Source organism: Tripterygium wilfordii, chromosome 4, assembly GCF_013401445.1.
Source record: "Tripterygium wilfordii isolate XIE 37 chromosome 4, ASM1340144v1, whole genome shotgun sequence".
Classification (NCBI taxonomy): domain Eukaryota; kingdom Viridiplantae; phylum Streptophyta; class Magnoliopsida; order Celastrales; family Celastraceae; genus Tripterygium; species Tripterygium wilfordii.
In genome coordinates this window covers 13,932,731-13,993,678 of record NC_052235.1, presented here as the reverse complement: position 1 = coordinate 13,993,678, position 60,948 = coordinate 13,932,731, and the positions used below count along the sequence as shown (strand labels likewise).

The window sequence follows — 60,948 nt, the reverse complement described above, 5'->3', positions numbered from 1 at the left end:
ATTGGAGGACGATGCCCTTGAGATTGTGACTGCTTTGAACTAGACGGATTGGTCCCTCAAACCCCATACTTTTATTCTTGAGGACATCCGATCTCAGCTCTGTTTTACCACCCATCAGATTCTGCATACCCCTCAGTTGTTAATAGAGCTGCTGAAGTCATAGCCTCTCTGGGGGCGCTAAGCCGAATCAATTTCAATCTTGTTGGAGTCGGTTCCTGCTTCCATTTAGGCTTTACTTGCTTCTGATTGTAGAAATTTCATGAGTAATTGTAAACTCAGCCGTGACATTCATGACGAACCATTCCATGAGTAATTTTCTAAGCCTAGAGTGTGTGTTTAATTAATTTCACAAACAATAAATTAATTATTGTATCTAGATTAATTGTTGTAATCTAGCTAGCAATGCAACTTTTAATACTTTTATTTAACTTTTTCTACTCGATTGTATTTGTTCTCAACAAATACAAGCCGGCCGAGGTCGGTTAGCAACAAAAAAAATGTCACAATCCATGCTCATTATATTCATGTTTAATTTGAGACATCAAACTCCATTGTCCAAGCTCAAAATCATGAATTTGGAGCCATCCCACTAGTGCAAGAAAAACTATGGGATCATCAATGAGCTTCTGTTGTTCAGAAAACCCAGATGAAAGGTTAGTGAATTAAATCTAAACCTTAATTAATTATGTGATTAACATAGTTCTTTTCGATTCAATTACATATATTTGACACTAATTGATTTGGGTGGTGTTGGTATTTTTAATTGGAAGGATGAACTCAATTTCTGCAATGGGTGGCAACACCAACTCATGGAGAATCTTTACATACAAAGAACTACATACAGCTACCAATGGTTTCACTGAGGATAACAAGCTTGGTGAAGGTGGGTTTGGGAGTGTCTATTGGGGAAAAACCAGTGATGGTCTTCAGGTAATTATAATAACCAACCCTTTTGTGTGTTAATTTTTTTTCTGGGTTTGAATTCTTTTTCAGTGAATTTATATGGGTTTGTGAAATTAATCCAGATAGCAGTGAAGAAATTGAAAGCAATGAATTCAAAGGCGGAGATGGAATTTGCCCTGGAGGTTGAAGTTCTTGGTAGGGTGAGGCACAAGAATCTTTTAGGGCTTCGGGGGTATTGTGTTGGGAGTGATCAGAGGTTGATTGTGTATGATTACATGCCTAATCTTAGCTTGCTTTCCCATCTTCATGGTCAATTAGCCGACGATGTTCGATTAGATTGGAAAAAGAGAATGAAAGTTGCAATTGGCTCTGCAGAAGGGATTTTGTAAGTTCCCTCTGCTTCTTGCTCAACCCATGCCATTTCTTGCATAGTTTCCACTACTACTTGCAATACACTTGTGTTAATTTGAATTCCACATCGATTAAGTATAAAGATACTAATAGGTTAAAGTATGTTGAAAACCTAGAGGCTTAAGCTTTTTGGTTTTGATGGGATCCGTAGATGTAACAAAGAAGTTTTGGTCGGGATGGTGAAGTTAATAGGATTCAAAACAATTTCGTTTTCGGGAAAACATACTACTTGGTCTACATATGTAGTTTGATGCCCAATTTTGTACTCTTGTTTTCTAACAGAATCTTGTTTCCGCACGATCTAGAGTTTCCAACTTATTTGATCTGAGTTTTAGCCTTATAGAGAGTGTAATATAGATCTCATATGTTTTTAACAATGATTAGGTACTTGCATCACGACGTGACACCCCACATCATTCATAGGGACATAAAGGCAAGCAATGTGCTTCTGGATTCGGATTTTGAGCCACTGGTTGCAGATTTTGGATTCGCTAAATTAATCCCTGAAGGCGTAAGCCACATGACTACTCGTATCAAGGGCACGTTGGGTTACTTAGCGCCGGAATATGCTATGTGGGGGAAGGTTTCCTGGAGTTGCGATGTTTACAGTTTTGGGATTTTACTGTTAGAGATCCTAACTGGAAGAAAGCCTATAGAAAAGTTACCTGGTGGTCTTAAGAGGACTATAACTGAATGGGCAGAGCCCTTGATTTTACAAGGCAGATTCAAGGAACTTGTTGATCCAAAACTTCGAGGGGATTTCGATGAAGACCAGTTGAAACAAGGCATCAATGTTGCAGCCTTGTGTGTGCAAAGCGAGTCTGAGAAGCGACCAAACATGAAAGAAGTGGTTAATATGCTTAAAGGGTACGATCCAAGAGGTAAAGAAATGGATTTGAGGATTAGAAGTGTTAAATATAAGGAAGAACTGCTGGCACTTGACCAACCCAGCGACGACGACGACGATGATGATGTTGACGATTATACTGGTGTTCCTGATGAGAGTGAATATGGTATTTTCAGTGCTCTTGAGGTGCAAAAAATGCAGGATACTTACAAGCACTACGGAGACAAGAAAGTCGAGAAACATGTGTGAGAACTTTGATTTACACTCTTTGATTGTCGATATGGAATGATGAGATTGATTTCCTAAAACTTCTTGTTTCCATACTTATACTTGTTTTTGATTTATAGTCAATTAGTAATGCTTCAAGATCAAGAACTAATCACTTATGAACAACCTTCATCCATCATGCGCCATTGGCTATATAGCGCGCCAAATGGTGGATACTGCTTGTGCGCGCCTTGAGTTCTTTCCATTTGATCAGCGGTCATAAGAAAGACTACTTTCTTTGTTTTGCTGTGTTTGGTACCAAAACAATATTGAATGCTCATCATATATGTTGATCATTGAAATGGCCAAGCAGTATTGTTGAAGAATCTTCTGTATTTCTCTCTCTGGTAGTTTCTCTCATTCATGATAAAGTAGAGGCTCTCCTTTTGAGTGCCAAATAGCCTCTTCTAGCTACCAAACCCAGCAAAATGTTACTTTTCTTTTTTCCCAAATAAGTCTGAAACTTTGGCTGGCTTACATAGCAAGACAAATCAACTACAATGCCCCAACACCTTTGCTTATACCCCAAAGCACTCCCCCTCCCCCAACCACAACACTTTTCAAGTCCAAAGTACCACATAGATACACTAATAAATAATAACTTCTTCACTTGCCAATTGCCACTCTCTAAGAACTTATGCTTGTTAAACAAGACTAAGAACTAAAGTGCTCATAATAATCATGCCTTTGCTCCCCCCTACTACATATATTATCAAGCATAGTCTTCACAAGAATCATAAAATCAAACAGTCTGCAACTGAACACTACAACCATTCAGCTCGTCGACGCAACGATGTTACCTTCATCTCCAGCTAAAATACTTGTAGGAATCTCTTTAGACCCAGAAGAAAACAATGAGATCCTCTCATGGGCAATAAGAGTGCTAGCTCATCCAAATGACAACATTGTTGCCTTACATGTTCTTGGTCAGTCTTTTTTTATCTTTGTCAAATAAGCTTGTTAGTGAGTCAAATCAATGACTGATGAGTCATTTTTTCCTGGACCAGTTAGCGAGGAGTCGAAGAAGAAGAAGAGAGAATCGACGAGAAAGAAACAATCAAAGATTCGCCAAGCGAAAGCGCATGTTATATCTGTGCTTGCAGAATTTGCTGGGACATGTTGCTCTAAACAGGTACACTAAATTAGGTGCTAATGATACACTTCAGTTTTCTTGCATTCTTAATCCGTTCGCCATTGCCAGATAAATTTGGAGGCTAAAGTAGGTTTTAGCAATAGCGTCGGCAGAGGACTAATTGAGGAAGCAAAATCCATTTCAGCTGATCATCTTCTTCTTCTTCGTGGACAAAGAGACAGATCAAATAGGTGAGGGAACCAAAATGGTCTTATGAATTTTATATAATCAATATATTTCCAACATTGGTTTCTTTTTATGTTATTAGAACTTCATTTGAAGTCATAAGGTATTGTCTTGAGCACACCCCGCTACATTGCTCTGTCATATCAGTTGGGAAATCTGAACAACCGAAACAAAATTCAAATCCCGCTGACGCCAAAGGTTAGGCAGTTCAACTAAATTACTCCATTAGAACACACGTCTTCTATATTGATTCATTTAGTCTGTCATTACTTGCAGAGACTCATCGGTCGAATTCAAGGATTCATAGTAGCAGGTCAGCCTCCCCTGTTGAAAAACATGTATTCTCTGAAACAAAGAGAAAGAACACTTCACCAAGAACTGTATTAGATGAAATTGAAGGAGAATCACAAAGTACAGAAGAAGAGACTTGTAGTTTTGGTGACTCCACCATCACATACACAGAATCACCTCCTCTGGCTCCCAAGATAAATAAGCAGATTTCGCCATACAAACTTGTCTACTCTTTCCTTAAATCCCCATTAAGGAAAATAAACAGAAGTTTATCAAAAAAAGACAAGCATCAGCCTTTCTTGAAGTGCTTCAGCTACGACGAAATCTCGAATGCTACGAATAACTTTGAACCAGGTAAATAAAGCTGTTATAGTAATCAGTATTACTACTAAATGTGGTTTTAAATGGATTTCAAAGATTTTGAATGAAATCGATTGCTTGAATGTCAGAAAATATGGTGGGCAAAGGAGGTTATTCAGAAGTGTTTAGAGGTGATATCTCTGGTGGAAGAACAATTGCAGTGAAGAGATTGTCCAAGGATAACGATAACGCTAACAAGGATAAAGAGTTCCTACTAGAGTTGGGAATTATTGGGCATGTCTGTCATCCGAATACAGCAAAATTAGTCGGCTACTGCATCGAAAACGGACTCTATTTGGTCTTCAATTTCTCTCAGAATGGAAATTTAGCATCTGCATTGCATGGTAAGGACCTTAATTTGCACAATTAGACCCTTTTCATGTTTTCAATATTGCTCATCGTTCAATATTGTTCAGGTAAATCAAGCAAGTTACTTGAGTGGCCTGTTCGATACAAGATTGCGCTAGGAATTGCAAGAGGTCTGCATTACCTTCATAAACGCTGTAAACGCAGAATCATTCATCGCGACATCAAGGCCTCGAATGTCCTTCTTGGTCCTGATTATGAGCCACAGGTGAATGAATACACAGAATTATGTCAATTTCGTAGAAAAGTGATTAATTTCTCTAGAAAATGTTCTGAAAGCAAGCATGATTTTTGTAGATAACCGATTTCGGACTAGCAAAATGGCTTCCTAACAAGTGGACTCACCATGCTGTGATCCCAATTGAGGGCACATTTGGGTACTTGGCACCTGAATACTTCATGCACGGTATTGTGGATGAGAAAATTGATGTTTTTTCGTTTGGAATTCTTCTTCTGGAGATCATAACCGGTCGCAGACCAGTCGATTCATCGCAGCAGAACCTTCTCTTATGGGTACACACAACATACATATATTTGTTCAACTAGTGACCTATTGAAGATGTTTCTGGCACTTGAAAAATTATTGACAAATATATTTGCAGGCAAAGCCTCATATGGAGTCTGGAAACGTAACTGAATTAGCTGATCCAAAACTGGAAGGCGAATACGACGCAGATGAATTGCGCAGATTGGTGTTCACAGCTTCACATTGCGTGAGACAAACATCGGTGTGGCGTCCATCGATGAGCGAGGTTTTAGATCTTCTAACCAGCAATGGCAATGACTCTGATGATATGAGCATACCAAAGTTCATATCTGATGAAATGGATGATTACTCCATGGTTTTTGGATATGATGTGCCAACTGATATAAGTTTGGAGGATTTTTTATGATTCAATTTAGCCCCTTTTTTTTGTTTGTAAGAGATAGAAAGGTCCTCCTAGTGAGTATGTTAAGGCCAATTGGGATACGGCTATTGATAAAGAAGGCGAACTGTACTGGAATGAGTGTTATTTTTAGAGATATGTATGGTGACTTGTGGGTATGTAGTTATTCCATTAGGAAGGCTTCTTGATCCTTTCCATGCAGAAGCGTTGGGAGCACTCCATGCGGTCAAGTTGGCCATTGATTTGGGGTTTCGTCAAATTATCCTTGAAGGAGACTCGAGTGTTGTTGTGGAAGCCATAAGAGGAGATGAGATGAGTTAATCAAACAGGGGAGTGGTGGTTGTGGAAATTTGTCAGCTGCTATCTTCCTATTTCAGGAGGTGGGATGTATGCCATGTTCGAAGGGGGTCAAATTCGGCAGCGCATTGCCTAGCTCAGATGGCCGTCCAGGACAAACAATGTAGAATTTGAGTTGAGGATGGACCTGAGGGTGTGCTTCCTATGGTAGAAAATGAGAAGTTGAACTGTAGTTAATTGATTGTTTGAGAGTTTTGTTATTGTTTTGTGTTGCGTGCTAGTTAGACTTCTTAAGGGAGTTATTTTGTTTTTAATTCCAGATATGGTTTTCTATGCCATATTTGCTTTGTAATCCACCATTTAATGGCACGAGTGTCTATTCTTAGGCTTCCAGTTCATATTGATGGATCGAGCTTAACACAAAGGGTGAATTGTGTCCCCCAAAATTTTGATAGGAATCCATTTTTATAATTTTAAACAAATCAATGTCAATTAACAAGTAGCACACAAATTTGGACTCTAATGATTGTCCTAATCAATGTTCAATCTAATACAAGATGTGATACAATATGGTGAATGATCAAATATCAAATATCAAATAATCAAGGAATTACAAAAACAGATTTTTCAAACAACGTACTGTGCACAGATTTTGCAACTCAGATTTCACCTAGCAAAGCAAGTCGAAATTCGACGAAATTTGGTATGCAATATCACAACACCCTAATGAATACTATATCAAAAATTCAGATCAAAATTCAAACTCTAAGGCATTCTGCTATTTACAGACAGATTAGTGTCCAAAAAATTCTGCAATTCAAAACACTTGTCCTAATAGTTTAGAGAAACCTCCACTAATACAATTAACAACCTCAAGCAAAATGATCAACACACAGGGGTAGAAAATCGTTTTAATACAAAGTCTTGCAAAGGCCTACAATCAATTTTGAAAGCAATTAAACACTTAGTCAATCAAGAAGCAAATAAGCAAGCAATACAATCAAGAAAATCGACACAAGTATCTTAGAGTAGTTCAGAGACCATTCTCCTACGTCTACTACCTAGGTTCACCAACCTAAGACTTTTCAATCCACTAAGGGTGTGGTTTTCACAAGAGCTCCACAAAACTCACAAGGGTTTTTAGGTCACACTTGAAATTAAAGATTTCAAGACAATCTTCAAACTTTACAACCAAGGGTTTCAAGCACTCCTCAAACTCAACCTCAACAAGGTTTTTACCCAATGAAGAGACTTTTACAAGTGCTTGGTACAAATGATTCACTCAAGGTTTGCACTAAGCAAATGGGGCTGAGGAACACTCAAGAATCACAATATCACCTCACGGGTTGGATAGTAAATGAAGAATAATGAAGATTTTCGAATCTGAAAAAACAAAACCAAATGAGAAGCACTCTCTCTTTGCAAAAGAAAAATAGTGAGGAAGCCTTTAAAGTGGCTTGGGTAGAAGCTTGAATTCAATGGCACAAAGTAGCTTGAAAGTTTTGAGAGCAAGAATTTCTTCAATATAATTTTTGGCTTCTCCAAGTTCTTCAAATGAGGGAGAACCCTAATTTGATTTGTCTCTACACAATCTCCACCATTGGATTAATCTTCTATCTCTCAATCTTGGCCTTTCATTCATGACTTAATCTTGGCCCTTGATGACTTGAACAAACAAATCTCCACCTTCCATTTAAGTGTCGTTGGGACTTGTCTCAACTTCTCCATTTTGACAAGCAAAAGTGTTGTTTCAATATCAGCCCTTGATCTTGCTACTTTGGTCTTCATCTTGGCCATTCAATGTCTTCAAGCACAACTGACCATTGGATTAAAAATGTCTCTAATCCAAGCCATCCATAAAAGTGACCGTTGGACACCTTCTCAAAGGTGAGAACTTTACTTCTTTGCATAGCAGCCATTGGATCCACATGAACCTTCAAATCTGAGCCTTTAATCCTTCTTTAATTTTCAGCCGTGGATGCGCATTGTACTATGTCATCTTGTCCCTTCATTTTGGCTCCAAGAATCATGTAAGATCTTCTTTTACTAAGTCTTGTTTGGTTGCAATAAAGGAATCCCCAATAAAACTCAAGTCTTGAATAAGAGAATGTCAAACAAGAAATACAGGTGATGTGGCCTATTCTCCTCCAAGAATTTTCCCTCTCTTATTTCTCTTCAAAGTCATGAAAATGTGTCACTGCACCATGTCCGATTGATCTCAATAAATTCCGATCGATCGCAATTCTTTTCAGCCATGAAACTACAACTTTGATTCACCACTGTCCGATCGATCCTAGTGTTGGGCCGATCAATCTACATTTGACTCGGGTGAGCAATCTCCATTTCTTATGTTTTCACCAAATAAATGTGAGCCAAGACTTGGCCCAGCTGGTATGCATTTATCTTGAACAAACTTGATCCAATGCTTCACATGGATCCAAGTAACTGAATCAACCCTTTGCACTAACAATAAATTCAACTCTGGCAGCCCATTTAGCTTCATAAGGATCTTGCATGGTCGAAGTTCCAGCTACTCAAATGACATAATATGGTCCATGTCTTCACTATGCACATAGCTCATGCACTTGCACACTGCTTCACATAATAGGGTCCAATTTGTCACACACTTAACACAGCTGCACTCTTCACCTCATAAATATCACTTGTATCTCCATGAAGTCCATAACCAATAGCCTCAAGGCTGGATTCATTCAACTTGATCAAATGCCTTAGTGGAAAGTCGACAAATATAGGATTTTCCATAGTTTCCTAGAGCTCCAAGCTCATTCTTAGAAACCGGACTTCAAATCTCTTGAACATACTGAATTCCAAATCATATGAGACCACAATGACGATTAACCTACAAGAAAATAGGAGGTAGAACTCCCCAATCGCATGTAAGCTCAAAGAGCTTCATATCAAGAACATAGGTTAATTATATTTGAAAAACAACCCAAAAAATTCATATTACTGCATGATAAATCATTTTATACGTATTAGAATGCCCGTATAAAATTTCAAAACAATCGGAAATCATTTGGTCACTCAACCAAGCAAATAGGTCACTAATAATGAAAACGATATATTCTAAGTGTAAACTCAATGTCATTTTGCAAACTCAGTGTAAATGTCATTTTCTCTTGAACTTTCACTAGTCAAATATGTTCATAATTGTAGTAACCGGTTTTCGTCTGGCCAAAAATACAAAAATTAAATAAATAAATAAAAAATATATATATAAGAAAAGGGTTTGGAGGATTTCGGTGGAAAAGAGAAAAAAGAAAAAAGGGGAGACTTTTGGGGGAAAAGTAGGGGCCATGACATAATTAAAAAAATAAATAAAGAAAAAGCCAAGAAATAAGGAAATGGGGGTCATGAGAGAAAAAAGCCAACAAAAGGAGGAAGACAAGGAGAAAAAGAAAGGAAAGTGGGGAATAAAGGGAGAAATGTATGGCACAAATTGGGGAAAGAAAAAGAATAAAAGAGAGGAGGCGTGAGAGGAGAAGGGGGCTTTTTGGTTTTTGGTGAAGCAAAACAAAATAAAACACAATTGGGAGAGAGGAAGTAGCGGCACAAGACAAAGAGAAAGAAGAGGAAAAGCTTGAGAGGAAAAGAAGAAAAGAAGAAAGGAAAGAGAGAAAGGGCCAAGAGAAAGCAGAATTTGGAGAAGAAATAAGAGAAAAGGATTCTAGTTCTTCAAGGGTAAAGATTCTATCATACTCTGACTTGAAATCGGTTCACTGTTTCAGTTTCTTTGGTTTTAGTTCTACATCCTTCGGTTTCTGTTTTTGAGAGTAGTGATCCGCTCATAGTTTGATTTGAATCTGGTGCTCTTTCTCTGTTTTTGTTTTGTTGTTCATCTGATCCTACGTCTCCTGGATATTAGCTATCTATCGAACATTTGATTATGCATTTATCAAAGTAATGAATCTGCTGGTTCGTGTCCTTGTTAAGCTGTTCATATTGTGTTTTTTTTTTGTTTTTTTTTTCAACTTGCGTTTGTATTGTGTTGGCTGATTTGTTTTTGTGTTTATATTGTGTTCATTGTTGAGGCCTTTTGTTCATTGTGATTGATTTCTGTTTGTCTTTTTATTATGTGTTTGCTGTGTCATGGTGATTAAATGGTTCATATTGTGTTCGTTGTTCGTGATAATTGGTTGATTTGTGTCTTTATTCTATGTGTTTATAATGATCCGAATTCTGGTTCTATGTATTTCTTCCTATTGATTCAGCTTTTGTTTGGGTTCTTGATGATCATTTTGTCAACTTATTGAGCTACTTTCCCTTTCAAGACATGTTCTGGGTGTCTAAGTGAAGGAGATGTGGTTCATTTAGGTGGCACTTATTGTTGTCTATAATCTTCAAAATGCATGGCCTTTAGTGTTTAAAATTGATAGCTCGAATTTTTTTTAAGTGGATTGGTTTGCAAGCTTTTCAATACCCGAATGCACCAAAAGATTCTTGTGGCAAGCTGTGAAACGGATTCGCGTTTATGATGTCAAAATCCAAATTGAAATCATGCTTACGTATAAATAGAAAATTGTGTTGGTTTTAAACCTTGGTTTGCAATTGAATCTCTATTGTTATTTCCACCCATTCTCTTGTTGATTTTTGGATGTGGACCGCACTGGACATCATTTGGGCCGGAACATATATTTGGAGGTTGGACTGGATTTGAGCAATACACGGGCTTCATGGGTCACATTTTGTATTTTTATTATTTGTATATATTTTTATTCTATTTTTATTCGGCATGTATATCCTTGTAAATGTAAGCCATGTAATAGTATAGTGGAAAAATAATGAAAATAGTGTAGAGTAGTGTAATTTATATTTATGCATGTTTAAATTGATTAGTATGCATGTTAGGGGTTGTTAGTTTAGAATGCATGTTTAGAATGTATATTAGAATTGTATGCATAGATCATTTTCCACAAATCCGTCAATTCAACAACCGCGTCTTTATCAAATTTTCACATAAACAAATTAATAGATACTAAATTAAAGTCAATTAGGAGGAGGACTTGATGACATTCAGCTCCTGCCTAGACTTTAATGGTGTTATCTTTACTTAAAACGAAAAGCAAAGGATAAATTAATGTACTAGATACCTAAATTAAAGTTCATTAGGAGGAGGACTTGATGACATTCAGCTCCTGCCAAAGCTTTAATTACGTTATCTCTCGAATTAAAATGCTATTTGTATTCGTAAATGCAATGATAAATTAATTTACTAGATACATAAATTAAAGTTTTCAGGAGGAGGACTTGATGACATTCAGCTCCTGCCTAGGCTTTAATTATGTTATCTCTTTAAATTAAAGCATCACTTGTATTCATTAAAAAATATGGTAATTTAATACATAAATTAAAGTTAATTAAGAGGAGGACTTGATGACATTCAGCTCCTGCCTAGGCTTTAATTATGCTATCTTTTTAAATTAAAGAGTTATATGTATTTTTAACACAATGATAAATTAATTTATTAGATATCTAAATTAAAGTTCATTAGGAGGAGGACTTGATGACATTCAGCTCCTGCCTAGGCTTTAATTATGTTATCTCTTCAAATTAAAGTGTCATTTATACTCGTAAAAATAATGGTAACTGAATTGAAGTTAATTAGAAGGAGGACTTGATGACATTCAGCTCCTGTCTATTGCTTTAATTGTGTTACCTTTTCAAATCAGAATACCATTCAAATTGGGACATATAAACAATTTTCAAGAAAAGCACACAGATCAATCTAGGTAACCTTTTAGGGAGTTGTGGGGTGCTTAACACCTTCCCCACACTCAATAGACCCCCTTACCTATTTTCTGGTTCGTAGACCATTTTTAGTGTCCAATTGCACTTATATCAATTGGTGGCGACTCTAAACAATTTTCTAAATCATTTTTCACTTATAATGTGGGAAATGTTACAAACTATGACTGAGAAATATAAAAAGTATAAAGGAAAGTTTAGAAGGATGAAAGCTGAGTTTGTCAAGAGTAAGAAAATGAAGCTGCAAGAAGATTTGCAAATGGAAAAAGTAAGGAGCAATCTTCAGGAAGAGCATACCAGGATGAAAAAGCAAGAGAGAAGTATGAAAGGAGAACTTCAAGAGGCACGAAAGGAAATTACTCAAATGAAGGGAACAATTATGACATTGGAGGGGTTAAGCTACAATGCTAAGAAGGAAATGATTGACAAAGTTGCTCAGCTAAAAAGGAATAAGGTGGAGATCAGCTCTTTGAAAGAACAAATGGAGTATGCCTTTTCAGAAAGTCAAAAATTCCAGAAACTGTATGAGGAGGACAAAGACTTCATTCAGCAAAAGGAGACAGAAGTAGAAGAATTGAATCAACAGAATGATTTCTTACACGATGAATTGAGTGAGTTTCAACAGAAGCAACAAAACACGGAAGACAAGATCAAGTTAATCATGAGTCGAGCATTGCAGTTATCAGAATGGGCTCACAGCTATGAAAAGCGGGTACAAGATTTGAAAGTAAATCGGGCATTTAAGGCGCCAGAGTTGACTGGAGTTTCTCTGTTTTTGGCAGACTTACACAAAGACTTGTATGTGCTTAGGGAAAAGATATTTCAAACGCAATCAGCGAATTCTGATGTCATAGAGATTGATGATGAGTAAAAGATGTAAACAATTTGAGCTACAATATTTTGAATGGAATGATATTTTGCTATTATTATCTTTTTGGATTGCAAAGATTTCTTAGGACTTGCACAAATAATAATCACATGCATGCATGTTCTTAAAATAAAATAAACGAGAACTAAATGCCGTTGTTTTCATAATGCACAGGGGAAAAATCATAAATAATCATAGCGTCCAAGAAGCAATATCGTCACCCCTATCAGACTCGCCTAAAATCAAGAATTACTGAGAATATGGATCATGAAGCAGGAGAGCAAAGTCAAAGTCAGGACATAGCAAAAATAAAAGAACAGATGGCCTTATTGATGAAGAATATGGCGTTGCTGATGAAAGGAAAGGGAGTAGCTGAAAATTCTGAAATACTGGAGATTCCTGAGAATCATCTGCACCAAGAAATACCAACTTACCCACCCGGGTTTACTCCTATTCGTAATCAGCCTTTGCCTGGTTTGCATCAGCATCAGTATGTTTCCCAACAGGCAACCACTCAGAATCCGATATATATTCATCCAGTTGAGACCCATGTGCATGATAATCCCTTCCCAGTCGATGCTAATGTTGCAGAAGCTGTAACCGCCAGAGTGGCGAATGAGGGAGTTCAGAATGAAGAAAATAACTCAATAGATGCCATTAAAAAGTTGGAAAAGAGATTAAGAGCCATGGAGGGTTTTAACGTTTCAGGGATGCTGAATCCGGCCAATTTGTGCCTTGTAAAGAATCTGAATATTCCGCATGATTTTGTACTACCAAAATTCAGTTTGTTTGATGGCACTGGAGCCCCTTTGGATCATTTAACGATGTATTGTCGGCGTATGCAGCCATATGCAAGTGATGAGAAGGTGTTGGTGCATTATTTTCAAGATAGTCTGACTGGGGCAGCTCAAAGGTGGTTCAATACCCTTAGTCCTTCATCAGTAGCTTCATGGGAGGATTTGGCTGAAATGTTTATGAAGCAGTATAAGCATAATGAAGAGAAGATCCCTACTATTTACGATCTGCAAGACATAACAATGAAGAATGGGGAAAGCTTTAGGGAATTTGCCCATCGATGGAGGGATTTGGCAGCCCAGATAACTCCACCCCTTTCAGAAAAGGATCTGTTGAATGCTTTAATTGATGCCCTCCAAGAGCCTTATACTTCCAACTTGGCGGGCGGTGGCCATAATAATCTAGCGGAAATGATACAGGCAGGAGAACGGGTTGAACGATGTATGAAGAGAGGGACCCTGCATTATCCTACCTTTGATAAGCCAGACCCAATTAGAAGTAAAGGCAAGAAAACTGAAGTGCATTCAGTGAATTTTGATTCAAATCCAGCTGTTTATGGGGTGCCTACTTCAGATTATCGCCCTAGAAGCAATGCCCCAAGGATGTCAAGCCCAGGAGCCTACTATAATCATACCCACACCCAAAATCCTTATCCACCCCGATTCAATACACCATCACCCAATCGATACTCGCAAAACCCAAACACTTACCAAAACTTCCAAAACCCAAACACTTATCAAAACTTCCAAAACCCAAACACTTACCAAAATTTTCAAAAGCCAAACACTTACCAAAATTTTCAAAATCCAAACACTTACCAAAACCCTCGTCCAAATTTCCAAAACCAAAGACCCGGAAGGCCTGTTGAGCATTTCGATCCTTTGCCCATAACTTATGCTGAATGCTTCACGAAACTTCAAGCGCAAGGAGCAGTGGCTCCTGTTCCGGGACGGGTCCACCAACCTCCATATCCCCATTGGTATGATCCTAATGCTACATGCTTATATCATGGAGGTACACCCGGGCACTCAACTGAAGGTTGTCTACAATTCAAAAGGATAGTCCAGGGGATGATTGAAGCAAGATGGTTGGATCTTAGTGCAATCAATAAACCAAATGTCAACAACAATCCATTGCCTAATCATGAGAAAGAGGGGGTGAATGCCATTGAAGAATTTTGTACTACAAAAAGATGGGTATCAGAGATTGCAATGCCGTTGGGCCAGTTGTTTATGGTGTTGAGGAAAGAAGGATTAGTTGAGGAAGTGGCAGTGGATATGCCCGTTCAATGTGGACTTTTTGATGACATGAAGACTTGTGAGTTCCATAGAGGACAAAGGGGACATGCTATTGAGAATTGTTGTGGCTTTCAGGAGAAGGTACAAGAGTTGATGGATTTGAAGATAATAAAGTTTGAGGTGAAAGGCCAATCAAATGAAGTCAGTGTTATAGGAGGATATTATCAAGGGCCTAGGCCGAACCGTGCTCCGCAATTTGTCTTGCAGTATTATGTGGAAGATGCGCCACCAGTTGGGCCACTCAAATCAAAGATAGATCCTTTGTACAAGAATGACAAGGCTGTGCCATGGAATTATGAGGCTGAAGTTAGAGGAAAGCAAGGAGAAATGGTAGATAATATTTCTGGTGTTAGTGGAGTTACCCGGAGTGGGAGATGTTACACGAGAAATGAACCAGAAGGGAATCCGATAGTGGATCTTGAAGCTGAACGTAAAAGAAAAGGGAAAGTAATACCTGAAGTTGAAGGATCTGGTTCTATTCCGGAAGAAGGTCTTTTTGTACGCCCAGAAGAGAAAAAGAAAGTTGTAACTGATGTGGAAGTCCAGGAGTTCCTGAAAATTATTCGGCAGAGTGAGTACATGATAGTGGATCAATTGAAGAAAACTCCTACAAAAATTTCGATCTTGGAGTTGATAATGAGTTCTGAACCGCATCGACAAGTCTTGATGAGAATGTTAAATCAGGCGTACGTATCAGACAAGATTCCTACAGATTCTTTTAATGGCACTGTGGGAAATGTGTTGGCGTCTCATTTGTTGTCTTTTACTGAGGACGATATTCCGCCTGAAGGGATGGGGCACAACAAAGCTTTGCATATTTCAGCCATGTGTCGTGGAAAGGAATTAGCAAGTATTTTGGTGGATAATGGGTCATCGCTCAATATTTTACCAAATGAGACTTTTGAAAAACTGCCGATTGACAGATCTTATTTAAGACCAGTGCCGATGGTGGTAAGGGCATTCGACGGAACACGTAGAGAGATTATGGGAGAAATTGAAATACCTTTACAGGTTGCAAGCGTAACTTTCAATGTACCATTTGTGGTAATGGATATCTCACCAACCTACAGTTGCCTGTTGGGACGACCTTGGATTCACACTGCAGGAGCCGTTCCCTCATCATTGCATCAGATGCTCAAGTTTGTTCATGATGGAAGGGTTCATATAGTAAAGGGCCAGTCAGAATGGATGGTTGCTAGTTTGTCTAATAATTCTCCTATTGATGCTCCGACAGAAGGGATTGAGAGTTCATTCCAATCTTTTGAAATTGCTAGTGCTAGCTATGTGAAGGAAGGACTTTCTCCCTTAAAGCCACAAGTATCCAAGGTTACGAAGAATGTAGCAAAATTTATGTTGAAAAAGGGGTTTCGCCCGGGAGAAGGACTTGGTAAGAATCGACAAGGAATTAAGAAGCCAGTAGAAATGGTGAAACATCCAGAACGTTGGGGCTTGGGTTATAAGCCAACCAGGATTGACAGGAACCGTGTGCAAGCAGACAAACAGGCGAAGAGGTTTGCTCGTTTGGGAGGAAAGGAATTGGAAGTTGAAAAGAAACCGATTCCCTGGCTTTATGACAGTTTTCTGTATGGAGGGATGCAGAACAAGATAAATTTGGCTGATACTGGGGCAGTTTTTGGAAAACTGTCATTTGGAAACTCGACAGATAAAACTGGGGCAATTTTGGCAAATATATGTGTTCAGTTTGAAGAGTTCCAAGTAGCTGTGGTGGAAGAGGAACGGAGTGCGACTGCTAGACCTTGCTTTGTCATCTCGCGTCCTTCAAATTTCAAATTAGGCAACTGGACCTGTCTGGAGCTCCCAGTATCTCTCAAGAACCTGCAAGAGTAATCCCGAGTGCACTACCATCGTGGGCCCAGCTCACGGCCTTCGTTTGGGTCTTTTGTAATGAGCACGCTTTACTTTGCTTTCAATAAATCTTATAGTATGGCGATTGCATGTTCAATCTTTGTACATATTCCCTTTTCCATGAAATGAAAGTCTTTTGACAGTCATCCATAATCATGTTTCTTCATTCCCATTTGAGTTTTTGTTCTCCATTCTCAAAACCATTTTTATTCATTTCTTTCACAGGATTGAAAATGATGATAACGAAGATGAAGAACTTAATGAACCAGATTTTGATGTACCCATTTTCAATGTTGAATCTGACTATGAAATAGAGGAAGAAATTGAGATTTTACCTGAAATGTTAAGACAAGTCAATCAAGAAGAGAAACTAATAAAGCCGCACCAAGAGATAACTGAAGTTGTTAATTTGGGAAATGAAACGGAGAAAAAAGAGGTTAAGGTAGGAGCTGCCTTCGAAGGAGAAAGCAAGAAGAAGTTGATAGATTTATTGCATAATTACCAGGATGTCTTTGCATGGTCTTATCAGGACATGCCCGGTCTTGATACAAGTATTGTTGTTCACAAGTTGCCATTGATTCCAGAATGTACCCCAGTGAAACAAAAGCTAAGGAGATTAAAAGCAGATATGCTTTTGAAGATAAGAGATGAAGTGAAAAAGCAGTTCGATGCTGGTTTTTTAGCAGTGGCTAGATACCCTGAATGGGTGGCAAATATTGTACATGTTCCCAAGAAGGATGGAAAAGTGCGGATGTGTGTCGATTATAGAGATCTCAATCGTGCAAGCCCGAAGGATAATTTTCCACTTCCCCATATTGATGTTTTAGTGGATAATACAGCTAGACATTCAACTTTCTCTTTTATGGATGGATTTTCGGGTTACAATCAGATCAAGATGGCACCAGAGGATCGTGAGAAAATGACTTTTACTACCTTATGGGGAACCTTTTGTTATAAAGTCATGCCGTTTGGTCTAAAGAATGCTGGTGCTACTTATCAACGAGCCATGGTCACTTTGTTTCATGACATGATGCATAAAGAAGTTGAAGTATATGTCGATGATATGATAGTAAAATCCAAAGAAGGTGAAGATCATATTGTGAATCTCCAGAAGTTGTTTGATCGATTAAGGAAGCATCAATTGAAGTTGAATCCAGCTAAGTGCACATTTGGGGCAACCTCGGGGAAGTTGTTAGGTTCCATAGTAAGCAGGAAAGGAATTGAGGTAGATCCTGATAAAGTGAAGGCGATCTTGGAGATGCCACCCCCTCAGACAGAAAAGGAAGTTAGGGGTTTCTTGGGAAGGCTGAATTACATTGCCAAATTCATTTCACAGTTGACGGCTACTTGTGAACCTATCTTTAAATTATTGCGTAAGAGTAACTCTACTGAGTGGAACGAAGATTGTCAGATAGCATTCGAAAAGATCAAACAATACTTGAAAAGTCCTCCAGTGTTGATGCCTCCTGTGGCTGGCAGACCGCTTATCCTCTATTTGACTGTCTCAGATAGTTCGATGGGATGTGTGCTTGGACAACATGATTCATCGGGAAGAATAGAGCATGCCATTTATTACTTAAGCAAGAAGTTTACTAGTTGTGAAGCAAATTATTCGATGTTGGAGAAGACTTGTTGCTCTTTGGTTTGGGCTGCACATCGACTTAGACAGTACATGCTTTATCATACGACGTGGTTGATTTCCAGGATGGATCCTATCAAATACATTTTTGAGAAACCTTCTCTTTCAGGGAGGATAGCTAAATGGCAGATGTTATTATCAGAATATGATATTTTGTATGTCACACAGAAGGCAATCAAAGGGAGCGCAATAGCAGATTATTTGGCAGATGGAGCAATTGATGATACTCAGTCTATGGATTTGAAGTTTCCAGATATTGATGTCATGACTGTGTCGATAGAAGAGGGGAATCAGAAGGATTTGGCAAAATGGACTATGTTGTTCGATGGGGCTTCTAATATCATGGGATATGGAATTGGTGCAGTGTTAATATCACCTGATGAGAATATTATCCCGTTTACAGCTAAGTTGTATTTCGAATGTACTAACAATGTGGCTGAGTATGAAGCATGTACGATGGGAATTCAAGCTGCTATTGATATGGGGATTAGGAGGCTACAGGTCTATGGTGACTCACAGTTGGTGATTAGGCAATTGAATGATGAGTGGGAAACTAAAAATGACAAGCTCATTCCATATTACCAACATATCAAAAAGTTAGTCAAGTTTTTTGGTCGGGTTGAGTTTGATCATATCCCCAGGGAAGAAAATCAAATAGCAGATGCTTTGGCAACTTTGGCGGCAATGTTTGATGTAGACCCAAAAGGGGAAGTGCAGCTAATTAAAATTGAGAAACAAGAAGTTCGAGGTTACTGTTCAAATTTGGAGGGAGAGCCTGATGGTAAACCGTGGTATCATGATATCCAACAGTACATTGAAAAGAAAGAATATCCATCAGGGGCATCAGAGAATGATAAGCGTACCATCAGGAGATTGGCGGGATCTTTCTTCTTGAGTGGAAATGTTCTTTATAAAAGGAATGATGGGATAGTTTTCCTGCGTTGTGTTGATATGGCGGAGGCTGAACTAATTATGAAAGAAATTCATGAAGGAATATGTGGGACTCATTCCAGTGGATATGCAATGGCACGGAAGATTATACGTGCAGGGTATTATTGGTTAACCATGGAGAGGGATTGTATAAGTTATGCAAACAGATGCCACAAATGCCAGATTTATGTAGACAGGACACATGTTCCCGTTAATCCATTACATGTGTTGACATCACCATGGCCTTTCTCGATGTGGGGATTAGATGTCATCGGTCCGATTGAGCCGAAGGCTTCTAATGGGCATCGTTTCATTTTGGTTGCTATTGATTATTTTACTAAATGGGTGGAGGCTGCTTCGTATTCTAATGTGACGAGTAGTGTGGTCGTTCGGTTCTTGAGAAAAGAGATTGTTTGTCGATATGGAGTCCCAGAAAGAATTATCACTGATAATGGCACGAATTTCAATAGCAAAATGGTGAAGGATTTTTGTGACCAGTTCAAAATTAGTCACCATAATTCAACTCCATACCGTCCAAAGATGAATGGGGCTGTCGAAGCGGCGAATAAGAATATCAAGAAGATCATCGGGAAGATGACAGAGAATTACAAAGATTGGCATGAAAAGCTCTCTTTTGCTTTATATGGTTATCGAACATCAATACGCACATCTACCGGGGAGACTCCTTTCTCCTTGGTGTATGGTATGGAAGCAGTTTTGCCTATCGAAGTGGAGATTCCATCCCTTCGAGTAGTTTTGGAGGCAGGATTGGAAGAATCAGAATGGACTCGAATGCGATATGAACAGTTGAATTTGATTGAAGAACGAAGATTACGAGCAATTTGTAAAGGGCAATTGTATCAAAGAAGATTGATGAAAGCACATAATAAGAAAGTTCGGCCTCGCAGTTTCAGGGAGGGAGAGTTAGTGTTGAAGATGATTTTGCCACCTCAAAAGGATCACCGAGGGAAGTGGACACCGAATTATGAGGGACCATATGTGGTGAAAAAAGCTTTTGAAGGAGGAGCATTAATTTTGACAAGAATGGATGGAGAAGAATTGCCTAATCCGGTGAATGCAGACGCCATCAAAAAGTATTACCCATAGAAAAAAAAAATAAAAAAAAAAAAACTCGCTAGATTGAAAACCCGAAAGGGCGATCTAGGCAAAAATTAGAATAAAAAGCTCGCTAGATTGAAAACCCGAAAGGGCGGTCTAGGCAAAAATTAGAGCAATAAAAATCCCGCCGGAGTGAAAATCCCTCGTGGGCGCTTCAGGCAAAATTAGGGAAAAAAGAAACGTCTCTACTATAGTGAAAACCCTTCCTGGGAGGTTCAAGTAACGTTGATATCAGAAAGGTGTGGTGAAAGCAACTGAGGGGAATGAGGCAGAGGCCTTTTGAGGATTTGAGATGAATATAAGGAAATACAATGAATGACAGATAGCGAGGCTGTACAAAGGTGAATTGGTTATGTTCAGGGATATGCATGATGAGGCTGCAAAGGAGACGATTGATATGGAAGTAGTCAGATTCAATAATTACAAAATGGGGGCACACAAAACTGGGGCAGTTTTGTGCGGAATCGGAATTATTTCATTTATATCTTGCAAAGATTTCTGCTATTTCCTTTGTTTCTAACCTTCTGGAATCATATACGTACCTCGTCAGTTTCTCTTGTTATCTATCCATTTTAATAAAATGCTCTGAGGTTATTCATTTCTGAGTTCCTAATTCATTGATTGTTTTCATCAAAATTTTGATTGCTTGCGCAAAATTCTCATATAGTACAAGCATCGCCATGCTATTGAATTTATTTGAAATTGAGTAAAGTAATAAGAGAATTATGACAAGTGCATTAGGATATTGTTCTTCACAGGGACTTGAAAGATTTTGGTGTTCTTGGCTATGAAGGAGCTAAAGGAAATTAAATGACGCTAAAAGGCATGGGGGAGTCGGAGAGATTTTGGTGTTCTTGGCTGTAAAGGAGCTGAAAGAAATGGCGCTAAAAGGCATGATGGAGCCAAAGAGATTGTGGTGTTCTTAACTCTAGGAGGGCTAAAAGAAATTAAATGGCGTTAAAAGGCATTAGTGGAGGCCAGGGAGATTTTGTTTAGCATTAAAGATATGTCGGATTTGATGGAAATCAGATGTAAACAGTAAATCGATAGGAAGATCAGACAAAAAGAGAATGAAAGATACAAGAATAAGGGTAACATGGCAGATTGAAGATAGGATGGAATCAAAAGATGCAGTCTTCTCATGAGGGATAATGGCAGGATGATAGGGGTGATGGTGCTGACGACAATTAACCGAAGTCGAATTTTCAAAATGAAAAAAATAAAATACAATTTTCTTCATGCATTCATACACTCATGGATACTTTCTTGCATAAATTCAAACAAACAGTTTTGGCCAAGCCGGGAATGGCCTTGTGATCCCGTGCCCTTTATTTTTCTGCACCAACATTTGGCCAAGCCGGGAATGGCCTTGTGATCCCGTGCCCTTTATTTTCCTGCACAAACATTGGCCAAGCCGGGAATGGCCTTGTGATCTCGTGCCCCTTTATTTTCCTGCACAAACATTGGCCAAGCCGGGAATGGCCTTGTGATCCCGTGCCCTTTATTTTCCTGCACAAACATTGGCCAAGCCGGGAATGGCCTTGTGATCCCGTGCCCTTTATTTTCCTGCACAAACATTGGCCAAGCCGGGAATGACCTTGTGATCCCGTGCCCTTTATTTTCCTGCACAAACATTGGCCAAGCCGGGAATGGCCTTGTGATCCCGTGCCCCTTTATTTTCTTGCACAAACATTGGCCAAGCCGGGAATGGCCTTGTGATCCCGTGCCCTTTATTTTTCTGCACCAACATTTGGCCAAGCCGGGAATGGCCTTGTGATCCCGTGCCCTTTATTTTCTTGCACAAACATTGGCCAAGCCGAGAATGGCCTTGTGATCCCGTGCCCCTTTATTTTCCTGCACAAACATTGGCCAAGCCGGGAATGGCCTTGTGATCCCGTGCCCTTTATTTTCTTGCACAAACATTGGCCAAGCCGGGAATGGCCTTGTGATCCCGTGCCCCTTTATTTTCTTGCACAAACATTGGACAAGCCGGGAATGGCCATAGTGATCCCGTGCATTTTAATTCCCATACGAAATTCGGTTGACTACGCCTTTGTTTGCCTTTTATTTCGTAAAAGACATACAAAGGGGGGCAGCTGTAGTAACCGGTTTTCGTCTGGCCAAAAATACAAAAATTAAATAAATAAATAAATAATATATATATAAGAAAAGGGTTTGGAGGATTTCGGTGGAAAAGAGAAAAAAGAAAAAAGGGGAGACTTTTGGGGGAAAAGTAGGGGCCATGACATAATTAAAAAAATAAATAAAGAAAAAGCCAAGAAATAAGGAAATGGAGGTCATGAGAGAAAAAAGCCAACAAAAGGAGGAAGACAAGGAGAAAAAGAAAGGAAAGTGGGGAATAAAGGGAGAAATGTATGGCACAAATTGGGGAAAGAAAAAGAATAAAAGAGAGGAGGCGTGAGAGGAGAAGGGGGCTTTTTGGTTTTTGGTGAAGCAAAACAAAATAAAACACAATTGGGAGAGAGGAAGTAGCGGCACAAGACAAAGAGAAAGAAGAGGAAAAGCTTGAGAGGAAAAGAAGAAAAGAAGAAAGGAAAGAGAGAAAGGGCCAAGAGAAAGCAGAATTTGGAGAAGAAATAAGAGAAAAGGATTCTAGTTCTTCAAGGGTAAAGATTCTATCATACTCTGACTTGAAATCGGTTCACTGTTTCAGTTTCTTTGGTTTTAGTTCTACATCCTTCGGTTTCTGTTTTTGAGAGTAGTGATCCGCTCATAGTTTGATTTGAATCTGGTGCTCTTTCTCTGTTTTTGTTTTGTTGTTCATCTGATCCTACGTCTCCTGGATATTAGCTATCTATCGAACATTTGATTATGCATTTATCAAAGTAATGAATCTGCTGGTTCGTGTCCTTGTTAAGCTGTTCATATTGTGTTTTTTTTTGTTTTTTTTTTCAACTTGCGTTTGTATTGTGTTGGCTGATTTGTTTTTGTGTTTATATTGTGTTCATTGTTGAGGCCTTTTGTTCATTGTGATTGATTTCTGTTTGTCTTTTTATTATGTGTTTGCTGTGTCATGGTGATTAAATGGTTCATATTGTGTTCGTTGTTCGTGATAATTGGTTGATTTGTGTCTTTATTCTATGTGTTTATAATGATCCGAATTCTGGTTCTATGTATTTCTTCCTATTGATTCAGCTTTTGTTTGGGTTCTTGATGATCATTTTGTCAACTTATTGAGCTACTTTCCCTTTCAAGACATGTTCTGGGTGTCTAAGTGAAGGAGATGTGGTTCATTTAGGTGGCACTTATTGTTGTCTATAATCTTCAAAATGCATGGCCTTTAGTGTTTAAAATTGATAGCTCGAATTTTTTTTTAAGTGGATTGGTTTGCAAGCTTTTCAATACCCGAATGCACCAAAAGATTCTTGTGGCAAGCTGTGAAACAGATTCGCGTTTATGATGTCAAAATCCAAATTGAAATCATGCTTACGTATAAATAGAAAATTGTGTTGGTTTTAAACCTTGGTTTGCAATTGGATCTCTATTGTTATTTCCACCCATTCTCTTGTTGATTTTTGGATGTGGACCGCACTGGACATCATTTGGGCCGGAACATATATTTGGAGGTTGGACTGGATTTGAGCAATACACGGGCTTCATGGGTCACATTTTGTATTTTTATTATTTGTATATATTTTTATTCTATTTTTATTCGGCATGTATATCCTTGTAAATGTAAGCCATGTAATAGTATAGTGGAAAAATAATGAAAATAGTGTAGAGTAGTGTAATTTATATTTATGCATGTTTAAATTGATTAGTATGCATGTTAGGGGTTGTTAGTTTAGAATGCATGTTTAGAATGTATATTAGAATTGTATGCATAGATCATTTTCCACAAATCCGTCAATTCAACAACCGTGTCTTTATCAAATTTTCACATAAACAAATTAATAGATACTAAATTAAAGTCAATTAGGAGGAGGACTTGATGACATTCAGCTCCTGCCTAGACTTTAATGGTGTTATCTTTACTTAAAACGAAAAGCAAAGGATAAATTAATGTACTAGATACCTAAATTAAAGTTCATTAGGAGAAGGACTTGATGACATTCAGCTCCTGCCAAAGCTTTAATTACGTTATCTCTTCGAATTAAAATGCTATTTGTATTCGTAAATGCAATGATAAATTAATTTACTAGATACATAAATTAAAGTTTTCAGGAGGAGGACTTGATGACATTCAGCTCCTGCCTAGGCTTTAATTATGTTATCTCTTTAAATTAAAGCATCACTTGTATTCATTAAAAAATATGGTAATTTAATACATAAATTAAAGTTAATTAGGAGGAGGACTTGATGACATTCAGCTCCTGCCTAGGCTTTAATTATGCTATCTTTTTAAATTAAAGAGTTATATGTATTTTTAACACAATGATAAATTAATTTATTAGATATCTAAATTAAAGTTCATTAGGAGGAGGACTTGATGACATTCAGCTTCTGCCTAGCTAGGCTTTAATTATGTTATCTCTTCAAATTAAAATGTCATTTATACTCGTAAAAATAATGGTAACTGAATTGAAGTTAATTAGAAGGAGGACTTGATGACATTCAGCTCCTGTCTATTGCTTTAATTGTGTTACCTTTTCAAATCAGAATACCATTCAAATTGGGACATATAAACAATTTTCAAGAAAAGCACACAGATCAATCTAGGTAACCTTTTAGGGAGTTGTGGGGTGCCTAACACCTTCCCCACACTCAATAGACCCCCTTACCTATTTTCTGGTTCGTAGACCATTTTTAGTGTCCAATTGCACTTATATCAATTGGTGGCGACTCTAAACAATTTTCTAAATCATTTTTCATCCTTTTATCGCCGATCCGTGTCGTGACCCTGGTTGCGACAATAATGATGAAACTAAGGTGCACACAAAATTTCATTTAAATAGGAGTTCATTGGAGAACTAATGTCTTAACTTAGTCCATTCTAATTCATTTACAAAACTGAATTTCCAGCATATATTCAAGCATGTATATGTGAATTAGGCAAAAGCCTCACTTAATCAATAACATCAGGATAGACAATCGTCTTTAACATGTTGCCCCATTTTAGCATAATCAAGTCTCAGTCGGTTTTGTCGGTACCTGTAAACAGCTTTGAACTTGTCGAGAGGATGTAGACAAGAAGGGATGGGGACTCCAATTCTTTGTTACAATTCTCTCTCAAAATCACGTTAAATCATGTTTTAAAAATGTGTTAATGAGCCCACTTTTGTCTATCCTGATGTGGCTTTCTCAGTCCAACTTAGCTTTTACCCACCCGGATATGATTTTTAATATTATTTATCAAATTTTTGAAGATATAATTAATAAATAGCTCAAAAAAAAATTTCGGGTACACTACTCCTAGACTTTCCTTAATTTTGACCACCCTAACATAAATTTTTACTCTGCCCCTAGAGACAACAGTATAATCGGTCTTATGGAAATTGGATTGGAGAGTAGACAGCCACTGATGAATACCCATCACACGGGATGAGAGCCAAAGTCTAGCATCACAAGTTTAGGCCTAACTCTATATTGAAAATCCATGTTGATAATATGAGGTTTGTCCTCCCTTATAAGCTAGATTCTAAATCCACAATCTTTCAATGTGATATTCTCATCAATCCTCCCTCTGGGAGTATACACGTCCTCACGCATTACCCACAAGAGGTCGCGTAAACCAAAAACCTATTAATAGATAAGAACACATCCCAACCAATTCCCAAAAAATATAAATTTGTATTAAATTACAACTCGAGACTAAACCCAACATTGAAGTATTGAAAAAACTCATAGAAGCAAAAAATCGCAAATATCCTTGATCATGAGACATATAATTGTCGCTATAAATAAGCACCATGATTCCAACAGTAGTGATCAATATTAACATAATAGAAGTCAGTGGGTCGATCAAATAGCCGAATTCTAAAGAAAAATCATTATTGATAGTCCAAGACCACACTGATTTATAGATGGAACTGCTATGGATTTGCTGAAGAAGAAGATTTAGTGAAAAAGGCATCAGTTGTGTACCTGAGTTTATGGAGACCTGAGCAAACTCTAAAATAGGGGCCCCTTAATTTTTTTTTCCGTTATTATCATATAGTTCTTAAAAGTTTAACAATATTCTATATATAATCCATGCATTTGAAAAACCATCATCCATTGTTTGCAAATGATTTAGTATTTCAATAGGTTTTTTATTTCTTTAGGTAAAATGTTGCACAAAACTTTGAATTCTAAAGTCAAATCTCTTCCATCAATATCATAAAAATTAAAAAATGTCACACTTCAAAAAGCCTTTTGATTTTTGAAGAGGCTTTTGATTTTTTTTCTTCTTAATTTCTTTATGGATTGGTCTAACTTCTAAGAGTCTAAAACCTAAAGTGGTCTTTCTTACTTTCTAATTGGGTTGGGCCCCTACTGTTATTAGTTTGTTTTAATTCTCAATTTCTTTTGGGCTTTATAAGTAATATTTATGGGCTTTAAAATAGGCTGGGATTGGTTTTAAAATAAATATCGTATAAGGCTATAACTAAAAATTTTCAAAATTTGGGGACCTAAAAAATTGGGGGCCCTGGGCGAGGGCCCAGCTCGCCCAGGCTCAGGGCCGCCCCTGAAAGGCATGGCTATACTTAACCAAAAAACGCTAGAAAAAGACAACATAGGGCGATTTTTTTTTGTTACTGTCGGAAAAAGTAGAACCCCCCCAACTATTCCTATAGGAACTGGAAGTGTAATTGATATGGATTTAATTGCAAGCGCACAAATCGCACAAGTAATAAAGAGGTGAGTAAATTATCGTTTTCACTAGGGATGTGTTGGCAATAGAAATCAATGTCAAACTAGTAACAACTATGCAAATTGGGGAAAGGTTTTGCGGTTTGTTTTGATTTTTAACTAAACTAATTAAAAAGAACAAAGACAAATCAAACACAAGTGTGAAATCAAGGATGGAAAGCACTAGGGTACTTAACGTCACCTCACCTATCCAATTCAATTCTCTTGGTCCCTTAATCCTTAATTCCTCTCTCTATAATGACAATCGATTTCCCAACCTATTCAATGTTCTATTCCTAGATACATCATACGTATTTTCAACATAAATCCCTGTTATTCCTAACAATCGGATTAATATATCAAAAACTCATTAAGAACTATGGAAATCATTTAGCGATTGCATAAGCCACAAACCTATATTCCTATGGTTCATACACCCTATGTCATCTATGGCTTGAGGCAAACCCTAGATATCTCCTTCCGGTCTCAATCTAGGCAGCAAATCAATTGAATGATGGCCAAACATTCAAAAGCATTAATCACATCCATAGACAATCAATAGAGAGAGAGAAATCAAGAAATATGGAAACCAAGTTTATTGAATCTTCAAGGTTTGGTTACATTAAGACCCTAGTAAGAAATCTAACCACTCATGGAAGCAAAATACATCATTAAACAAAGGAAATCAACCATAGAAACTAGGATAGAAAAGGAAAGAGAAAACCCCCTTGTAGACCCTCTTCTTCTCCAAGCTTCAATGGTGGCTCCAAGCTCTCCAATGGTGGTAGAATGAAAAACCCTCCAAGAACTGCCCCAAAACCCTATTTTATGCCCTTTTATACTTCCCCAAACTCTTATGTCGTTTTCAAAACAAGTTGGGGTCGTTTTGGCTTAAAAACAAGTTAATTCGGAACTTTTTCGCAAAACTGCGCGTGCTGTGAATAGTACCTCCGATCGATCTGACACAGTGTCCTATCGATCGGAAATACAATCTGCCTCCACGAGTTTTTTAGTGTTTTGGCAGGTCCGATCGATCGGGAATGGCTCCGATCGATTTGAAATCAGTTCTGGAGTCCAAATCTTCATTTTGCACTCTTTTCCTCCCTTTTTTGCCTTGGCACCTACAATAAGCAAATATAGTTTTCTTAGGCAATATCAACTCTTAATCAACTCAAAATGGGATGAACTTATGTGTAAAGGATGTGCAAATGTATGTATATATTTGGCACATCAGTAACAAAAGGGATGATCCTGGAATATTGATATATATGTTTCATAATTTTTTGATTTATATGAATAAGAGGGCTCAAATCTTGCATCACAAGTTTGGGTTTAATTCTCTATTGAAAACTCAGGTTGACAATATGTCACCATCTTTCGATGTGACATATGAGCTGTAACAGATGGCTTATTTGTCATAATTTAATTGGTCTAGGCACATCACATCAACAAATCACATGGTGTGTCCGGACCATTGAATAATTTCTCAAAATGTTGTGGCATTGTCATTGTTTTTTAAGAGAGTTCAAGACATAATGCCAAAGCTTACGATTCCTCCAATGATTTAAGAAATAAATAAGACAAATAAAATCATTGCAAACTACACATCTTTAGTGTATGATTTTATTAAAAAAAGTAAAATCCTCCACTATAAAATCCACCGCCATTTTTATTATTGCAATATCCCTCTTATCTTTCAATCAATCTTGACAATGAATCTATTGATCTATATTTCACTTCTCCCCTTATTTAGCATGTTGTTGATTCAATTTCCAACTAGAGCCAACTTAGATGGATTCAGCATCAATCTTATTCATCGCGATTCTCGTTTATCTCCACTTTATAACTATTCGAATTCTGCATTAGAGCTCATGAGAAAAGCTCTTGTACGATCATTATCCCGAGCTGACCTCTTTAACTCGTCTATGCATATCGATGAGAAGGATTTCTATTCAGTGATAACTACAATTGACAGTGACTACCTCATGAAGATTTCTGTTGGTTCTTCACGTTATCAGGTCTTTGCCACTGTCGACACAGGAAGTGATCTTGTATGGATACAATGCAACCACTTCGCTAAACCAGATGGCCAACTATTTGATCCTGAAGCGTCTACTTCATACCAACCCATCTTTTATGGCTCAAAGTTTTGCAAGGCTCTACCAGATCATAGTCCTGGAAAATCCAACCAATGCAAATACAACTATTCCTACAATACTGGATATTCATCCAGAGTCTTGGGTAGTGAGACCTTTAACTTTGATGAAGTTTCTTTCGCTGAAATAGCATTTGGATGCAACTACAAAAGTGGTGATTTGAGAAAAAGTATCCAAGGTTTTGTTGGCCTCGGACGAGGGCTACTATCATTGATTTCTCAACTAAAATCTTTCATTGAACCCAAATTTTCCTATTGCTTGCCACCATCACCGTCTAGTAGTAAGATCAGATTCGGACAAGAAGCACCAATCTCCGGAGCAGAAGTAGTTTCAACTCCACTTCAAACAATTGGTACTTCAACCTTCTACCTTATTACTATGAAATATATTAGCATTGGTGGTGTAGAAACAAAGACCCCACATAGGCTAGCTAACATGGCTATAGATTCTGGCGCAACATTAACATCGTTGATTTCGAGCCTATATTATGAACTAGAAGAGATGATGAAAAAGGCAATTCCGGCTAAATTAGCACCAATTAATCCTCTTTCCAAACTCAAATTTTGCTACAAGCCTGAGTCTCTTGAAAACGCCACTCTCCCGGAGATATTGTTCCATTTTTCAGGCGGAAACATTCATTTACGACCCAGAAATTTATTTATAATATTTGAAAATTTAGTATGCATGGCTGTAGTCCCAAATGATTACGGTTTTTCGATTCTTGGGAATACGGCACAAGTAAACTTTCAAGTAGAGTACAATCTTCGAAGAAGACATGTATCCTTTGCTCATACAAACTGTACTGCATGGTGATTCGTGTCTTCAATGTTGTATTTTCATGTTGTTCCAATTTTACGAAAAATGATAGTATGATTTTGTGAACTTTCACAAAATTGAATAGTCCAAATTTTGTGAAGAAATATCCTACCAAGTGATGGAGGATCCAATAACTGCCTTACAAAAAAAAGGAAAGTGATGTAATAACTGTCTTTCAAATCATCCAAGATTTTCTAGTATATTATGATGATCTAACGAAATTTAAAGCTTTAAATTATGATCCACTTTTCTTAAGGTGTCAATTGGTTCGAAAAATTCAACTTTTCAGGGAATTTTCTTTTTGCAAATTCTCATTTCCTCCCCGAAATTTTTTTTAATCCACCTTAGAATTGATAATCCTCATTTATTTTTAATTAATCATTAGGATGCCCTTTTGAAAAATACATATATTCTACAATATCTTTTTCTTATTACACTTTTTAATTTGAATATTCAAATTAAAGTGTTATTTGTTGTGGAGTTGGTTTCTAGATGGAGAAGTTAATTTGATTATACTTCTTATTTGTTGTTTGACTGCTTGCTGGGGATATTTTGTTTGTTGGCTCTTTAGTTTCATCTAAAAATTTGTCAATGTGGAGAATTGTAGATTTTGGTGCTTTGAAGTTTGAAGTTGCTGTTCTATTGTTGGTTTTGCTGATGTCTGATGTTGCCATCCGAATGGGTTAGGATTCCGTCTGTACGGTGGTAGTGTCCGAATAGCTGGGATGCTGCCCGGACAGATGGAGCCTAGAATTTGCAATTTCACTACTGAGAGCAATCTGTCTGGATAGAGTTAGTAGATGTCCGGATAGATTGCGCACTCAGACCCTTTTAAGTTGTATTGGGCACTCTTTTGGCTAATTCTAAGTTCTTTGTTCGTTGGGGTTTCTTCTAGGGTTTTAGAGAGAGACAAAACCAGGGAGAGAGGAGATTGGTGAGATAATTCTTGAGGGTAAAAGGGTGTGATTTCTTGTGGGTTTCTCGAGAGACGTGCTCAAAGTTTGTGTGGAGCAAACTTGGAGGTTGTCCAAAAGGCTTGGATTTATTGATCTAGTAGAGTATTCGCACGACCCCGTAGATGTAGGCTTGGTATAGCTGAACCACGTATATCCTGATATCTTTTTTTTTGTTCTCTACTTGATTCACTTTCGTATGTGCTTCATTATTGCTTGTGGTGGTTGAGTCTTTGTCCCAATTGGTTTTTGCCGTTTTTTATTCATTGAGGTGACATATCTTGTGTATTCCGCTACAATATACCCCAACAATATCAATTGGTGGCGGCTTTAAAAACATTAGGGTGAGTTGTAATGGCATAATTAACCGGACGCACACCTGTATCGTAGACCACTTATGACAGTGAGTTGGATAAGAATTGTCATCCCTATCCTCGATCGGTGAACATCTAGATTCTGGACAGCAATTTCTTTTAAAAAAAGACAAAATTGTTGGTTGTACTGGTGACAAAAATGAAGCCAGCCAAGAAAATTAAAAAAAATATATGAAACTTTCCTCATAAAATATGTGTGAAGATTTAATTAAAAATGTGACTCCCACAAAAGGCACAAGTTTTATTTGTTTGATGAATGAATTACAACTATTTGAGTGGCCAATAGAGAAGCATAAGAATCTTAATTTCCTTCAACATCCAAGTTTGTTTAAAGTTATGAGAGAGAGAGAATCAATTTTTTTTTTACTGGATAAGTTATGACATTATATTGCGGCATTCTCATTGTTTTCTAAGAGAGTTAAAGACATAATGCCAAAGCTTACTATCCCTCCAATGATTTAGGAAGGAAATAAGACATATACTTAAAGAATATTGACAGAGATGATTTTCATTAAAGCAAGCAACGTGAACAATACAACCTAAATAGAAGAAAAGGTTCAACGGTCATAACAGAGACATGACAGTGAACAGTAAATACAGACTATGATATACAGCTATACTGACACTAGTACACAACTATACATTGAGATGAAAACCATTTTAAACATGATACGTAATGGGCTTAGTAATTGGGTTTGCTGTTGTTGTTGGGCTGATTGCAACTTGTCTTGTTGGGCTGATCTTCAGATGATAATATACCCTCTTTAATACTATCATTGCAAACTACGCATGTTTAATGTAATATTTTATTAAAAAAAAGGCAAATCCTTCACTACAAATTAAATTACCACCATTTTTATTGTTGCATCTCCCTCTATCTTTCAATAAATCTTTACAATGAATTTATTGATCTATATTTCGCTTCTCCTCTGGTTTAGCATGTTGATTCAATTTCCAGCTATAGCCAACTTAGATGGATTTAGCATTAATATGATTTATCGCGATTCTCGTTTATCTCCGCTTTATAATTATTCTATCTCTGCATTAGAGCTCATGAGAAAAGCTCTTGTACGATCATTATCTCGGGCTAACCTCTTTAACTCGTCTATGCATATCGATGAGAAGGATTTCTATTCAGTGATAACTGCAATTGAGAGTGACTACCTCATGAAGATTTCTGTTGGTTCTTCACGTTATCTGGACTTTGCCACTGTCGACACAGGAAGTGATCTTGTATGGATACAATGCAACCACTCTGATAAACCAGATGGCCAACTATTTAATCCTAAAGCTTCTACTTCATACAAACCCATCTTTTATGGCTCAAAGTTTTGCGAGCTAGGCTCTACCATATCATAGTCCTGGAAAATCCAACCAATGCAAATACAACTATTCCTACAGTACTGGATATTCATCCAGAGTCTTGGGTAGTGAGACCTTTAACTTTGATGAAGTTTCTTTTGATGAAATAGCATTTGGATGCAACTACAAAAGTGGTGATTTGAGAAAAAGTATCCAAGGTTTTGTTGGCCTCAGACGAGGGCTACTATCATTGATTTCTCAACTAAAATCTTTCATTGAACCCAAATTTTCCTATTGCTTGCCACCATCACCGTCTAGTAGTAAGATCAGATTCGGACAAGAAGCGCCAATCTCCGGAGCAGAAGTAGTTTCAACTCCACTTGAAACAATTGGTACTTCAACCTTCTACCTTATTACTATGAAATATATTAGCATTGGTGGTGTAGAAACAAAGACCCCACATAAGCCAGGTAACATGGCTATAGATTATGGCGCAACATTAACATCGTTGATTTCGAGCCTCTATTATGAATTAGAAGAGATGATGAAAAAGGCAATTCCGGCTGAATTAGCACCAATTAATCCTCTTTCCAAACTCAAATTTTGCTACAAGCCTAAGTCTCTTGAAAACAACCTAGAAATTTATTTATAATATTTGAAAAATTAGTATGCATGGCCATAGTCCCAAATGATTACGGTTTTTCGATTCTTGGGAATACGGCACAAGTAAACTTTCAAGTAGAGTACAATCTTCGAAGAAAACAAGTACCCTTTGCTCATACAGACTGTACTACATGGTGATTCGTGTCTTCAATGTTGTATTTCATGTTGTTTCAATTTTACAAAAATGTGAGTATGATTTTTTGAACTTGCACAAAATCAAATAGTCCAAATTTTGTGAAGAAAGATCCTATCAAGTGACGGAGGATCCAATAACTGCCTTAAAAAAAGTGATGTAATAAATGTCTTTCAAATCATCCAATATTTTCTAGTACGGCGGGACTATATGGACACTTTTTTTATTTTCTATTAAGGAGGAAATTAAGGAGGATGTTAAGGAGGATATCAAGGAGCATGTTAAGGAGGATATCAAGGAGAATATATTATTGATTCCATTACCTTAAATGCATGCATAAATTAGGCAATGTTTCTAGTTGTTTGCCATTGTTTAGGCTTGACTTAGTGCTTTCTTCTCCTATATATATCACTAACATAGATGTAAATGAACATACAATTTTCTCAACACCATACACAATTCTTTTTCTCTGTTTTCTTTACATGGTATCGGAGCTTAGGCTTTCACCCTTCCTGTAAAACAACATCAACTGCAAATCATTATTTCACCTTGCCTCCACACTCATGGCAAAGATCGACAACAATGACCCAGAAAAATCTGAGATAACCAAGATGCAAAACCATAGGCACGATGATCCAAGTGATCCTCTCTATCTTCACCACTCGGACCAACCTGGTCTTATCCTGGTGACCCAATCGCTGAATCAAGAGAACTATCCTCTTTGGAGTCATGCCATGCTCATGGCCCTTATTGCCAAGAACAAAGACGGTTTCATCGATGGAACCATGACCAAACCTGTCACAGGATCCACGGCAGAGGTAAAGCAATGGACTCGTTGTGATCTTCTTGTCAAAGGATGGATCCTCAACACAGTAACCCCTGCAATCGGACAAAGCGTCATGTACAATGATAGTGCTCTTGCCGTCTGGAATGAACTAAAGGAACTACTCTCTACCACCAACAGTGTGTACCTTTTTCACATTGAGCAGGAAATCCATGATTGCTTGCAAGGCAACATGACCATTGGTGAATACTACACCAAGCTCAAAAGTCTCTGGGACAAACGAGATGCACTTTGTCCTCTACCACCTTGTAGTGGGGATATTGCCAAGACTCTACATCAATACCAACAGACACAACGTACCATCAAGTTCCTTATGGGACTCAATGAGGTTTATGCAGCAGCACGTGGTCAAATTCTTCTCATGGATCCACTACCTCCTGCTAACAAAGTGTTCTCTCTTGTCAATCAAGACGAAAAACAACGAGTCATCTCCTCACAAGGTCTGGGTAAAGCATCAGAGGCAGCAGCTTTCACCGCTAGAGAAAGGTTCAATCATACAGGGAAAGCTCCTTTGTCCCACCTCTCCACTATCCGTTGCCACCGTTGCCACCTTACTGGTCACTCCACTGAAAACTGTCGGGCACACTTAAAATGTGACTACTGCGGACACAAAGGTCACACAATCGACATTTGCCGCAAGCTTAAGAGGGCCAACTCTCACGGTGATAAGAGTAATCATTTGAACACAAACTCTCATTCTCGTTCAAAGGCTTATCATGTAAGTTTTCAACCAGACAATACTGACAGCACACCACCTTCCTACAACCTCACGGCAGATCAATATCATGATCTCCTTGCTCTTATTGATCAAAACAAAGTAGGAAACATGGCTAGTCAAGTGAATGCGGCAACTACAATGAGCAACGTTTCAGGTAACACAGTTTGTGCAAACTCTCTTATTCCACATAAGGAATGGATTTTTGATACAGGTGCTACAGATCACATGGTCTGCTCATCCACTCTTATGACCACCAAGACACCAATTCGTAATCGTCATGTATACCTGCCCAATCATGCCATTGCTCCCATAACACATATAGGCACCATACGGTTTTCTGATAATCTTGTGCTCTATAATGTTTTATGTGTTCCATCATTCCGATTAAACTTAATTTCAGTAGCCAAATTAGCCAAAACATCCCTATGTTCTGCAATTTTTACTGATGTGTCTTGCATTGTTCAGGACCAACGATCGGGGGAGATGATTGGGATGGGAACTGAGCGCAATGGGCTTTATTACTTGGACGTTGCGAGGATATCTGGGTGTTATTCCGCCTCAACAATTACACCTTCCAACTCATCCCATTTATGGCACCAACGTTTAGGTCATTTATCTAACAAAAGCCTACGGGCCATATCTTTGTCTACCAAAAATATTCATTTTTGTTCAGTTGATGATTGTGCCATTTGTCCTCTTGCCAAACAAACTCGTAATTCTTTTCCATTGAGTTCTATTACTACGAAAGTTCCATTTGAATTAATTCATGTTGACATTTGGGGAGGATACCATATCCAATCACTCAATGGGGCAAAATACTTTCTTACAATTGTTGATGATTTTTCTCGTTGTACTTGGATTTATCTATTACATAGCAAATCCGATGCACGTGGATCTCTTCTTTCCTTCATAAACTATGTTGAAACACAATTTTCTACTCGCGTCAAAGTCATTAGGAGTGACAATGGCCCTGAATTCTCCATGCATAATTTCTACTCTGAAAAAGGGATTATGCATCAAACCACTTGTGTTTCCACCCCACAACAGAATGGAGTAGCCGAACGCAAGCACCGTCACCTTCTAAATGTTGCCCGCTCCTTACTTTTTCAAGCCAACCTTCCTAAATTTTTTTGGGGAGATTCCATCCTTACCGCTGCTTATCTCATCAATCGTACTCCCACTCCTGTTCTTAAAGGTAAAACTCCATACGAAATTCTCTTTCACAAAACACCTTCTTATACACATTTACGTGTGTTTGGTTGTTTGTGTTTTGCCTCCACCCACCATACTCGTCCTACTAAATTTGATGCCCGTTCTATCCGTTGCCTATTCCTTGGATACCCATATGGTACCAAGGGATACCGCGTTTACAATCTCGAAACTGGTCAAATATTCATCTCTCGGGACGTTGTTTTTCATGAACAATTATTTCCCTACACTACTTCCGCTGCCACTCTTTCCCCTCCCCCCAATTCCACGTTGTTTCCCACTCCAATGGTCTCTATTGACCCATTACCGACACCTGCACCGAGTGCCATGCCCATTCCTTCAGACACACCTAACATTCCACCAAACACATCATTCCATAGTGACACCACTACCACACTTGACCCCATTATGTCTCCGCCACACCCTAATCCCACCTCCACACCCGCACCTCGGCTACGCCGCACAACCCATGCTCCCAGTTATCTTCAACACTACCATGTGGAGGTTTCATTGCCCACTCGGGATCCACCGTCATCGCCTCCATCATTGGCTGGACATACAGGTACTTCTCACCCTTTATCTCATGTTATATCCTATGATAACTTGTCTCCTTCCCACAGGGCCTTTGCCACATCCATCTCAGCCATCAAAACACCCACCACCTTTTCCCAAGCTGTCAAGGACCCCCAATGGCGCCATGCTATGGACCAAGAGCTTCAGGCTCTCCAAGAAAATGGTACGTGGTCCCTCCAACCACTGCCACCGCACAAGAAACCTGTTGGCTGCAAATGGGTTTACAAAATCAAATTCAATCCTGATGGCACGGTTGAACGTTACAAGGCACGGTTGGTTGCCAAAGGTTACAGTCAGATTGAAGGTTTTGATTACAGGGAGACTTTTGCCCCAGTTGCCAAGCTTGTTACCGTCCGTCTCCTTCTTGCCGTGGCTGCCACCCAACATTGGCACCTTCGTCAGCTTGACGTCAATAACGCGTTTCTCCATGGCGATCTTGAGGAAGAAGTATATATGTCCCTACCTCAGGGTTTCGGACGAAAGGGGGAGACTCGTGTATGCAAGTTGCACAAATCTCTGTACGGGCTCAAACAAGCCTCTCGCCAATGGTTCATAAAATTGTCTACAGCACTCAAACTTGCTGGTTTTCATCAATCTAAGTCGGACTATTCACTCTTCATCCGAACCCGAGGTAGCATCTTCACTGCACTTCTTGTTTATGTTGATGATGTCATCCTCACAGGGAATAGTCTGTAAGACATTGAGGAAGTTACAAATGGTCTCATGAGACAATTTAAGTTGAAGGATCTCGGTGAGTTGAAATATTTCTTGGGTATAGAGATTGCACGTTCTAGCAAGGGGATTGCTATTTCACAACGTAAATATGCCCTTGAAATACTGGAGGATGCAGGCTACCTTGCTGCTAGGTCAGTCAACACTCCTATGGAACAAAATTTATCCCTCAACAAGACTGATGGAGAGTGCATCAGTGATCCTTTTTCTTATCGAAGACTTGTTGGAAGGTTGATATACTTGACACTTACTCGCCCAGACTTAGTGTATGCTGTCCATATTCTTAGCCAATACATGGATAAGCCCCGTACTCCACATTTGGAAGCAGCTTACCGAGTATTGCGGTACATCAAGCAAGCCCCTGGACAAGGTATTTTATTCTCTGCCACTAGTCCGATACAGCTGAATGCTTTTTGCGATGCGGATTGGGCTAGATGTCGAGACACACGTCGTTCCACCACAGGATATTGCATGTTCCTCGGACAATCATTGATCTCTTGGAAAACTAAGAAACAAAACACAGTGTCCCGCTCAAGCGCGGAAGCAGAGTATCGTTCCATGGCTTCGGCATGTTGTGAAATAACTTGGTTAAAGTACATTCTATGTGATCTTGGAATCAAGCATCCACAACCAGCTAGGTTGTATTGTGACAATCAAGCAGCATTACATATAGCGTCAAATCCAGTATTTCACGAACGAACGAAACACATAGAGATTGACTGTCATCTTGTAAGAGAAAAAATTCAGGCCGGTTTACTCAAGACATTTCACATCTCAACCTCGAAGCAACCGGCAGACATTTTCACGAAGGCTGTAGGTGTCCCACAATTTTCCATCTTACTTAGCAAGTTGGGCATAGTCAACATCTATTCCAACTTGAGGGGGAGTATTAAGGAGGAAATTAAGGAGGATGTTAAGGAGGATATCAAGGAGGATATCAAGGAGAATATATTATTGATTCCATTACCTTAAATGCATGCATAAATTAGGCAATGTTTCTAGTTGTTTGCCATTGTTTAGGCTTGACTTAGTGCTTTCTTCTCCTATATATATCACTAACATAGATGTAAATGAACATACAATTTTCTCAACACCATACACAATTCTTTTTCTCTGTTTTCTTTACATTTTCTTCACCCCCTATTATGTATCGGTCATAGCTTTGTAAGGATAATGCATAAAATCAGATAAAAAAATGTATAAATAATCATGACACAGATGACCTTCTTTCATTCATTTTTTCCTTTTTTTTGGGTTTTAATGTTGACTAAACGTCATCTAGTCATCTTTCACGTGGGTCTACTGTTTGTAACTATTTATTAAACATTGGGAGCATATACACCATTCATTTAAAAGGTTTGAAATTTTTATAATTGTTAATGTATTTTTTCAGTATAATAATTTTTTTATACATATATATGTTTTAATGCAGTCACTGATTTTCAATTGTTTCACTTATAGGCTAACTATATTTGTCAAATATTCAACTAAAATACAGACAAATAACATTTCAATACTCTTACAATTATGTAAATTATAATACAATGGTTTCAGAAGGAAATGTAGAACGTCTACATTGAATGTATGATGCAAGTTGTTCCGTGTAAGGTGTAACCCATGCAGCTGCGCAATCATATCTATATGTAAACCATTTAATCATAATGGGAGGCGTCGGGTAACCCTCTATTAAGGCAATCTGGACAAAGTGATTACTATTAACAAACCCGATAGTGATAGTAACATGTTCATGCGGCGGGGGAGGCATTGATCGTAGTTGTAAAAAATGTCAAGCACTGTTCAGAACTAAGGAGATGTAATATAACATTATATCTTGAAGCAATCAAATTACCCATGTCTGGCATTGTCATCCAGTTCTGAAGTGGTGATGGTCTATCGGATTCCCAAAAGTCAAGTGAGTTGTAAATGGAACATGTCCATTCATAACCACCAAATAGATCAACATACTCTGCCCAAAATGTTCTCAACTCATCAATCAAGTTATGCCGCACATAGTTCGAGAGACTTTTATGGACATAGTTCGAGAGACTTTTATGTAACATTTTCATCCAACTTTGACATGCTACTCTTAAGGAGTTTTTCTGGAGCATTTCGAAATTGTTCTCATTATTGTCTCCAATAATTTAATGTTATTTCAAGATTACCCCTCATTTATTGACACGTTTTGGTGATTATAGGACTATCCTACCGGTAGGATACAATATGTAGCATAGTGATAGGATACTTAACGTATCCTAGTGATAGGATACTTAATGTATCCTACCGTTAGGATACGGTATGTATCCTAGTGATAGGATACCTATGTATCCTACCGGTAGGATATTGTAATTAGACGATACTTAGTTGTTCCACGATTGAATTTCTAAGATAAATTAAATTCAAATAAATTGATAATTTGTTAAGTAATTTATAATTTATTATTATCTTTAATTAATTTAAAAGTCATTATATTATTTTTAATATTAAATTGTTTGTTTGGATACAGCGTATAAAACAAATATGCATAATACCTTGCACGTAATTTATCACAAAATACTACACAGCACAAATGTTAATAGCAAAATTACAACCAAACACCTACTCAGCATTCAGCAAGCATTTCTGCTACTAACATTTTCCAGCATTTCTGTTAACACCATTTCTACTGGCATATCTACTACTTTGTAAATGTTCTACCAAACTAGCCCAATGTATATGAATTAAGTTTTTAGATAATTTACATAGTGGGTATATGTGTGTGTGTGTCTATATATATATATATATATATATATGTATGTATATGTATATGTATATGTGGAGGGATTCTCAAGTGCGGGATCCATCTAACACCTTTCATACACCATTCATGCGTGGGCTCCATCAAGTGTGGGGACCACACTTACACATAATGAATGGTATTAGATGGATCCCTTATTTTAAATAAAGTGAGGGATCCCTCACTTGAGAATTTTCATGTATATGTGTATATATATATATATATAGAAATTCTCCTATCTGAACCAAAAGTATGCACCAAGTTTGTGGACTTGTTTTTCAACCATATATGTGGTGGGTCCCATAATAAATGTGTGGCTCCCACTTATGTTGTCGTTTATTACAACCATTAGATTTTGGTCCACAAATTTGGTGCACACTTTTTGGTCCACATAGGAGAATTCCTGTATATATATATATATATATATATATATATATGTATATGTGTATATGTATATGTATATGTATATATTAAACAATTGATAATTCCCTCTCTCTTGATCTTTCTCTCTCTTAATCACTGTCTGTCAGTCTCCAGTCTTGTCTGTCTCCATGATTATTACCTTTACTTTATATTTCTAAGTAACACACATAGATGAGACAATCAACCATCAACCATCAACACGGCTCCAATACCGAGAATTGTCTAATCAATGGGGTCTAAATAGCAAAAATAGGGGTCTAAATAGCAGCACCCTTTCTTTATGATGATCCGATGGAATTTAAAGCTTTAAATTCTGGTCCACTTTTCTTAAGGTGTCGATTGGTTCTCAAAATCCAACTTTTCAAGAATAAAAATTTTATTTTTGCAAATTCTCATTTCCTCCCAACAAAATAGTAATCCTCACTTATTTTTAATTAAACATTATGATACTCTTTTGAAAAATACATAGATTCTACAATATCTTTTTTTTTTTTATTACACTTTTGAATTTGAATATTCAAATTCAAGTGTTATTTTTAAATTTAAATCTGTCATACAATGTCATTTGTATTGTTGCATATCCCTTTATCAGCCAATATTAACAATGAATCTATTCATCTATATTTTGCTTCCCCTCTTGTTTAGCATGTCGATTCAATTTCCAACTAGAGCCGATTTAGATGGATTTAGTATTAATCGTTTTCATCGCAATTCCCAATTATCTCCATTTCATAACTATTCTATCTCTGCATCAGAGCTCGTGAGAAAAGCTCTTGTACGATCAATTTCTCGAGCATACCACTTTAACTCATCTATGCATATCAATATGAAACATTTTTATTTAGTGATAACTGCAATTTCGAGTGACTACCTCATGACGATTTCTGTTGGTTCTTCATGTTATCAAGTCTTTGTCGGTGTTGACACATGAAGTAATCTTGTATGGATATAATGCGCCCACCCATATAAACCAAATGGCCAATTTTTTTATCCTCAAGCGTCCACTTCATACCAACCGATCTCTTATGACTCAAAGTTTTACGATGCTCTACTTGAATATAGCCCTGGAAAATCCAACCGGTGCAAATACAACTATTCCTACAACATTGAAGGGCAGATGCGCCCTTAGATGAAGAGGGCAATTGTCTGCCCCCCTTATGTTTTCAAAATATATCTTATATATACTCTTTTTTTCACTTTTGTCCCTCTTTATTTTTTAAGAAATATCCTATACATATCCATATCCATATTTCAACTATGATCCTCTTTAAATCACATCATCTTAAGGTGTTTAGAATCTAACAGTGCCAACACTAGAAGCAAGACAAGATTTGCGGAAGTGCTCCTATAAAACAAAACCTTTAAATTGAAATACTTATGTAAATATATTAATAATTTCTCTTTACTCTCTCCCGACTCAACAACTCCTGTTACTCGTAGATCTCAAAGCCAAATCCAAATTTGGTGTGATTTCCTCTAAAAAATCCAGCACTTCGCAACAAATTTTTTTCCTCTGTAAATGGTACTAAAAAAATTCGGAGGCAATCTCGCAAGACTTTTTTGACCCCCTTCATCTAAATTCCTAGCTCCGCCCCTAACAACATTGGATATTCATCCGGAGTCTTAGGTAGTGAGACCTTCAAATATAATGGAGTTTATTTCCATGAAATAGTATTTGGATGTAATTACGAAAGTGGTGATTTGAGAGAGTGTTAATCAAGGTACCGTGTTGCTGGCCTCAGAAGAGGGCTACTGTAATTGATTTCTCAACTGTGACCTTTCATTGAACCCAAATTCTCCTATTGCTTGCAACCATCATCGTATAGTCGTAAAATTAGATTCGGACAACAAGCACCAATCTCTGGGGCAGAAGTTGTTTCAACCCCACTTGAAACAATTGGTACTTTCCCTTCTACCTTATTACTATGGAATATATTAGCGTTGGTGGTGTAGAAACAAAGACCCCACATAGGCCTCGTTACATGGCTATAGATTATGGCGCAACATTAGGCATTGTTGATTTTGAGCCTATCTTATGAATGAGAAGGGATGATGAAATGGCAAATCTGGCTAAATTAGCACCAAATCCTCCTTCCAAACTCAAATTTTGCTACTAGCCTGAGTCTCTTAAAAACGTCGCTCTCTCAGGGATGATCCATTTTTCAGGTGAAAACGTTCATTTACCAGCCAGAAATAGATTTATAATCTTTGAAAATTTAGTATATATGCATGGCCATAGTCCCAAATGATTACGATTTTTCTATTCTTGGGATTAATACAGCACAAGTGAACTTTCAAGTTGAGTATGATCTCCAGGAAACACAAGTATCTTTTGCTTATACAGACTCTTGTTGAATTTTATGTTGTTTCAGTTTTACAAAAAATGTGAATGATTTTGTCAATTCCACAAAAGTGAAAAGGTCAAATTTTGTGAAGAAATATACTACCAAGTAACAGAGGATGCAATATATATGTATATATCAACTATCAAGTGATGTAATAACTGCCTAAAACAAAAAAAAAAAAAATCTTGTAATAACTGTCTTTCAGAGATCTTCCAAGTTTTTCTAGTATATTATGATAATCCAAAGGAATTCAAAGCCTTAAATTTCGGTTCATTTGCCTTAAATATTTCTTTCCTTGGGATGAAAAAAAAATTGATGAAAGAAGAGTAGATGATCAAATAAAGAACTGTAGGGAAAGAAAGAAAAAGAGTAGATGATTCCCCTAACCAACGTAAAAACTCTCTTCTTTATGGATTGATTGAAATAATTTAATGTTTTTTATTTGTCTTGCTGGTTAGAAGAGAGGAGGAGGAGGGAAATGTAGACCAGCAGTTAAACCGATTCCAAGGCCAAAACATCCTGACGAACCAAAACATCCTAATGACCAGAGGAAAAGAAATTAAGGCAAAACCGATTCCGGTAGAACTGGCGAGCAAAATAGTGCTGCCTAAATGAGAAAGAAAAAATACTGTGTAGCTGGTGGGTTCCTAAGCTACTGAGAGGTTGGAAATTTATCTGTCAGTCTCAATTGGAGAACCCCACTGCTTCTTGGCAAAAGTTGATATTATGTTAGGAGTTGAGGGTTGCCCATCCCAACATTGTTTTCTGACTCTGCCCCTTGCTACAAGTTATTTGCGTGGACAGACAGACATTGATTGACCTGTAAGAAGTGGAATGGACCTGGACCACATTCAGTAAAAAGACAAGAAGAGCCCACGGGGATGTGGCGTGGGTCGGTTGGGCACGTGAAGAGTGGATGGGTCTGGGCCCAACAAAATGTCACAGTCTGGACTGGACTTCAGTTTGATAGCTACTTCCACATGCTCTACTTTCAAGTCTTTTCCTGACATTTTTGTCTCTTCCCAAAAATCCAAAATAGATTTTTTTATTATTATTTTTTCCATATTTTTTGAGATTTTGAAGCAGTTAACTGTTAAATTACTTTTTTATATATGGAAACTTCTAAATTATTTTTGCAATGTCTCTACACAATTTCTTTGAAGGCGATTATAGTGTGTTCATACAAACGTAAGCCCACTCGAAAAATTGTTCATGTTGATAAATCTCATGAAGTGAGACGGTCCTAAGATAACAAAGTCGTACAAGTCCGATATATTCATATGAACCAATAAACACAAAACAAACAATATCGTTTATGCGCGCAGAGTTGGGATTTTCAACAAAAACTCAAACTCGCATGAATATTTTTTTTGGTAACCAATAAGGTGATAACGACACCATATAAGTTTGTTAATTGGATGACATGGGTCTAAATTCAGACCATCAAACTCGCATGTACAAAAGTTTTTTCACTTGACGACATAATAAGTTGGGTCAAAACTCAATACGTGAGCACAAGAGTATTACTCTTAGTGAAAATCGAACTCGGAACTTTCCGAGTTCATACAATTTTGCCCCAAGTAGATATAATACCTTAAATGGACCGACACGGATATGGATAGTTGGATACGAATCCCGTGTAACTGTCTCCATAATATACACACTTCAATCCATATGTCAGTTCCCCAACTCTATATATCAAATTACTAGTTAAAGAAAATAAAAAACAGTGGCAAGGAAAAGTTGTTATTTAGACAATTGTTCGTTGTTCCAGAGACAACTGCGTTAAGAAAACTAGAAGAAATGGACCCATGCAAGCATATAAAAATAAAATGTGCGAACGTTAATTTAGGTATCCTACCTAATTAAAAGTGTGACTCCCACAAAAAGGCACAAGTTTAATTATTTGTATAATTAATGAATTACAAATATTTGAGTGGCCAAGAAAGAAGCATGAGAATCTTTAATCTGCCTTGAAACATCCAATCTGCTACGTTGTTGTGCAAATTTGGAAACTAAAGTTTGGTAATAAGATCTGCATGTCCTTCTTTATGAGGGAAAAACCAAAGAAACTCACCATCAAAAGCTTCAAGGGTTGGAGGCACATGCAAGTAATCTCATGGGGTGCATATAAAGTCCAAAACCCCCAAAACACTTTTTTTTTTGGTTTACAGAGAACAATCCCATACAATTTTATCTTTTACATATTTGATAAGGATTTAAACTCGGGCCGTCAAGCCTCATGTATAAAAAATTTTCATCCGACGATAGGGAAGCTGAGTCAAAACTTGATGCATGGCTATAAGCATATTGTTTCCATTGAGAATCAAACTCAAAAATCTTATTTTGAATCCATACGATTTGACTCCAAAAATATTCACATCTAAATTATCACCCAAATAGATCAAAACATGATTTTTTCACACTAAACTTAAAAACAAAAGAAAGTAGTAATTTGAAAGAGATAAGATCAATGTCATTCCAGCTGCCTTCTTTTGAAACCATAAAAGCAAAAGATGAGATTGGGTCAGTCAATCAAACATGGGTGAATCTAGTATAGGTTGTATATGCCAAATCATCGTTGTCGTCTACATGAGGGTATCGTCAATAGAGACGATAGTTCCACAACCCAACTACTTGAGTATTTACGAAATATTTACATGTCTCAAACTTAATTTGAATTGAATTTCGGACGTACTTAATTGATCAAACTCATATTGATTTAAATTCTGATAAATATATTGGACAACAATCTAATTCGAGTTAGGGTTTGAACAAATAAATCAAACAAGATTTTTATGTTTTACGCTGGACTCGGTTTTAAATCGGACAAAAATTTTGTTTTTGAACCTAGATTTTAGCTATATAACTTATGTTCAAATTGATTTAATCCTAATCGGAGAAATTCGATCATCCGGACTGAATATAATTTTGTCACTCCTCCGAAAACTTTGCCTTTTTAGTTAATATATTATTAAAACATTCTTCTAATGTTCTATATATATATATATATATATATTTCAAATAGGATTTTATTAGTGGACAGCTTTCCACAACGGTTTCGAGTTAAATAATCTCCTATGATGTAGATGTGAGAGCCAATCAGAATAATGAAATAGATCCACAATCATTTTTATTGACTTAAAAAAAAAAAAAAAAAAACTACATCATCCAACAGGATAAACTGAAACGGGCTTTTTTGATCCGATCACATAAATTTGCAGATCAACGGCTGAAAACCCATCAGTATACATAACGATTATTCTAATTGCAAAATAATAAATAGTGCTGAGAATACAGGATCACAACAACAGTCAAAAGGATGGAACGACGCCATACTGATGATCAGCCATGAACGGTGCATATGCCTGAGAACCATAGAGGCGGTCCATTGCTACTACTTCGTTATCGGCTTCTGTTCGTTTCGCGAACCGGCCTTTAATTCTCGGTCTCGTCTCGGCGTAGGCTTTGCGGGAAGCATAGCGGATGGTTTTCTCAAATTTTCTGTTCTTTCTTTTCTCTCTGTACCTCAAAACCCTCGCTTCCCGATCGATTCCACACAATTGGGCCGCTTGATTCATCGCCGCAGCACCCGTTGAGACCGATACGCTGGGGTCAACGCCACCCGTCATGGTTCCGCTAAAACTGTATGACATTTCGGGCATGGAAGTACCATCCGGAACAACACCTACATCCATCGACGACGACGAAACCTGAAAACTCATATTCAAATATTCAATTTCAAAATTAGCAATTCTTCTCAGTAAATTTTCAGTCGCAAAGAAACCATTTAAATTTAAAGGAATTGAAGTAATTACACTGTGACTGAGTGTATGAGTTGTGTAGTTCAACGGAGAGATCTTCGATCTACAGAAATCGATGTCCACACAATTCTCGTTGTTCATTACCGGAAACGGAGCTGGTTTGCTCTGTACCGGTACCACGCTATCGGTACCTGCGCTGTGATGATGATGACGGAACCTGGCATCTATGGAATTCGGGTACCCGAAATCCAAAAAAGGATCCGAATCCATTTCGGAGAATAACAGGTCCGCTGCCGGCTTAACGTCGTGATTTTCCAGGCCGAGTTTTGACATCAGGTTCTGATTCGGCATAAGCCAGGAAGTCCCTTCAATGTCGTCGTGCTGACAAGCGGAGCCAATCAAATCATTTTCGTTGGGGACTAGAAAATTGAACGGCGACGATGACTTCACAATGGACTCCGCGAAGTCGAAGAACGGCTCCACCGGCACTCGTTCGTGGCGTCGCGCGAGTGGATTAGCAGAGTGGATGTCAGCGTCGCAAGTGACGCACAGAGCGGCTGCGTCTGCCTTGCACGTGACAGCTGCAGGTGCCTGCTCGCAAACCTCGCACATCCACACGCGCTCGTGTCGCGACGACAGCTTGTTCACTTCGTGAATCTTGGTGTCGCAGTTCAGACACAGGAAAGCTGAGTCGGAGCGGCAAAACACAGCAGCAGCTGCCGCTCTGCAATAATCACAACTCTTTGCCGCCACGCTCCACCCGCCGGAAAACCCTTTCAAGTTCTCTATTTCAATCCCCATTTCTTCAGCGATTTTTGTTTTTTAATGGGTCTCCAGAATCTATTGAGAAGCTATGTATGGAGTCTTCGTTTGTGGCTGAAGAGAAGCGCGTGACTTATGAGTCAAAATTGTAAAGATGTTTGGGTGCAAGATATAGAGGATATTGATTTTCTTTTCTATCGAGTCAAAGAGAAAATCTGAATGCTGACGAGTAAGATAGGAACACGTGGATGATCCTTGGCCACATAAAAAGGTTCAGATGGATAGCTATTGTTTTGGTTAATTTTTGAAATTTAAAATGTTTTTGAGGATAAATAGTTGTCATTGGTCTGTGCCGACATGGGTCCTACTTCAGGGAGTTTATTGGAATTCTATATTTAGAAAGATTCAGCAGGGGCATCAACTGTCAAGGCTTGTATAAATAAGGTAGGGACAAGTATGACAGCATACACAACGGTAACCATATAATACAGTACTTCAAAATCATTCTCTCTCTTCTCATCTCTCCTATGTGACACAATTCAATTGGATGAGTGGGTCCCACAATAAATACTATTCATCAACACTCCATAAATTCTAACACTTTATTCTCATTTTCTCTATTTTCTCTTTCTTCCTTTTCATCATCTCTCTCTTCCTTTTTATCTTCTCTCTCTTTTTTTTCATCACATCTCTCTTCCTTTTAATCTTCTCTCTCTTCTTTTTCATCACCTCTCTCTTTCTTTTCATCATCTCTCTCTTTACTATTCATCAACTATATATATACTCCAACTCTCAAGTATATTTTTTCCACAACTAAATTTTCAAGTGTCATTTTTCACCCATTGTGTGCATGTAGCGCTATACTTATCAAAAAAGTAACATTTCAAGTACTTAAAATACACTTCATTATACCCATTGTGATGGTATAGCACTATATTTATCCAAAAAATGTTGTTAACAATGCTAAATATTACACCATTGTGGATGCTCTGACAGATGCCCTTTTAAGTTATGAAAAATGGTCAATTCAACCCTTTATCTTTTTTTTTTCCGTGTAAAATGAGCCTCTCAACTTTAATTGATGGGTTACGTTTGTCTTCCATCCATGGTCCATTAAAAATTATTGATGTGGAGACCATTTTCTGAGGTGTCATATAATTTATTAAATATGAGTAATAATGTATTAAGAATGTGTTTTGCAAATGTGATTGAGCTAATAAAATGTATTGATACAATAGTGTAAATTTGCTTGTTTGATTTTTGGTGTAATAGAGGTAAAATCTAGTATTGATTTTTTGTATAGTTGTTAGTATGAGTTAAGTTGGACCCATGTGTTGGAGTTAACATGGAGGTCAAGCATGGAGTGTGTTGGAGTTAACATGGAGGTCAATCATGTCTCATGTCTCCATGCTTGGCCCAACAAAATGAGGACAATAAATTTGTATTATTGTACACATTCATTCCCATGTTGGACCAATAAAACACACTTATGCTCATTCATGTCCCAACAAAAGAACATTATTGTGGTTGCTCTCCATTGCCCGCTATCCACGTGGGTCGGATCCTAAATATATGGTAACCTCTTATATAGACAATTGGCATAAGAGGTTTTTCAGCTTTTTGACATACACAGATATTTGATGTCGGGGTTAAAAAAGGCCAACGCTCCCTCATGACACCTTCGTGAGTCGTGACATCTCTCCCTGTCGCATGGTCCACTGCTCCACTTTTCACTGCAAGTTGCAAAAGTAAATATTACACAGTTTTTAGGATCAAAAATGTGTGGGTTTTGGATCCAACGTGTTTGAGGCCATAGCTATAAAATAATAATAAAAAAATTTGAATGGACAATTTTGCCCTTATAGTATTAGGGTGCATCTAAATATACATTCGTTTTTACACAATTGACCGGCCAACCCCATTTCGTTTACTGATTTGGTGAAGTCTTTCATCCCCAATTTCAAGGTTAAATGATATATAAATATATAATTGGATACAAAACCATCAAAACAAAAACCCTAGAAGTTTTAAATCTAATTCAAACCCAAATACAAAAACAAATTATGAATGCATCTCATAATAAGTGCGGCCCTTTAAGAGCACTTACAATGGTGTAAGTTTTAGTGGGTCAACAAAACTGCATGAGATTTTGTGTTTTATTGATATAATTGTATTAGAATACATGTTTTGTTGATGTGGTTGTATTAAGAGACATGCTTTGAGTTTGTAGATGGTGTTTGGATAGAATTTAAAGGGTCGAAACCAATACAAATGTACTTGGTTTGGATTAGAGAACACCGCTTCACATAAGGGACAATCAGACACATACTGAGATGTACTCGTAATGATGAAACAAAATCAAAAACTCTAGTTGAAATCCCAACTGCATAAACCAGCAACACAAACAATTGCAACAAATCTCAATAAGAAATGGAAGCACTACATGTCCATAATTGTTCATGCCACCTAGATTATGGTCCCCACACTTTTCCTCATGCTACCTAGATTATGGATAATTATGGACATCGAAATTATGGACACATATTTATGTTCATAATTTTGATGCTCATAATTGTCCATAATCTAGGTCGTATGAGGAGAAGTGTGGGGGATCATTTTGTATTAAATTGTCCCCCCACACTTCTCCTCATGCCACCTAAATTATAGACACCAAACTTATGGACATGTATTGCTTTGGAATAAGAAAAGACAGTCCATGAAAAGGTTGTACTTATTTAATTTACCAGCTTACACGAAGAACCTCAGAAATATCAGGCTTCTCCGGGAATTTGTGACAAAAGGAACTTAAATTGGCTGCTACTTTCGGAAACTCATCTTAAGTTTGAAGAACCCATATCGAGTCCCAAAATTTCCTTCACCGCAACAAAGGCTTACCAATTTGGTCTCTCTTAACCTCAGCGGGCACGATTTCACGAGTTCACCTGCTAAAGAAGTGGCAAATGAAAACCCCAAAGCAATTTGTATCAAAATTCTCCAGAAAACCCCTTCTTTTAATTTTCTTGCTCCACGGGTACAGGATCCTGCATTCATAACAGCCACCAACCTCCAAAACCCAAAAGACCAACAATTCAAAGCTTGAGATAAGGTTTAGTTTTCAAGTGTTTGTGATGAATACCCGTCACACGGGATGGGGGCCTTGGGAGTATGCACGTCCTCGTGCATGGCTAGGGTTGGACCATTTCAACCGTCGGCCACTTAACGCCTCAGACCTGTGAGTGAGGATCACACATAGCCTTGCCAATCCAGTGGATCAGAGCTTTCAAATAATCCAGTGGATTAGAGTTGGATATGACTCACTGTCTGTTAACCCAACTCAACAAGGGATGAGCTCTGGGGTAAGCCCAGCTTATGATAGTATCAGCTCATGAGCATGCCCGCAGGAGTGTGCATTCTCAATGAAAGCACCAATGATAAATACCTGCTACATGAAATGGAGATCCAAGTCTAGCATCACAAATTTGGGTATAAACTCTCTATTTAAAACCCAAGTTGACAATAGGAGGTTTTGCATTCACTTATAAACTAAACTTTAAATCCACCATCTTCCGATGTGGTATTCTCATCAGTCTGCTCAAAGTGAGAGATAAGGTGAATCACACCATTTCTAACAGAGTGATTTAATAATTTTTTTATATATGATTCACGTAGATCTGATTGGCATGACTCTACATAATTTTTGAGTCAATCTGAATGACGTGATTACATTTTTAACACTAGTCACGTAGTATTTAAAACAATCATGTCATTCAGAATGACGTGCTTGAAAAAACACAAAGCTAATCATGACAATTTGAATGACGTGGAGTATTATTTGAGTAATAATTTTTGGACTAGAGTTAGATAGGTATATAGTTATGCCTAGGGTGGTATATAGGTAAAAAGGTCCTGCCTAATTGGATTATGCCTGACGGGACTTGAAAAGGGCGCATTGTTTTCTTCTGGGTACACATTAACATTAACGTCAAATCATCATAAACTCTTAAGACATTCTTTCGGCAATTAAGGATAATAACAGTCTATGCTTGAGTTAGTTGACCCATATAAAGTTAATCAACCTACAATCCACCTTTTACCAATACGTCAAACGATCAAACCTGTGCTTTTGGCAATTCATTTCTTGTTCCAACTAAAAATATTGGTTTTGGTGATTTTTGTTTTACTTGGAATTTAACCAAAAAAAAAAAAAAAGGTAATGGAGCCCAAAGTGCTGGAATTCATTGAATTGGGCTTATTCTGTAACTATGGGCTTAAGCTTTAGTTAATGGCCCAAACCCTATGAGGCTATGACCGTGTGTATCAGGAGGGGAACAAAAGAGCAATACTGTGATGAAGTTTATCAAAAAAAATGAAAAATCAAGTGCTTTTTCGTTCTTTTTCATCTATGGCGGTCCCTGTTCTCTGTTCATCGTATCATCTTTTCTTCTACTGACATACTTTACTGTTCTAGAATCTAGATCGATCGTCCTCAGACCGAAATTGGGAATAGAGAGAACAACCTTAGGAACCGAAGATTCCCGATTTTGTGTCTGCAGTTGTTTTTGGAGGAGTCGTTTCAGGTACTCTTTCTTTTTTGTTTTGTTTCTATTGGATTCATTGCGGATTCTGGTTCGAATTCTGAAATTATAGATTGAGCATGAATTGTTGAGGGGATAGGAGTTCCTCGGTGTTGGTGTGGGATTTTGTGGCAATTGTTGGGTGATTTTGATAAGTTATCGGATGAGTAATCAATTTGTTATTTGTTGTGAAAAGTAAAATGGTGGACTGGATTGTATTGGGGTTTGGCATGATTTTCAAAAGTTTGTGAGGCGTATGGTGTGATTGATTCTCCCATGTGTAATAAAGAAATTGCTTGCTTGAGCCAGTCTGGTAGTGTTACCTCAATTCATAATCAGCAAGGCCTTCAGACCGTGTACTTGATGGATACACCTTCCTCTCCCCCCACTTTTGGTTCTAGGTCTGCAGCTGGTTCGACACTGTGCTCAAATGATGATACTCCGCGTGTAAAGTTTTTATGTAGCTTTTTAGGGAGTATAATGCCTCGTCCCCAAGATGGGAAACTTAGTTATGTTGGCGGGGAGACGCGAATTGTGGGTGTCCCTAGGGATATTAGTTATCAGGAGTTGATGAATAGAATGAGGGAACTTTATGAAGGTGCAGCAATTTTGAAGTATCAGCAACCCGATGAGGATCTTGATGCTCTTGTCTCGGTTGTGAATGATGATGATGTTATTAACATGATGGAGGAATATGAAAAGTTGGGTTCTGGTGATGGATTTACTAGACTCCGGATTTTCCTGTTTTCACATCCTGACTTAGATGGTTCATCTCATTTTGTCGATGGGGATGATTGGGAAAGTGAGAGGCGGTATGTGGATGCGCTGAATAATTTAAATGACGAGACTGAATTTAGGAGGCAGCAGCAACCTGAATCCCTTGTGCCTAGTGTGTTGGATGATTTTTGTGTGGCCGAACAGTTCTTTAATCCGATGAGTCTTGAGGGTAGCCTTCATGGTCAGAGGAGTTCGGAGATGCCACTGCCACATTATAATTTGCACCTTACAACTCCTCATATGGGATCTGGGCAGCACCAGCAATCTGTTAGGTATAATGAAATGGAAGGTTTATGGAGTCCTGCATACTATTCACCAAGGCATCACCATGATCCACGGCCATTATCGGAGTTTCCATCTTCTCCATCCTCGGCTCGTTACCGAATGCCATTTGGGGAATTACCTGATAAATACATGGACAGAATGCCTGAAGAATATGCTTGGCAGCAAGTCAATCATCATGCTACTTATGACCACCAGCCCCAATTTTCTGACAATGTAGCATGGAGGCCAACTGGAGCAATGTCTAATGATAAGGGTGGTTTTCCAGGAAATTTACTTCATGGTCCAAGCATTTTTGAAGGTAACAGTTTCTGTGAGCACTGCCGTGTGAATTTCCCAAGAAACCAACTGTATCTAGAGCAGCCCAATATTGGAAATGGGCATCCTCAGGTTGGCACCACATGTGTTGGGTGCCCTATCAATAGGGAAACTTTCATGTTGAACGCGGAGCAAAGGCTACAACCTGGAATTTTCCCTAAAGATCAAAATGATCCTCAATCAATTTATAATGATATACATGGTCTTGAACGAGGATGGATTAAGCAGCACCACATGAATTCTCGAGTTGAGGAAGCAAGAACACATATCTCTGGAGCTGGAAGATTAAATGATCGCTGCATTATGGATGGTCCTATGAATTTTCCCGTTGGCCATAGTAATTTAGCGGATGGTCATCATGTGTTGTCTAATTATGTTCATCATCGAGCTGGACCTCAAATTGGGAATGAAGTGTTTCATGATCAGGCTGTGCATGCTGCACCACACCTGCATATGCATCCCCCTGAAGAACGTGGGATCCAACATGGAAATTTCCCTTATGCTTATGGAGCAGATACTGTTCACCCTGTCTCACATGGACATTTGCACATGCAAACTTCATGGAGAAATGTTCAGAACCCGATGCATGGTGGTCCATCCTATGAAGTATCTAGTGCAACCCCACCAGTGAATGGTTCTGTTAGTCCAGTTGTTTTTAGGGGTACAGCGGATGGTAGTCCAGGATTTGGTGCTGGGTCAGATAATCAACATCTTTGGGTTGATTCCTCTAAGAAAATATTGGGTTTTGATGGGACAGCTGGCCCAGACTATTCTTGTGGACAATCTCTTAGATTATGCAAAAAATCTCATCACTTGGAAAACCATAGCTCACTTCCTCCCGACCCTATTTGTTCCACCACTGAGACGCTAAGTTTTCCAAACCCTAGAGATCCAGTGCATATAGAGGAACCATCATCCACTTCAGTTCATGATAAGTGGGTCTCTCCAACTGCTTCTGGTTATAGCCCACGACGGAAGAGTATTATCAGTTTTACTGAAAAAGAGAGGGAAGCTAACGGTACTGAAAAGTCTGAAAATGTGGTTGTGCCAAGCATATGTTGTCCAACTATTGCTGATAGCAAATGTGGGGAGGTATCAAATGAATTGAGAAATTTAACTTTTGCTGAAGAAAGTGATGATGCAAAACTGGGTGAAAAAGACTGGTCTGCTGCTCCAGTGGATTCAAAGCTGTCAGTCGACCGCTTGAGTTTCTTACCTGAGTTAATTGCTTCTGTAAAGAAAGCAGCATTGGAAGAGGCTGAGGTGGTGAATGCTAGAGTTGAGGAAAATGTTGATTCGATAAAGCATGTTCCTGTGACAAAAGAAGCAGATGGAAATGAACCTGAAACAGTGGTAAGGAAAAAGTTTGAAGTTTCTTTGTGAAATAGTATTTTATATTAACTTTGCTTACTTTCTAGTGCCTTTTTTTTTTTTATAGAATGCCTATGCTGAGGTAGAGTTGGACTCTGATGGCGACAACCCGAAGACTTGCAACATTGAGCCAACAAAGGCTGAAGGAGAAGCTATTGCCAATGCCAGGGGCCCACAGGTTCCAGTTTCCTGTCATATTCACAAAATCACATAAATGATATGCTTATCTTACGTCTTTATAACTCCCTTGGCCACTTCTGCTTAGAATCTTAGGTCGTCATCTCTGTGGTTCCTTCATGTTTTCCTCTTGAACACTATGTCATTCTGTCTTTACAGACAATAAGAAATGATGATCTGGAGGAGATCCGAGAACTAGGTTCTGGAACATATGGAGCTGTTTACCACGGGAAGTGGAAGGGTTCTGATGTGGCAATAAAAAGAATAAAAGCCAGCTGCTTTGCTGGACGACCTTCAGAAAGAGAACGTCTGGTACTGTCTATACTTACCCAACTTTTCACCCACCATGTAACCTTGACCTTGTTGTGGAGAAAAATCTATATAGTTTCAGGTCTTGAAATCCCTTCTAGTGTTTTATTACATATTTTTCTTTAATTATATGTCAAGGAGTGACAATGGAAGCCAATGATGTTTTTGTATCTTGGCCCCCTTGCATTGTAAGCACTTAGAAGTATAGAAACATGACGGGGGATTTATATTTTTTAGATTTTGGTTGCATGGTTTCCCATGTTTTGTATGTTAATTGAGGTTTAGATGATGATAGTAAGTAGTTTTTGTTGGGACATTTTCACCTTAATTATTGAACATGAATTCTGTCGAGGAAAAGTTATCGGGAATATTGTTCTTAGACACAATTTAGCTCGAGATGATAAGGGCTTAAAGTTGTGACAGCAATGGAACTGTACTTTCTTTCCTTCATGTCAAAACAGCCAATTAAGTTATTTGGGAATATTCTCTCTCTCTCTCAGCTTAGAAGATTTTGAGCAGAGATGTTACTCTTGTGAATATTAGTTGACATTTAGTTTATTTATCATTACAAAAACAAAATTTTTATGTTTAGATGTTATATGTGTTTGATGCTTGTGAAGCGGTGAGCCAGGATTTTGCCAATGTCTGTTTAAAAGAATTTGTAAGCAACTTAATTTGATTGACCAAGGAAGTTACTATACAATGCCATCAATGAAAAGGTGTTGAGAGAAAAAGTTTAACAAGGTTATTTGACTGTTTGTGGGATGCTATATAAATAAGATTTTGAGTCTCTATTTATGAATGGAATAATTGGAATGATATATACAAGTAAATGATAAAAATAACTTCAATCAGTGGGTTGAAATGAGCAAATGTCAGTCTTCCATTATAATCTGCCATATGCCATTGAAACCTGATTTAGATATTAGATGTTTTAATTTAATAGTTGCAATATTGAATTTTAAATGTTGTTTGAGAAGTCTAGGACCTCATGGTAATTGCATAAAGCATTGGTGACAAAGAATTCATTCAAACCCACCTAGGTGGACTCTTTTAGATGACGTTGTTGCATTCTCTTTTTAATGATTTCATAGCATCCCTTTTGGAGTAAGTACTTGTGTACGATATTATGATTACAGGATCGGTTTTCACTTGATAGTGCTATAGTTCTACTATATCAGGTCCTTTCAATATGGAATCTTTTAACTTAGTTCTGTTAACATTATCCGCAAGAAGCTGTTATTGGTATTATACCTTCCGGAACCATAATGGCCATAATTTCTTCATTGTAGATCGCGGATTTCTGGAAGGAAGCTTTGATATTGAGTTCATTACATCACCCAAATGTTGTTTCTTTCTATGGTGTTGTTCGGGATGGCCCAGATGGGTCTTTAGCAACAGTGACGGAATTTATGATCAATGGATCTTTGAAACAGTTTTTGCAAAAAAAGGACAGGTAAGAAAGTTCACGGCGTCTAATAATTGAGCACTTCTTGGATCTTTCTAGATTAGATTGTTTTAAGTGTTTGCCTTTCCGATCAAGAATGTGTGCATCATTCTTTGAGTAGCTGGTTCATGAGTAATAAATAAGAAGAAAGAAAAAAAAAACAATTTTAAAAGCGTTGCTTCACAACTTAATTTCACTGTACAGAACTATTGATCGCCGCAAGAGACTCATCATAGCAATGGATGCTGCATTTGGGATGGAGTATCTTCATGGAAAGAATATAGTGCATTTTGATTTGAAATGTGAGAACCTGCTGGTGAACATGAGAGATCCACAGCGCCCTGTCTGCAAGGTATGCTTAGCTACAAATGGGCTTGGGGATCACAGATGACTTTGCATTTATATTCTCTCCTTTTCATATTCACATAAGTTATTGGGCATTAAATTTATCAAGTGTTATTTCAAATTCTTGTTTGTTTGTCAAGTTACAGAACTAAGGAACTATGTATATGATATTATTAAGTCTAGTAATATCGAAGTACATGTTTTCATTCGGGCTGATGTACAATATAACCAGGAGTCGAAATATGTATCTGTAGCACAGTTATAAGATTCTTTTTGAATTTTTTAAAAAAAATTATTGAACGAAAAGCACCTACCTAATTACAAAATTTACAAGATAGAGGAATTTATTACTTCTAATTACGATTTACGAACTCCACCTTCTTCAAAAAAGAAAAATACCAACTCTCATTTAACTCAAGTTGTCCACTATGCTAAAAGTGAGAGTTCTAAAAAATTACTTTTTTTATCCATATGAATGATTTTTCTCACAAAATGCTTTCTTAGTCTTCACCCGAAATATTACCAAAACATTGACCTTGGGATTAAATCCCAATGCCTTTCCACTCCTTTTATATTTGATTTAGTGCTGAAAATTTTAACTCCATCTCCTTTTACTCACCATCTAAATATGCCCTTTTTGTTAAAGCCAAATCACATTCCTCTCACCAGTATGAGACGAAGGATAATATGATTTACAAAGTCTCATTTTTTGACTAATACTTTTTCCTTTTTCTTTGGAGCTTAATTGTAAAAACCCTTTCCGTAGGAAAATCCTTTCTGCCTGCCACCCCCAACCCACTACGTAATTTATTTAAAGGAACTCTATAGTAATTTGTAACTTCAGAAGTCTATTGATTCACATGTCAAAATCCTCCATCTGAAATTATGTCTAACGTTAATGTTTGAGAAATTTGGCGAAATTTTCCGAATCACTGCACCTCGCGTCCTCGCCACTTGAAATGAGGTTCAGATTTTTTAATTTTATTCTGTTTTCAACTGTGATGTGAACATCGGCATCCTGCGATTTTGTAAAAATTTAAGCCTCCAAGAAATGCACCCTATGGTGCTTGACCATATATTTTCTTTCTTTTTTTTTTGTGTTGTTTGAAAGTAGAATTTTCTGTTTCCTTTATTCCTTCATAACTTTATTTCCTTTTTTCTAAAAATAAAATAAAAGCAGATGACCTTTTCTTCAGTCCATACTTCATACCTCAGTTCAGTCAGTTGTCTCTGTGGTTTCCTAAAAATCTTGGCTTATGATCTAATCAAGTCAATGTTCTTTCTCCTAATTATTTTTGTGAGATTTGAAGTGAAGCCTGATGACAACTGATGATAACATCTTCTTGAAGGGCATGATTTGCCAACTCACCTAGTTTTGCATATTTTTTTAGATTGGTGATTTGGGCTTATCAAAGGTGAAACAACACACGTTAGTCTCGGGGGGTATTCGTGGAACTTTACCTTGGATGGCACCTGAGTTACTGAGTGGAAAAAGTCACATGGTTTCAGAGAAGGTAACTCTTATTACTAATGTTCAACCCTATCTATTATATTTGCTATAGCATACCATCTTATATTTTTTGTTGTTGCTGTAGATTGATGTTTACTCATTTGGGATTGTTATGTGGGAATTGCTCACTGGAGAAGAACCTTATGCTGATATACATTGTGCTTCCATAATTGGTAAGAAGCAATACATTAATATCAATCGTCACACTATAATTTGCTTGTGATTGATGGAGGTAGCTGTGAACTTGCTACGGGGACTGCCAAACTGACATATTTTTGCACAAGCAAGTCCTGTACACTTATATGTTCACTGGAAAGTTTGAGCTCATTTAGAGACTGGAAAATGGGTATCTGTGACGGTTTCTTTTCCTTTTTTTGGTGATATGGATGTTATTCACTATTGATTGTTTGCTGACAAGATTAGAAAGCTAGAATTGTGTATGCCTCATCTTTGCTGTTCTTAGTAGCCTATTTTAATACATTTTGAGGAAGTGTATATTAAATACATTTGTTTAACTCATGTTATCCAGCTGATTCATTTTTCTTAACCATCAAGTGTTTCTTTTATGTTTAGCTTGGTTTACGAAGGACAGTTTTTTTTATAGAAAGTAGGAAGGACAGTTGTCATGTCACTTAAGTTTAATTATCCTCATTTTGTACTCGAAGGACTCCAGTGATGAAATTCTCAATCATTAGTGTTTGTATTTCACTATGTAGCAAAGTGACCCTCTTAAAACGGTAAATCTTATTGGAAGGGCACCAAAGAAAATATGTTTAATACGCGTGTAGGATTTTAGCATTTTAAGTTCTTATAGGGTCTAGTGGGGCAGTACCAGTATTTCTGGTCTTTTTCTCGGAGTTACACATTTTAAGTTTCCAACAAGGTGGAAACTTAATTTGAGCGCTTCTGTGGTCCGATAATTTTTTATCTAACTTAACCTCTTGGATCAGGTGCTCCATGGTTGTATTTCTGAATCTGTTTTCAAGAGTTGGTATTGTTACACTACTTGATGCACCGCATGCAACTCATAATTGTGAGCAATATGTCTCAAATTTATTGTTGTTTTAAGTGAAGGGTATATGATGAATTCCAGATTCCATTTGAGGGAGGGATTTAGCAATATTATTATTGCATAGGGTAACTAGGGTTATGTTTACTCTGGATCTAAAGAACAAAATGATTTTAACTGAGGCTGCTCCCTTGACTATAGCATGAAAATATTAGTAGGCTTGTTATGACGTTAATTATCTTCACATATTTTTCTTTTCTTTCTGTTGTCCAGGAGGAATTGTGAACGACACATTACGTCCCCAGATTCCAGCATGGTGTGATCCAGAATGGAAGTCTTTGATGGAAAGTTGTTGGGCCTCTGATCCTGCTGAGAGGCAATCGTTTTCAGAAATTTCTCAGAAACTGAGGAACATGGCTGCTGCAATCAATGTGAAATGATTTTAATTTGCCGCAGCGCAGCAGTTTATTTCACTCTTTGGCATCTTCCTCAATAAATGTAAGAAAAATAAGAGGAAGCATAGGATATATGGCAATGGCAGTTTATGGTAACTTGCTAGTTTTGAAGGATACGGGTAATAATTTATACTATGCCTTGGCTTATCTCAAGCCATGAGATGCCATTGTTCTTTATCGAATGTAGCTCAATGCATTCTACTGAAATATACCTTGAAGCTACAGAATATACCGAGGGCTATGGATGAGTAATCAAAATGTGAGTTCTCTTATTTCGATACTGTGCACCTTTATTATTCCTTTTGCTGATTTTTATGGTTTGATCAAAAGGAATAGATTTTAACTGGTTGCAGGACCTTGCTGTTTATAATGATCAAACTGGCTCATGGCCGATTATTATCTGAGGCCAGATGAGTCTTTTTTTTGGGGATCTGTATGTAGGATTGTGTTATTTTGGTGTATATCAACTTATCTTCTGAGGACAATGATGCATAAATGCTATAGAGCTATAGAATATCTGGTGGAACTTGGAGCCAAATTTTCTTCATATTATTTTATTGATTCATATTTCTTCTCCTCCTACACCAAAAACTTGATGATGATGCTCTTCAAGATGTAAAGTGTTTATATGGTAATTATGCGAGGAATGATTTTCAAATTCCGGAATGTCTTGGAGATGTGAACCTTCTCTCTATTTGTGGGTCGGGATACAATTATGCAATAGTTTATTGAATAGTAAATCTTGTAACATTGTACATTGCAATATCTTATGAAGCGGAATCTACAGTGTTGAGTGTTTACGGAACAAAGCCCT

The 60,948-nt window shown here is 37.7% G+C and overlaps 5 protein-coding genes across 8 annotated transcripts in view; 4 read left to right on the top strand and 1 right to left on the bottom strand.

The window, feature by feature from the left end:
* Nucleotides 1–475: 475 nt before the first annotated feature.
* On the top strand, nucleotides 476–2,511 carry LOC119997738 (PTI1-like tyrosine-protein kinase At3g15890). The gene is made up of 4 exons (XM_038844923.1): nucleotides 476–653; nucleotides 771–930; nucleotides 1,026–1,288; nucleotides 1,699–2,511. The coding sequence occupies exons 1-4, from the start codon at nucleotides 607–609 to the stop codon at nucleotides 2,408–2,410; spliced, it is 1,182 nt and encodes a 393-aa protein (XP_038700851.1). The 5' UTR covers nucleotides 476–606; the 3' UTR covers nucleotides 2,411–2,511.
* Nucleotides 2,512–3,147: 636 nt separating this feature from the next.
* LOC119997739 (probable receptor-like serine/threonine-protein kinase At5g57670) lies at nucleotides 3,148–6,297 on the top strand. Its single transcript, XM_038844924.1, has 9 exons — nucleotides 3,148–3,354; nucleotides 3,436–3,560; nucleotides 3,630–3,751; nucleotides 3,829–3,944; nucleotides 4,023–4,391; nucleotides 4,487–4,741; nucleotides 4,814–4,971; nucleotides 5,061–5,276; nucleotides 5,366–6,297. The coding sequence occupies exons 1-9, from the start codon at nucleotides 3,222–3,224 to the stop codon at nucleotides 5,654–5,656; spliced, it is 1,785 nt and encodes a 594-aa protein (XP_038700852.1). The 5' UTR covers nucleotides 3,148–3,221; the 3' UTR covers nucleotides 5,657–6,297.
* Nucleotides 6,298–37,484: 31,187 nt separating this feature from the next.
* On the top strand, nucleotides 37,485–39,059 carry LOC119996999 (uncharacterized mitochondrial protein AtMg00810-like). The gene is made up of 2 exons (XM_038843773.1): nucleotides 37,485–38,177; nucleotides 39,048–39,059. Exons 1-2 carry the CDS (start codon nucleotides 37,485–37,487, stop codon nucleotides 39,057–39,059), a joined length of 705 nt encoding a protein of 234 aa, XP_038699701.1.
* Nucleotides 39,060–46,142: 7,083 nt separating this feature from the next.
* LOC119996151 (zinc finger protein CONSTANS-LIKE 5) lies at nucleotides 46,143–47,705 on the bottom strand. The gene is made up of 2 exons (XM_038842685.1): nucleotides 46,853–47,705; nucleotides 46,143–46,747 (listed from the first exon to the last, which is right to left on the bottom strand). Exons 1-2 carry the CDS (start codon nucleotides 47,597–47,599, stop codon nucleotides 46,349–46,351), a joined length of 1,146 nt encoding a protein of 381 aa, XP_038698613.1. The 5' UTR covers nucleotides 47,600–47,705; the 3' UTR covers nucleotides 46,143–46,348.
* A 4,209-nt stretch (nucleotides 47,706–51,914) lies between these two features.
* Nucleotides 51,915–60,948, top strand: part of LOC119995977 — a 9,035-nt gene continuing 1 nt past the window's right edge. Inside the window, exons 1-10 of one of the 4 annotated variants that reach the window (XR_005467766.1) lie at nucleotides 51,915–54,206; nucleotides 54,264–54,864; nucleotides 54,950–55,060; nucleotides 55,219–55,371; nucleotides 56,661–56,824; nucleotides 57,020–57,167; nucleotides 58,552–58,674; nucleotides 58,756–58,843; nucleotides 59,953–60,393; nucleotides 60,488–60,948. The exon at nucleotides 60,488–60,948 is cut by the window's right edge and continues 1 nt beyond it. Coding sequence is in view for 1 of the 4 variants with exons in the window: in XM_038842462.1 (XP_038698390.1) it covers nucleotides 52,411–54,864; nucleotides 54,950–55,060; nucleotides 55,219–55,371; nucleotides 56,661–56,824; nucleotides 57,020–57,167; nucleotides 58,552–58,674; nucleotides 58,756–58,843; nucleotides 59,953–60,119 (3,408 nt within the window). In the remaining 3 variants the exon portion in view is untranslated. Of the gene's footprint in view, nucleotides 54,865–54,949; nucleotides 55,061–55,218; nucleotides 55,372–56,660; nucleotides 56,825–57,019; nucleotides 57,168–58,551; nucleotides 58,675–58,755; nucleotides 58,844–59,952 lie in introns of all 4 variants that reach the window. The other 3 variants (XR_005467764.1, XR_005467765.1, XM_038842462.1) reach the window with 3 other exon arrangements.

Excerpts from the sequence above, each read along its gene's own strand:
- LOC119997738 (XM_038844923.1), top strand. The coding sequence starts at position 607 with ATGGGATCATCAATGAGCTTCTGTTGTTCAGAAAACCCAGATGAAAG. Across the intron at positions 654-770 it reads TCAGAAAACCCAGATGAAAG|GATGAACTCAATTTCTGCAA; the intron begins GTTAGTGAATTA and ends TTTAATTGGAAG. Across the intron at positions 1,289-1,698 it reads GGCTCTGCAGAAGGGATTTT|GTACTTGCATCACGACGTGA; the intron begins GTAAGTTCCCTC and ends AACAATGATTAG.
- LOC119997739 (XM_038844924.1), top strand. The coding sequence starts at position 3,222 with ATGTTACCTTCATCTCCAGCTAAAATACTTGTAGGAATCTCTTTAGAC. Across the intron at positions 4,392-4,486 it reads TACGAATAACTTTGAACCAG|AAAATATGGTGGGCAAAGGA; the intron begins GTAAATAAAGCT and ends CTTGAATGTCAG. Across the intron at positions 4,742-4,813 it reads TTTAGCATCTGCATTGCATG|GTAAATCAAGCAAGTTACTT; the intron begins GTAAGGACCTTA and ends AATATTGTTCAG.
- LOC119996999 (XM_038843773.1), top strand. The coding sequence starts at position 37,485 with ATGAGACAATTTAAGTTGAAGGATCTCGGTGAGTTGAAATATTTCTTG.
- LOC119996151 (XM_038842685.1), bottom strand. The coding sequence starts at position 47,599 with ATGGGGATTGAAATAGAGAACTTGAAAGGGTTTTCCGGCGGGTGGAGC. Across the intron at positions 46,748-46,852 it reads CTCATACACTCAGTCACAGT|GTTTCGTCGTCGTCGATGGA; the intron begins GTAATTACTTCA and ends ATGAGTTTTCAG.